The following is a 72,089-nucleotide window of genomic DNA, read 5'->3' on the forward strand; positions in this document are numbered from 1 at the left end:
ACCACACAGTCCTCTGCACTTACCATCTTTTCTTCATATGTAGAATCTGCAAGGAAATCTCTTTGCAACTGTGATATTCCTTTCCCTTTGTGTAAATTAGAAGTAGCTTAGACTGAATCATAGAAACATAGAATCATAGAGTTGGAAGAGACCTTGTGGGCCATCCAGTCCAAGAAGCAGGAAAATCGCATTCAAAGCATCCCCAGCAGATGGCCATCATCTGTTTAAAAGCCTCCAAAGAAGGTGTCTCCACTACACTCTAGGGCCGAGTGTTCCAAGGCTGAAAAGCTCTCACTGTTAGGAAGTTCTTCATAATGTTCAGGTGGAATCTCCTTTCCTGTAATTTGAATCTATTGTTCCGCATCCTAGTCTCCAGGGCAGCAGAAAACAAGTTTGGCCCCTCGTCCCTATGATTTCCCCTCCTATATTTATACATGGCCCTCACCATGTCTCCTCTCAGCCTTCTCTTCTGCAGGCTAAACATGCCTGGCTCTTTAAGCCACTCCTCATAGGGCTTGTTCTCCAGACCCTTGCTCATTTTAGTTGCCCTCCTCTGGACACATTCCAGCTTGCCAACATCTCTCTTAAATTGTGGTGCTCAGAATTGGACACAGTATTCCTGGTGTGGTCTGACCAAGGCTTACTCTGCTCAGGGGGAGGAAGGCTACACTGAAGACTGTGGGCTTCATGGTAGAAATGAAGTTGACTCCTTGATTTACTGGCATGGTCTTCTAATTTTTCCTGAAGTTACTTGTAACTCCATTGTATTGTCCTATTTGTAGCTGGGTGGGGTGGGGGTGCAACTAGTGCTGTCTGGTAAATAATTCTATTTTTGTCAGTCATAAACATCAGATCCCAGGGTTCCATGTGATGCTGTCATGCATGAAAGGAGTGGCATTTAGGATTCTCAGCCAGAAATTCTCCAGGGCACCAGCTACCTTAATCCAACCTTGAGGGCAGTAATATGAAAAACTGAAAGGGAGGCAAGCCTCCAACTGATGCTCCAAATAGATGCCTTATTTATGAGCAATCAGTACATGTTTTCAGTCTTCATGGGCATATTCTCCAATTCTCATTTTTGTAGAATACCGCTTTTTACCCCTTTGAGTCAGTGTTTGAAAAAATTCCCATTTCTGCTCTAGCCAATATGCTTTCTGTGTTCTTTTGGAAGATTTTCCATGGATTGAATTTGAACCACATGGGGCATTTTTATTGTATAAAAATCACAATTTTAGAGAGCAACTCATGGTTCTTTTCACAGCTGGTCAACTTCGGGGGTAATTTCTTTCCAGACATGCCTAGAACTGACTCCTGCTTCACTTTTCATATGGATTTTAGTTTATGGCTTCACTTGATTGAATTTATCACTCGCCATTCTCTTTTTGGATTGAGGAAAAACCTTAATTCCTTCACTGGCCTATCAAATAAAGCCACTCCAGCATTTATTTCAGATATACACCCTATGAAATCTAGCATAGTGGTTATGAGAAGACACAGTTGGCTAGTGACCCATAGAAAGAATTGTCAATTTGTGCAATTGTCTGGAAGGCAGTACAACTTCAGGGAGTCTTCTGAGTATGACTGAAATTGATGGAAAAGGAGACATTGGCTTCAGACTCTAAATCAAGCCTCACAGGGGGACAGCGACTGCTGGATGCCCTTTCCTCTGCCAGAGGACACTTCTGTTGCCATCCTATGTTTACAAGTAATTAATGGCTCCTCCACTAGGATTTTGTGTGTCCAGAATGCAGGCGGCCTCCTCCTCTTGTTTCAATGGATTCCTTAAGAAGCCCTCTCATAGAACATCTTCAAATGGTGTGGTGATAATGAGAGAGACTGTTGTAGGAGGAAATCCAATCAATGGTAATTAGGCCGAGACATGAATTAGTGCCTTTGAGACTTGGTCTCTCTCTGCTCTCTGATTGCATGGGGAGGAGCGGGAGCAGAATGGGCAGGTATTTAACTTTGGCTGGCCAGACGCATACATATTCCACTTATTTGGACATTTGCCCAGATTAAGAAAAATGTTTTGTTGTTCTCTGTTGCATCTCCTTCAGAGGCAGATGGCGTCTAACCTTGTCACTGAGCTGTATTTTCCCCCCATTCTGCAGCATGCTAATGTTTGGTGGTGTTCATGCAAGTCATTCCTCTGAACAGAATATTATCAGCTAACATACCTTGAAGAAGCAGTGAGAATTGGATTTTACACAGCAGGCAGAGAGAGGAAGATCTTGAGTCTGGGGTTTTGAAAATAAGAGCCAGGATGTCTACCTTGCTTTGTTGAATGACTGTGGGTCACTAGTTGCAAGAGCGCTGGGTGCCTCCATTAATCAGCTTAGATTGTACCCCTCCCCAAATTTGTCTGAAAGCCAGTAGGTTGAGAGTACATTTTCCATTCACCTGGTCTCAGAACAACTATATATAGTGTGTGTGTACAAGAGAGAGATTATTTGGAAGCCTGGGATGAAATAGCTATTGCAGAAGTAACAGTGAGGGTGAAGGGGTTTTGCAGTAACTGGATAAATGTCATGGTGAAGAATCATAGGTTGAGCATTTTGGCATGAAGGAAGCCAGAAGTAAATTCATTTCCAAATGGGCAGGAAAGTGCTTTTCTCCACCATCGCATATGTACAAAGCAAGCCCTTGATACTTCTAAGATCACAATAAACATTGTCTATCTTTGTGAGCCTCCCTGCTCCTCCCCAACTACTGAGATGTGTAATACATGTAAATGAATACCACAGGAGTTATATTACTGTATGTTTATGGTTTGCATCTCCATGGGCCACATGCCATGTCAACAATTCCAAAGCAGTTATTCATTTTATGCTCTTTGGACTGGAACTCTTTCTCAGTCCTATTAATGTTCCACTTCTGTTATATTTTGCGCTCCATTAATATCTTACGAAAGAATTCCCACTTCCCATAGATGGTTGCTCCTTAGCTTAGTGTGTGTAAACATTTCCAGCCCCAGCCATAATCCTACCTTTCTTCCTTCTCTTCTTCCTAGAGCTTGCTTCTCAAAATAAATTGTTCTTATTTGGTTTATAAACTGCCTAAATCTTTTCTTCAAACTCCTGGATTAACAGCATCAATTGGAAGTGCATTCAGAGAGAGAGAAAGGACATAAACTATGGCCAGATTTCAGTAAGGGATGTATCTCTTTGGGAAATAGAATTTCACAGAATCCATATTCAGCATGGAGCTACCAAATGATTGCTATAGAGAAGAGCTAGTAAGGTGACCAGTACTCATCAGGACCAATGTACAATGGAACCAATGTGTTTTGGGGCATTGGCTAAGGAGTACTGAAGCTCATTGGTAAAGTCTGATGTGTATCACAATACCCTTTCCAGTGGTCTGATAAAACACAATTCGCTCTAACAGGTTTCCATAGTGCCACTGATATACAGATAAGTATGTGTAAAGTTATGCAATGTAGACCATGAAAGAAAATTCTGGCCAGTCTCCATGGAGACACATAGATACACATTTAAGTGCTGTTATAGTTAAATGGAAATACTGGTGCAGTGAGAAGTCCCAGTTGCAACTTTTCTCCTAATAGACTCCCATGCCAGGACTAAGCTGGGATATAAATTAAACTAAATTAAATATAAACTTAGTTACTGACATTAGGGCTCAGTTACAAGACACCCCTCCAGGCATTGTTGGACTATACTGTTCTTGTGTGTCACTATTAAATATTCTGGCTATGATTTATAGTACTTGCAGTCTGAAAACATGCAGAGAGCTTCAGATTCCCACCCATGAAAATAGATGTAACCAACTGCAGTTGTGTTTGTCTGACAAATAAAAAGCAATTCATACCTTGTGTGTTTGTGTGCACTCAGAGTGGGATCTTATCTCTCTGGTATTAGATGATTTTCCCAACTATTAATAGCTTCCCTACGTCCAATTGCAAGGCCTGACTAGAGTAGAATCATAAAATTTTAAGACCTGGGATCACAAGCATTATCTCATTCAATCCCCTGCCATGTAGAAATACACAACTAAAACATGTTTGAAAGGTGTCCACCCACCATTTGTTTAAACATATCCAAAAGAGAGAGAGTGGTCATTTTTAAAAATGGAAATGTTGATTCACCATTCCACAATTGATTGTTTGGGTTTACTCTGCTCCAGTGGTGCCCAACCTTTTTTTTGACAAGGACTCACTTTGACCAGGGCCTACTTGACCAGGTCCCATTTTAACCAGGGCCCACTCTCCAGAATTAGTACTAAAAGAGGCAGGGCTGGTTAGCTCTGCAGAAAGGAGAGGAAATAAAATAAATAAAATAAAATAAATAAAAAGGAAGGAGGTTTGCGAACTGGATTTTCATTCTCATGGCCCATGGCTGGGCTGTGGCCCACAGGTTGGCAACCACTGTTCTACTCATTACAAACCAACAGGATGCCAGGAAAAATATCTTCCTTGTTTGAGTTAATGTCTCCTCTCCAAATACATCAAGGGAGTGGATCTTGTCTTCATCCAGATAGCAAATGCAACATTAGGTAAAGGTAAAGGTAGTCCCCTGACATTAAGTCCAGCCATGTCTGACTCTGGGGTGTGGTGCTCATCTCCATTTCTAAGCTGAAGAGCCGGCGTTGTCCATAGACACCTCCAAGGTCATGTGGCCAGCATGACCGCATGGAGCGCCGTTACCTTCCCGCCGGAGCGGTACCCATTGATCTACTCACATTTGCATGTTTTCGAACTGCTAGGTTGGCAGAAGCTAGGGCTGACAGCGGAAGCTCACGCCGCTCCCCGGGATCGAACCTGCGACCTTTCAATCAACAAGCTCAGCAGCTCAGTGCTTTAACTCACTGCGACACCGGGGGCTCCCTCAATGCAACATTAGCTTTTTCAAATTTCTGTGCACCAGAATATTTGGGACCAGGAAACACAGTGGGTTGTCTCATGTCCAGGGTTATATTGGACAAAATACGGGATCCTCAGATCTCTCTTGGGGGACTTCTGTGCTATCTTGTGGTGCCCGCACTGTTCGCTTTGCCAGCTGAAGAGAGACATCAACAAAAGACTAGGAAGTGCTATCCAGGAAAACAGCATCCCAAAGTCTCTTATTACTTCCGCTTTAATATCACCTGCTGTAACTAATCTTCTGAGAGACATCATGTTAGTTTGTTCAATATCAAAAGGAAGCAGACAAGGAACAACTTTTGTGGCCTCTTCGGAATTAACCTAGATATTTTTGTATTGTTTAAATGAAAAATGTGTAAAATTGGTTAACGTGTTTAATAATAACACATGTTATTATAACCCAATTCCTCTATAGCCATTCTTAGTAGGAGCACACCAATGGTGCACTCATCATACTTGCATTTCATTTTTGTTTCTGAATCTCAGAACAGATCTTTGCATCCTTCTGTGTGCTCATGGGATTTCCTCGTTCAAGAGCTGCAGATTGGCTCACGGATTTTCACGGATGTTTACAATTACACCTACAAACTACTATCAGTGTTAGGAGTAGTTTATAACTCTAAGCATACATATATACCATAAAAACAGGAAGCAAGGGGGGGATCCCCTCTTTGAGTAATAAAGTTAGAGTTTAATTCCTAACATTTTTCTTGATGTCACAAAGTTTGGAGATTACAGTGGAAAAGGCTCTCAAAACATAAGAGTCCGACTCACAATAAGACAATAAAAGGATGTTGAGTGGGGAGTTGGCCTCAAGAACTTTGATATTTACAGGTAAAGAGGGCTGGACTTTCTACTGCTTTTTCATACATTGGTCACTAGCACCCAGTGAGTCTTGGAAGGCTTTGTAAAAAATCAGGCTCTTCTGAAGCAAGTGAGATAAATACAATGGAAGAAGTTAAGGGAGTTTCATTATTACTTTGGGGAAGACTTGAAATCAGCAGGACAGCTCATCAAGAAAAAACAGCAGTGGGTGAATAAACTGGGAGCTTGTAGTCTTTTTGGTCTTGTGAGACTTGTAGCATGAGACCATGGTGTTTTTATAAAGGGTTGTCCGGAGGAGGACATGGCCTTGCCATGCATAGGCAAGATGTGAAACTAGCACCTTCTAATCTAGAAATGGCTGTAGGGTTGTAGTGACCCTGTGAATAACAGACCTCCAAGACCCCTCCACACTCAGGGCTGTGGCTTCCTCTATTTAGTCTACCCAATAAGAGCAGACAATGATGAATATGTAATAGAGCATTATGTGTTTTTTTTTTTCCGGGACTTGTGACTGGGATTTGCTGGCTAGAATTCTCATAGAGGTTGTATTAGTCAGATACTTTTTCAAGGTATGCAAGTCCCATTCATCCACAGTGGAAAGACTTACATCTCCATCCCATCACTCTATGACCACCATAACACCCTGGACTACTGGAGCAGCCATGTGAAGGTACTAGTCATACTGTGTCTGCCTCCATGACTGCTGTTGCCTCCATCTCCTTACGGGTGCTGGTGAAGCTTTTGCGCAACAGCATTAAACAGGATGTTATCTTCAGGGTTAGAATGGCAAGGATTTGGATAAAAAAGAGCCACATCTGTCTCTTCTGTATGTTGCATTCTTCTGCCTACCACAAAGGAGTTGTGCCAGTTCTCATTCTGGTTGCCAGTAAATCCAGTGGCAACCAAGGTTGAGCAGGTTTATTGTGAATGGCACATTCCAGACTAGCATTAACACCAGCTCACAGCCTAAATTGGTGCCTTCTTTTCCACTTGCAGGTTAGTATTACAGCACTCAAACCACTGTGAGAGAAACTGCTCCACAGATGCAGTTTTAGTTCCTAAATAATATAACATTGAGGGATAACCTTTCCAGGCAAAGGCGCAATAATCAAAATTTATCTCTTTCAGAGCCCCTGCTTCATGTTACACCCTGGGGGAAAAGCAAACATTTTCCAGTAAATTCCCATATAGTACCAGTTGATGGATTTGACCTAAGGGACAAATCAGATGGGAGCTTATATTTTCTAAAGTCAGACATACTTGCTCAATCCCAAGAATACCTTCTAAAGTCAGAATGCATTAATAGAAAAATGCAAGTAATCCTATTGAATCAATGCTTCCCAAATTTCCAAGCTTGGCCTGATTACTGGTGAATGATTCTCAGCAGTTGATTAGGTGGGTGCAATGAGTAAATTTCTAGAAATAAAACACTGTAAACACTGTAAACACAAATGGAAAGTAGAAGATCATGAAATACACATTTTTGGTCCAGGGTAATCACCCTGCCATTGCACAGGGAACTTTTATCAGAGAGTGGCATGAACAGAGTATCTTCCAAAGTCTTCGTGGAAACTCTTTTCCTCCATAGGCAAAACAGACCATGGTCCAGAGTGGCCATGGCATCATGTTCCTTTATCATCTTCTCACCTCCTTTGGATGGGTTTTGATGAGTGAAAGGAAGAGGCACAAAGAACATTTTCTTCACAGCAACTGGAGAACATCCCAGACTCTTAGAAACGACCTCAGTCTATCATGACCATATGTCTCAAGGAGGCATACATTCTCCTCAAATTTAGGAGGCTTGCTGTAATCTTGGGTACCAAGGCAAATGCTCTGTTGCCACAGGGGGAAATGGTTACAGAAAGCTGTACTTCAGCTCAAAACTCCACAAATTAAGCCAGAAATAGGTGCAATTTCTTCTTGGGGGGAATGGGAAGAGAGAAAACAAAACCTCCCGCAGACAATCCTAATATGCTGTTCTGGTAGCCTCGGTGTCCCATGTACAGACCCAAGAGCAAAAACAGACAGGGCATATCCTGATTCACAGGGTTGAGCCCATAGTGTAGTCGTCAACAGTCCCTTTCCCTCCATGATGAGATGACGGTCTTCAAACCCTGGCACCAGTGCACAGGAAGTGAGAGGAGCTGGTCTTGCAGAGAAGCACACAATTGTTGTCAAGAGACCTAGAGGGGGAAAAACAAAACAGGAATACCTTACATCTACTGCCTTACATTTGTTCTGGCATAGTAATTCCCACAGTGAGTGCAAATAGTTTCTGACAGGTGTCTTTCCCAGCTCTTTCTGGAGATGCTTCCTGTCTTCTTTCTCCTCACTCCTGATCATTCAAAGTAAAAATTTTACCAAACTTTAGGTCTCTTATATTGTTCTATAATCCATTTGTGCTCTTTTTGCACAGGGGCAATGATGTTTCCCAGCACACAAGGAAAAACAAAAATGTTTTTTTGCTATATGCAGCTACAAATTCAAAAAGTGTATTTAAATGATGATCCAGTCAAAGATCCACAGAATACTATACATGGCAGTGGCATCAAGTTCAATTTCCAAGGTTGATTCAATGTTGATACAGCAATTGGCTATTTAAAACACAGCTAAGTTGCAATAAAGTTTTGATTATAGCTGAATAGGAAGCTTTTATTATATTTGGCTAACTCCCTCCTTAAAGCAATGGTATTCCCTGTAGTCACTTACGGATGTGAGCGCTGGACCTTAGGGAAGGCTGAGCGAAGGAAGATAGATGCCTTTGAACTGTGGTGTTGGAGGAAAGTTCTGAGAGTGCCTTGGACCACCAGAAGATCCAACCAGTCCATACTTCAGGAAATAAAGCCCAACTACTCATTGGAGGGAAGGATAGTAGAGGCAAAGATGAAGTACTTTGGCCACATCATGAGAAGACAGGAAAGCTTAGAGAAGGCAGTGATGCTGGGGAAAATGGAAAGAAAAAGGAAGAGGGGCCGACCCAGGGCATGATGGATGGATGGCATCCTTGAAGTGACTGGATTGACCTTGAGGGAACTGGGGATGGTGATGGCCGACAGGGAGCTCTGGCGTGGGCTGGTCCATGGGTTCACAAAGAGTCGGAAACAACTGAATGAATGAACAATAACTACAACTCCCTCCTTGCTGCCCAGAGCTTGGAAAATGTACATTTTGAATTACAAATTCAGAATTCATCAGCTGGGGATTCTGTGAGTTATAGATGAAGTAGTAACTTTTCCCCTCCTTACAATGAATATATTAGTACAAGCAGTACAAGCAGTTTTCAATATACAGAAATGAGTGTACAAATGGGCAACCCCAAGCACACTAAGATGTAAAAGTTGCAGACTGTACATATGCTGCACCAAGAAGACTTTAAGTTTGGCAGCCTCAAAAACTAACAAATGGGATGAGAATTTCATATTCAATGTCGTTGTGAATTCAGGAAAATCAGGTGCATTTGGTGTAAGGACTGGGGTTTGGCTCCTTTGTACACTGGAAGGAGGGAAAGTAGGGAAGAAGTGTGAATGTGTGCACTCACCGACTTGTCCCTAATCAGCTTGCTCTGATCCTGTTAAGTCCCACCAACATGCTTGACTCCGGCAGGTGACAGATTGTAACAGGTTTAAGTGCATTCGTTCCGAATTTTCTTCCCTAATCCCTTGCTCAGCCTTTTCCTATGGCAGGAGAATGATATGGAAGTCTGGGAGCTTTATAAGGGAAGGGGTGGGACAGGCTCTCTGCTCAAAGGTCTAGATTAGTGTGGATTTATTCCCAGCAAAAAAAAAAAAAGGGGGGGGGGAATTACTTTTAAAAATCTTGCAGAGTTCAGTACAAGCCTGATTACTTTTAAATGTAGGAGTCATTCATTCTATATATACCACCATAACCGGAACCTCCATTCCCCTTTAGTGGGATGGCTCACACATACTTGAGAAATGTCTTTGTCCCCTTCTCAAAAATATGAATGTTTGTTATTAGGCTCTATGGAATGAAACTAATGAAAATTATGGATTGCATGTTCTGTGCAGTTCTGGGAGGGTGGGGTGGTTATTAAGGAGACATTCTGCCCTTGCCTGAAAACTATGGCAAGAGGCCATAGCTGAGTAGATGAGAGTTAGTGGTGAAAAGCTTTCTTGGTGGGGTTCTGTGTCTCCTTTGATTGTACATAAATGATTCAGCAGCCAAAAATGTGCAAACTCCATGTTGTCAACCAGCATGTATGAATATTTAATAATGCAAAATAGAGCTGGGACGATTGGACAGGATTTGCCAAATCTGCGATTGTATTTGATAAATATGGATGAGTCGTGCCCGTCCGCCATCCTCTGCCCCCCTCTCCCCAAAGCCCAAGGTGGATTTATCTTCCCTTAACAGCCAGAAAATTACATGCAGAGGAGTCTCAATGCACAGATGAGACAGTGGCATCAGGAGGCAAGGTTTAGATTTGTCAGGCACCGGAGAACTTGCTGGGACAAGCTGAAAGAGACAGGCTCCACCTGAATGGCAATGGAACCAGATTGCTGGGATTTTCACATTTAAAAGTTTGCAAAGCAGCTTTCAAGTTGATTTCTGAAGGAAGGCTGATAGACATGAGGGGCATCTGGTTCAGAATGTGAGCTTTTCCTTAAGGACAGGGCCAGGCTACTGTGGCCCAACAGAGGTTTTTGGAAGGCAGGTCTATGTTGACTATTGGCCGATGGGAGTTGTAGAAAAATCTAGAGAGCCAAAGTTTTTCACTTTTGCACCACTAATTAAACAAATAGCAAAACTAATACAAGCAACATCTAACTTGTTGAAGCTCTGATGGGTTGCAAAACATTTTTTGAAAATAGTACAGTAGCTTACAGAACACCTTTTACAATATCTTGTACAACAACTTTTGGAAGAACTGGTGGAAATACCCATGAAAGTAGAATCTGTGGGATTTGACATTTGTGTAAGAATGAAAACAAAACTTCCTTAAGCAACAGATTTGCACAAAATGACACCTCTGGATATGGTCTCTCTAGATCAGGAATGGGTGACATGTATCTCTCCCAAACATTGTTGAACTTTATCTCCCATCATTCCTCAACATTATGGTTGCTGATGTTTGATGTCCAGCAACATCTGGAGAGCTCCATGGTTCCCATGTCTGCTATTAAGTCCAGGTTGGACTACTTGTGGTCCTACTAACGCTGTTGAAATGAAACTTCCATCAGTCCTAGCTAGGACAACTTATGATGAGTAGAGATAGTGGGAGTTAGTCTAAAAGCATGTCAGGGGCCACAAGTTGCATTAGGTCTAAGAAGAACTTTGATACAATTGATATACTGCCATTTCACTGACTGATGCTTCAGAAGATGGGTGGAGAAAAAAATAAAGGAGGCCACCATAGGAGGAAAAAATGTGTAATACGTGATGACTTCAACTATTTTTATATTGAATAGGCAAATGTATATGCAAATTGGGACATTGCTAGCTATGATAAATGACTAAACCTTAGAACAGTTAGACACCAATGGGACACCAAGTGGAAGGTACCCTGGAGTTGTCAAACTGATTGAGAATGGTGATGAGAGTGTTATCAAATTCATCACATCTGCTTAAAGGTGAAGTTGCCCAGAAAATCTAATGTAGGCATATTTCATTTCAAATAAGGAAATTTCTTTTTTAAAAAACCTTAAGGGGATTAGTTAAACATAAGCTGAATTAGAGAGTCAAGAAGGTCAAATCCCTTCCGGATGTTATTTAAAACCGTGATAATAGAAACTCAAGACAGAATGTATACCACATAACAGGAAAGTGATTAACAAATTCCAGGAGATTGTCCGCATAGTTAATGAGTAATGTCAAGGAAGCTCTGAAAGACAAGATGGTGTCCTTTTAAAATTGTGTTTTGCCCACAGGGAAACAAATAGAGCTCTGTGAAAAATTGTGTTGACAGTAAGCCAAGTTTCAGTAACATATTGGGCTCTTTCTGGCAGATCACAAAAGAATGAATTTTTGCTGCTGTAGCCTTGGCACCCACTTGTCCCATTGTGTTGTGTGCTATTTGTAATGTCTTGAAAATACACAGGTCTTCAAAGGTTTGGTTTTTTGAAAAACTAGGCATGGTTTGCTGAGATGGGCTTATGATTTGAAAAGAAAATAATCTCTTGACCTGTTTTTAAAAGTGAATTACAGAGATGCTTTACAGAGGTACCAGAAATCCCCTGTTCACATCTTTTCCCACCCTGGGTGAAGGAGACTTTCCAGTAACTTAACAGAGATTCCTGTAACACCTACTCAATGTAAGTGATTTTGTTCTCATCAAACTTCAAGGGCAGTTATTTTCTTTCAACTATGACTCTCAGCATCCCCCTACTCATGTGGCCAGATTAGCCAAGGGCTAGTTTCAGCATCAAAGTGGGGGAGCCAGAATCCTTTTTGGACAGTGGCTGCCAGAATCCCCCAAGCAGCATTGCCATTAATTCAGGAGAACTTCTGAAAAGTTGGCTCTGCCACTGAGAAGGCAGTTGTGTGGATATGTAGTTACTTGCACATGCTCTGCTGTAAAATGCAAATTATTAAACATCTTTTCAAGTTTCTACCTTTCTGCAGAAGGGAAGGGATAGTGATCGTGATCATTTTACCATCCCCATTCAACTCTTGTTGTCAACAGTACTTTCTGGGGGAAAATAGGATCTGTCCCCTCTAACCTTTCTAATACAATAAGCAGCATACTCCAAAAAGCTATTGAACATTGGTAAGAACTACGAGAAAATGTACATCAGGGGAATTGGGGAAATATTCCCCCTCCCAAGATCACTCCTATGATTGTTTTCCCTTGGTGTGTCTCATGTGGATGGGAACAGAGCCATCCCACGTTGTCTCTCTGCTCTCAAGCAGGTCTCCATTCACTAACTCCATGCATTCCTTTTCCTTCCTTCTTTTTCCTTGTCTAGATCAACTTCCTCCCTCCCTCTCTTCTACCCTCCTTTGCTTCCCTTCTCCTCTTCTGCATCCCTTCTTTTCCTCTCCTCAAAGACCTCCAAGCCTAGTTTTAAGATATTTTCAAAAGCTTTTCTCCTCTGTTCATCTATGCAAGTCAGTATTCACCATTTTTCTCATCTACAAAGTTTCTCAAATATTATGGTGACCATGAACGATCATTTTCCTTACAGTCTTAGTTTACCTTTTTGTAAGCAGAAAAATGGAGGAGGGGGCTGAATCCAGTGTGCTCATTTTGTAATGAGGCAGTCCTTCTCTTTGGAACCAGAGATGGACAATTGTAAATCCCCACATTCCGCCATCACTGGCCATATTGACTGTTGGATGTTACCAGCCAATTTCCAGAGGACCATGAATTGAACAGCCTTGCTTCCAACATTATTAGGCAGGAAGGAGCACATTCATTCACTGCCCTTTCTCTTCTGTTAAAGCAGCAGGTGAGGAAGGAGGTTAGTGGAAGGGAGGAACCAGGGTGTGGGAGGTACCTTCATACATTTAAAGCATGGTTCATAGTCTGAAGAGTGAGCCACCACATCTCTCATAGTACAGGAATGATGTACCTGTCACCTCTGCCCTGGTTCAGCTTCAGATAGAATATATCACTGCAGCTCCCATCAGACTTTTCCAGCATAAACAATGGTGAGGAATGATGGGAACTTTAGTCTGGCAATTTCTAGAAGTCCAGAAGCTCCCGATTCCTGCCTCATCATCATCCTTGGAAATCAAGACATCTCTAGCATTTCCTCCAGATGCTGCTATTGCCACATACCCTGAAGAAGACTAGCAGTGTGTGTGTATTTGCTCTGGGTTTGAAGTGAATTTGTGACAAAACAGAATTGCTGCCTAAAAATATGATTTCAGAGATGGATAATGAAGTAAGTGCTTTGAAAAAGTTCAAAGCAGAAAAAATGCTTAAATATTTGGGTGTTACAATCATGAAGAACAGTTTATTATTTCAAAACACCCAAGAAAAAGCCTGGAAAGGAAAGAAACTTAGAAAAATGAGAAGAGTTAAATATATGTATCTTTGAAGTAGAATTGCAGTAATAAAAACAAATGTGTCGCCAAGGCTTTTCTTTCTCTTTCAAATGACCCTGATGATAAAAATGGAATACCTTTTGTGAAATGGCAGAAAGAGATTTCTAGATTTGTCTGGCAGGCAAAGAAACCCAGAATAAAATTTAAAACTCTGTATGAAGCTTTAAAAAGGGGGGCAGCTTGGGAGTGCCTAATGCCAAATTGTATTATGAGGACTGTTGTTTTGTATGCTTGAAAAAATGGATGTTGCTTAGAGATGTGAGACTCTTAGAACCTGAAGGACAAAATTTAAGATTTAGTTGGTGTATTTACATTTGGTACAATAAAGTGCAGTAGATGTTGCATTTAATATTTGTTGTGTTAAAAGGCTACAAATTTGGCATAGGTAAACATTTTTGTAAGATAATATTAACCAGTTCACTGCAGAAAGCTTTTTAAAAATGAAATAATGTTTAAAATTTGAGATAGTTGATTGATTATGATGTATTGGAAGTTTAAACCAAGAGAGATTTTTATGGAACACAAAGGTCTTAAATGTTTGCTTATATACAATTTAAAAACAAATCTAATCCAAATAAGAGAAATTTAGCCATAGCCGTTATTCAGGGTTATGCAAAGACGATGAACATGTAATTTTAAAAGTGTATAAATAGTTTGTGAAATACAGGAAACTGGGATAAGATTCTACCTGAACATTAGGAAGAACTTTCTAACTGTGAGAGCAGTTCAGCAGTGGGACTCTCTGCCCAGAGTCTGGTGGGGACTTCTTCTTTGGAGGGTTTTAAACAGAGGCTAGATGGCCATCTGTCGGGGGTGCTTTGAATGTGATTTTCCTGCTTCTTGGCAGGGGGTTGGATTGGATGGCCCATGAGTTCTCTTCCAATTCTATGATTCTAAGATGATGTATATTTAGATCTAACTCTAAATAAGCTGTCAAAAGTGTCCCAGAATGTTTCTAGCAAATGTTGATGTCAAGATAAGGAAGGCTCCTTTTTCATATTTAGTACACTTGTAAGAAGGCAAAATGTCATTGCTTTAGGATTTATATGCGAATTCAGAAATAAATTAAAGGTGGTTTTTGCAGTGTTACTAGAAATGCTTTTCTTTAGCATTATGGATAAAGAAATGGCGAGTAAATATGAACCACTACTTCAATATATGATAACAGCAGCAAGGATATAGTTTACTCCAACTTGGAAATGGGTTAAAGCACCAATGATGGAAGAATGAATTGCCAAGGTTGCAGAGTTAGAACAAATGAACACATAACTTGTAAGACTGGAAACCATTTATGGATATTTTTAGCAATAAGACATTTAGCAATTTAATAATCTGTGGTTATGGTTATTAGTACTTTTGCAGGATTATTTAGTTGGATCTTTAATGGTTGAACAGTATTTCTTTTTTCTTTACTTTCATAAAGCCAGGAGAGGGGGTTGGACCTTTTTTCCCTTTCACCTCTCTTTTTCTTTTTCTTCTTCTTCTCTCTTTATATTTTTAATGTATACTACAGATGCTCTTCTAAATTCAAAGGTTCTGTATCCATTGTTTCTACCATTGAAACTATCCCTCCCCCACCAAAAAAACAAACAAACCTTGATTTTACCATTTTATATAAGGAACACCATTTTACGATACCAGTGTATCTAATGGAACTTGAGCATTCTGGAACCAAACCAAGCCATTGTAGATAGCAAGGGCCCATTGTACTTTCATTGCAAGTTAAATTGTTATATTAACCATTTTTTTAAAAAAACCCAACAGTAATGCATATACAGGCAGAGCCCAAGTTACGAACAAGAGAAGTTCTATGTGTTGTTGAAGGCTTTCATGGCCAGAATCATTGGATTGCTGTGAGCTTTCTGAGCTGTATGGCCATGTCCCTGAAGCATTATCTCCTGACATTTCACCCAAATCTATGGCAGGCTTCCGCAGAGGTTGTGAGGTCTGTTGGAAACTAGGCAAGTGAAGTTTCTGTATCTGTGGAATGTCCAGGGTGGGAGAAAGAACTCTTGTCTGCTTGAGACAAATGTAGATGTTGCAATTGGCTACCTTAATCAGAATGTAATGGCCTTGTCGCTCCAAAGCCTGGCTGATTGCTGCCTGGGGGACTCCTTTCTTGGGAGGTGTTAGCTGGCCCTGGTTGATTCTTGTCTAGAATTTCCCTGCTTTTTGAAAGTTAACAGGAAAATTCCAGACAAGAAGCCTTCTACAACACATTTAAATGTATTATTTTGGTAACACGACCATACATCTCACAGCAACCCAAGATAGGTTCTGCAGATTTATTGTTAAATTGAATTTGTTTGTGAATCAGAACTATATATGTATGTATGTACGTACGTACGTATATGGCTGGAGTTTTGCATTTGTAATGTATAACTCCAGCCATACACACACACACACACAGATCCACAGATACATACAGTACATACACACACACATACATACATACATACAGAAATTTGGATAGCACAGAGAAGGGTTAACACCCCTGTGGTACTTGTTTTTCTGTTTGTGCACCTGTTCAGAAGATTTCAGCACACTTGCTGTCCTTGTGACAATTGGATTTTGAAAAAATTGGCTTGTTATGGAAGCAAAGATTGATGCTAAAGCTTCAGTAGACACACCTTTTCCCCATGATAACTCTTTCAGAAGTGAATTTCCTTTCCAATGAGTAGATTCTCTCACTTCTTGTTGTCTCACTCCCATTCTTAACTGTGAGTCATATCTAAGTTGGATGTTTGTAACTCGGGGACTGCCTGTATATCTTTGCCAAGGCAGTGGTCTGGGCCACTTACTATGCTGCTGCCGTCCTGTGTTGAGAAGAGAGCTTTGAGAACAGGCTTTGCCAGCTCATTCTGCAGGCCTTATTTTGTGCAGGAGAGCTTTGTCTAAGATGCATCTAGATCCGTCGCTACCTGTCTGGGCAGCAGACGCTTTAAGAGGGCCTTGGAGAGTACAATCCCCCAGTTGCCTGCAGCGAATGCCACAAAACAAATTGCCTGATGTGGGTCCTGTGAGCCAGTTATATAAATAGCCAGCAAAGTCCTCATGTGTAGCTCATGTGCAAACTCTATTAGCAAGGCTGATTTCCCCCCAGGCAGCCGGGCTAGGCGATGCTTCCCCTGCACTCACAGGATAAACTGGAAGAAATAAATGCACTGCAATTTCTGTCACGGCTCATCCTAGCAAGAGGCCAGCTTCAGTTCCCAGGATTTCCGGGAACCATCTCAATTCCAATGATGCGTGAAAGTTAATTCCCAAGCACTCTGGATGCTGGACACTGTCCATTATTTCCCAGAGACAAACCCATCTTGCAAGCATCCTGTGCCTAGGGACACAGTTTGCAGCACAAGTATGCATGCATATGTACACGGACACACAGACATACATATGCAGATACAGGCATATTAATTCACATGTGTATATACACTTGAAGTGAATTAAAACATCACACAGCAAAGATGTGTGATGAGATATAGGCCCCTTCTACACGGCCCTATATCTCAGGATCTGATCCCAGATTATCTGCTTTAACCTGGATTATATGAATCTGCATTACCATATAATCTGGGATAAATAGTTTATCTGGGATCAGATCCCGGGATACAGGAGCAGTGTGGAAAGGGCCTTAACTCAATCTGTAATGGCAGAATAATATATTTCTCTGACGGTATCCATACTGCCATGTATCACAGGATCTGATCCCTGATAATCTGGCAGTATAGACTCATATAATCCAGTTCAAAGTAGACAATCTGAGATCAGATCCTGGGATATAGGGTAGTATAGATCCAGACTCAGACCCCATCTACCCTGCCATATAAAATCTGGATTATCTGCTTTGAATTGGTTTATATGGCAGTGCAGACTCATATAATCCAATTCAAAGCAGACAATCTGAGATGAGATCCTGGGATATAGGGCAATGTAGCTCCAGGCTCAGACCCCTCTACACTGCCATATAAAATCTAAATTATCTGCTTTTAATTGGATTATATGGCAATGTAGACTCATATAATCCAATTGAAAGCAGATAATCTGTATTATCTGATTTGATAATCTGAATTATATGGCATTGTAGATCCAGCCTTAGTGGATGTTTAGTATATTAGTATTGATGTATTGGCTAGTTTGTATTTATGATTTTAGTGTTAGGATTGTGTTTGAGCTTTAGTTTACTTGTGATCTACCTTTTCTTCTCCTGTTTTTGGTTTTCCTTCCCCACTTCTTAATGTTTAATAGAGTTTATTTACACTGTTGTATTAATGAAGTTTGACACTACTTTAACTGCCATAGCTCAATACTATAATATCCTGGGAGTTGTACAGGGTTAGTCAAAATGCATAGGCCAATAAGCCATTCAATTGAATGGCTTATTGGCCTATGAATTTTGACTAACCCTGTAGTTTGGTGAGATAGAGAAGACAAAAGACTTTGTAAAACCACAGCTCCCATGCTTCCACATCACTGAGCCACAAGTGGTGTCAAACAAATTAATATAATTTACATTAGTAGAGATGTGCTCCAGTTGTATTTAATGACAGTGTTCTTCAGATCCGCTCTTCACACCTTAATTATAATGTCATACTGTGTGAGGTGAAAGGTTTGTGCCATTTGTCTGAGCTACCACATTTTCTCCTCCTGTTCTTTTTCCACACTAATCTGATGAACAGAAGTGGGGCTTGGATGGCCTTTTAGATATCTACTGAATTTCTTCCATTTGCAGGCAAAGCAAACCTGCTTTTTCAGAATAGCTTTTGGAGGAGGGGGCATGTCAAGGGCCACTTGAGAGTACTGTTCCTGTCAAGAGTAGGGCATGATGAAGTGGATGAGTCTAGACACATGGCAGGATCTTCCTGCCACCACTAAGTCATTTATAATACTGTTTTCCTGTGCAACTGCTCAAAGGGATGTGCGAATGCTCTCATGGTGATGGGCTATCCCAAGGTAATTTCCTGTGTTAAATTGGAAAATAGACAATGAGTGAGGGAAGAATTCTAATTTTTATACAGTTCAGGGAGAAGGGAAAGGGGAATTATGCTACTGGGTTGCTGTAATGCAGGATTATTTTCCTGAGATGTTGAAATTGCAGCACAAAATGACCTTGACAGATTAGAGAGCTGGGCCAAAACTAACAAAATGAATTTCAATAAAGATAAATGTAAGATACTACACTTAGGCAGAAAAAATTAAATGCAAAGGTATAGGATGAGTGATGCCTGGCTTGACAACAATCCATGTGAAAAATATCTTGGAGTTTTTGTGGACAACAAATTGAACATGAGCCAAGAGTGTGATGCAGCAGCTAAAAAAGCCAATGGGATTTTGGCCTGCATCAATAGGAGTATAGTGTCTAGATCAAGGGAGGTCATGGTGCCTCTCTATTCTGCTTTGGCTAGAACTCACCTGGAATAACGCTGTGTCCAATTCTGGGCATCAGAGTTTTAAAAGAGATATTGACAAGCTGAAATAAGTCCAGAGGAGGGCAACTGAAATGATCCAAGGTCTGGAGACCATGCCCTATCAGGAGCATCTTAAAGAGCTGGGTATGTTTAGCATGCAGAAGATAAAGTTGAGAAGAGGCATGATAGCCATGTATAAACATATGGAAAAGTGTCATAAGGAGGAGGGAGAAAGCTTGTTTTCTTCTGCCCTGGAAACTAGGACTCAGAGCAATGGGTTCGAATTACAGGAAGGAGATTCCACCTGAACATTAGGAGGAACTTCCTGACTGTAAGAGCTGTTCAACAATGGAGCTCTCTGCCTCAGAGTGTGGTGGAAGCTCCTTCCTTGGAAACATGGCTGGATGGCCATCTGTCAGGGATAATTTGATTGTGTTTTTCCTGTATGGCAGGGGGTTGGTCTAGATGCCCCATGTGGTCTCTTCCAACTCTATTATTCTATGATTCTGTGATTCTATGAATTCCAAATTCATCTTTAAATATAACCACCAATTGTTCATCATGATACAATAATAATCTTCAGACGTGTTGGGATGGATAGAATTGTTAACTGCAGCAAAAACAACAAGTGGTTTTGTGGTGTCTGAGACATGAACACACGAGGGATAGGGCCTTCTCAGTGGTGGCCCCCCGGCTGTGGAACACCCTCCCTGTTGACATCAGACAGGCACCCTCCCTTATGTCCTTCCGGAAGAGCCTGAAGACATGGCTATTCGAGAAGGCATTTAACTAAAGGCTACAGTAACTGGAAATGACAACTGGAACGGAATATAGACTACGAGATTGGTTATGATTCTATGATAAGACAAAGTGGATTATTTTAGTGTAATTTAAATGATAATGTATTAGTGATTTGTTGTTCTTTGCCATTGTAGTTGACTGTAAAATATGCTTTTTATATGTTGTACACCGCCGCGAGTCGCCCTAGGGCTGAGAGCGGCGGTTAACAAATGCACCAAATAAATAAATAAATAAATAAATTTCAATCCAACCTAAGAAGTATTGCCATCTATGGAATTATGGATGCTGATCAAATCTAGGTGGCTTTTAAGTGCCCTATGATGCCTTCTTTAAAACAAAAAAAATGGTTGGAGAATTCTTTAAAAAAATCACTTATGCTCCAATGTTCCACAAAGGTTACTAGTTATCTTTACATTAATATATTTTGAATGTATCTATTTTCTCACTGTGAATAACTAAAATAGTTCTATTAGTTACATCCCTCTCTTAAATATTTGAATTTCACTGCCCTATCCTACAAAACATACTGAAACAACTTGTTTTGTAAACCTGTAACTATTTTTGTTATTTTTATAGTGTTTATAAATAAAGTTAAAACTAAACACTAAGTTTAAAAGTTACAGTTATGCAACAAAAGGAGTGGAGATATTTTCTTTGTTGCATTACAATTAAACAGTAAGATGCCCATTACTAAAGGAATCCATATCTGCAGTTTCAATTGCTGTGCCCAGGGAAAAATGGTCTCTCTAGGAATTTGCTAGATCAGTGGTTCTCAACTTGTGGGTCCCCAGGTTTTGGCCTTCAACTCCCAGAAATTCCAACAGCTGGTAAACTGGCGGGGATTTCTGGGAGTTGTAGGCCAAAACACCTGGGGACCCTCAGGTTGAGAACCACTGTGCTAGATCCTCCAAGAAATACTATGGTATGCTTTCCCCAGAAGTTACCACAGTTTTGCACCAGAAGTCCTACCAAATTCCTAGACCTTTCTGTGAATCTCGAAGTCCTCCAACACAACTCCATGGCATACTGGGGCTAGAAGTTAGTTACTGTAATGTAATGGTGTTTGATCATATCTATAATTTCAGGAAATGGTGACCTGGTTGCAAATTGTATATTTCACACAGATATAGGAGTCTTACTGTACTGTATGTTAGTTATGCTTCACTTGTTGCCAACCCCCCACTCACCCAACATTTTGGCAATCATCACAAATAATTAATTATTTGTAACTAATTGTTTCCAAACTACAGGTTGTACTCCCATAGGCTTTACTAGTAGTGTAACCATGCTTGTGGAGGTGGAACATAGAAAAGAACAAGGCAGACGTGCAGCACCGGAAAGAGAAAGCTGCCCAATCTGCAATGTTTCCCAGATTCTTGGCTTTCAGAAACCAAGGCAGAAAGAACAAGCGGCTTAGAAAATCACCTGTCTCATGGCACAGCTGACTTTCCAAGCCAGCCTTCCCACACTGCCTATATTTCCCACACTGCCTATAATTCAAAGCCAGGAATCTAAGAAACAGATGGCATGGAGCAGGCAGCCCTCCCTCTTTACCTCTGCCTCTTTGCTGTGCAAGTGTGAAGAAAGTAGAATTGCTGGGGGAGTGGATGGCTATGATAACATACCAATACAAACAGAATCTTGGTTTGGGCTTGTAGAATACTGTGGAAAGTGGAATCAAGAGTTCTACGTGACCAATATGCATTTCCCTGGTCATTGCTGGCTACATCTAGCAACACTTTCCGAGTCCAGCAGCTGCATGACACATCTACTCTGCCTTTGGAAGTTTGAGGGCTATAATGCTCAGAACACCAAACTGCATGCTTGACGGAGATTGCACTCCCCTGCATACATTAATAATGAATGCAGTTCCCAATATGGCCAACCCAACATGTACACTTAGTCTAGAGCCAAACGTCAAGCTGCAGGCTTGACGGAGATTGCACTCTCCTACATGCATTTACAAGAAATGCATTCCCAGAATCCCCTACCCAGCATGTTGACTTATTCTAGAACCAAATTGTTATCATCGGGTCCCCTTCCTTCTCATCTTGACTGGTTAAAAGAGACTTACCGTGACTGTTTTTATTCGTCCCAGTTGTCTAGTGCAGCTCCAACCTGAACGATTTATTAGCAATGTGCATTGTTCCCCGTCGTCGCAGGGCTCCATCCCACACCACTGTCTGTTGACAATGATCTGAGCTGCCAGACAGATATTGTGAGAGAGGAAAAGGGAGAGAGAAGGGTGTGGAAAGAAAGGGAGGCAAACGATAGGAACAGAAATTAGTCATACGTACAACAACAGATTTAAAAACAAAAATATAATTTTTGCATGCTCAGGCTTTGGTGGACTATCGCTCCCCTTATCCAGAGTCAGCATACCTTTGGTGGCTAGGGGTGAAAGAAGATTCAGGCTTACCCATCTGTTAAAGATGCCTCTCTGCTGCTGTCCATTTGATGGGTTCACATAAAGATGCAGTTAAGATTATTATGGTAATCCCCAAATGAACCCTGTAAAACGTCCCCCATGGCCCTCAATTGAATAAGAACTGGGCATTATGATACAAGGCTAAATAACAGGATTAAGATTTCAACCCTATATTTAATTACAAGAGAGCAAACTGTACTACAAGAAAAAAAAACAGGGAAAGGGGGAGAGAATGGGATTTACTTCTGAGTGTCTGATCTTGGAAGTTAAGCAAGGTCAACACTGGTTAGGACTTGGATGAGACACCACTAATGAATATCAGGTGCTGTAGGCCATATTTCAGAAAAAAGAACTGGCAAAACCACATCTGAGTTTTAATTGCCTAAGAAAATGCTATGAAATTCATTGGGTTGCTTGAAGGCTTATGCACACTCACTCATTGAGGTACAAGATTGTACAATTACATTTTCCATCACTGTGAAAGCACCTTGCAAAAGAAAGGGTAAAAAAAATAATAGGATGAGTAGAAGAAAGAGCAGAATAAAGGGAAAATATTGGCGGAGAATGGAAAATGAATCAAATCTATTATTCTTTGTGCTGTAGTTATAACACCTCCGATTATGAGTTAATAGCCACCTGCAGGCTTAGAATAGCCTCATACTCAAAACATGTATCAAAAGCCCACCCACAGGCAAGGGACACATCCACCACACACATAGCAACACTATGTAGCATGTTGCTGTGGCACAAGTGCAGCACATAGCAACACAAGGCAATACATGCCCACACAGCAGTGCCTCACTAAAGCCTCCTCCCTGTAAGGCTGGAGTGGACAAAGAGAGTATTTGGGGTGTTTCCCATTCTGATTTTCTAGTTGTATGCAGCAACTCCACAAATGGGATCAGGCAGGACAGTTACCTAGATTATAAATTAACACTTTTGTGGAGACTAACCAGTTTTCCACAGCTCAAGACTGAGGTATCATGGGACTCAACCCGTAGCATCCCACAGCGGGTGCAAATTGCACCCGGTGACACCATCGTAAGGGAGGGGGATTTTTTTTTGTCGTGTCAGGAGCAACCGCTCCTGTTGTGAGAGAAATGGACGTCTGCAAGGACGTTGCCAAGGGGATGCCTGGATGATTTTTTTGATGTTTTATCATCCTTGTGGGAGGCTTCTATCATGTCCCCGCATGAGGAGCTGGAGCTAATAGAGGGAGCTCATCCGCCTCTCCCCGGATTCGAACCTGCGACCTGTCAGTCTTCAGTCCTGCTGGCACAGGACTTTAACCCACTGCGCCACTGGGAGGGGGATGAAATTGTTCCATTCTCTGCAAGCTCTTTTGCTTCCTGAGAATCCTTCTGTCATGTAGTCTACCTGATTTTTACTAGATTGTGGGCAGGAATCGAAGTTGGTAGATGACCTATTTCCCTTGCACTGATCTTAGGTCTGACTGAAAAAGTTTAATTTTGCAAATGGGAACATTTTCACTTTATCTCCCATGATGCTGAGATGTTTTGCAGCAGAAAAAGATATCACCAGTCTCCGAAGCCACTGGGAAATTCTCACAGACTGTGATGTGCACTAGCACAAAAACAGATAAAACCTCATCATGCTTCAACATCTTTAAAGATTTTCTCTTCCTTCCTGATGTGCAGCTCACTAAAGCAAGTTATTGAAGTAAGAAGACAAAGCTTTCACTTTCAAGCCTAAATTCAGGGTGATGTTAGTGGAGGAAAAGACTATGTGAAGAAAAGTAGGAGACGCCTGAGGCACTGCCTTGGCTGATTGATTGGGGAGGCTATCCAAGGCCCCTTCCACACAGCTGTATAAAATCCCACATTATCTGCTTTGAACTGGGCTATATGACAGTGTGGACTCAGATAATCCAGTTCAAAGCAGATATTGTAGATTACCTGCCTTGATATTCTGGGTTAGATGGCTGTGGGGAAGGGCCCCAAGAGAGTTCAGATCACAGAGGGACTTAGGGAAAGCCAGGAAATAGAAAAGGCAGGCAAGGTGGCCTGGTAAACAATGGACTTGGGTAGCTGACTGAAGCTCCCCTTGTGTCTTAGCAAATATATTATTGTTATTGACTTGTCTGTGTTTTTGTCTGATCCTTGGGTCTTGAACACACCCAACCTATCTGTGCATACTTATTGGTGCTACAGCCATTTTCCTTAATCTTAAAATAAAGACCTTTCTCCCTGCCCTAAGAAGCTCTGGGTGTGCTTGATAGGTCATGCTACTGCAAGCAGTTGATGCATCCCTTCTGATGGAGAATCCAGGCCCCTTCCACACATCCCTATATCCCAGAATATCAAGGCAGGAAATCCCATATTATCTGAGTGTAGACTCAGATAACTCAGTTCAAAGCAGATATTGTGGGATTTTCTGCCTTGATCTTCTGGGATATAGGGCTGTGTGGAAGGGCCCACAGTCTCCACAACAGTATGCTATTAGGGTTGTGTTGTTTTTCACAACTCTGGTAACTGTAAGATGTTGTTTATGTGCTTTCCAGGAGCCCCCACTTCTGCAACTGGCTTCCCATCAAATTATGCAAGCATTTGCAAAGACAGCTGTGCAACTGGTGTTTTTGTTGGTTATTCAATTGCTTTTCCAACCAGGTTTCTACAACTGGAAACTGCTTTGGATTCCCGCATTCCATATATGTGGAACTGACTATACACAATTGTGGTATCATTTGAACTACTGGAATAATATTACTGAATGCTGGCCTTACCATCCACACAGGCAGGTTTTGCTTTTGTTGTCCCAGCGACTTGGCCTCGCCTACAGGAACACCGTGCCGTCTGCCTGGCGATCATCCTCTTGGGATGGCTCAAATCTCTGTCCAATGCTGTGATTTCACACGTCCCTACTTCCAGTTCCTTTCCTGCAAGAAGACATCAGGAGACAAAGCAAACGTAATTCCTGCAAAAGAGGACAAGTGTGTAGCCTGTTCACCAGACAGAAAGAACTGAGAGCCCTCTTTGGGAAACAGTGTAACCTAAGGTAACAATCCAACTGGCACTCTATTAATTAAGAAACTGGGACGGATCCCAGCGGCAATACACTAATTGAGAAACCAGGATCTTATCCAGGACAAGATGACAAACAGTCTTCTCACCTGAGCAAGAAAAACCTATCCTCTAATCTGATAGATGAACGACTAACAGATATGGATGCAAATTCACTAAATGCTTCCTACCAATAGTCTCAGCTTCATCCATGCAACTCTCTTAAATTGAAGATCCATAAATGTTGGCAATGTACAGACCCAAACATAGTGCATGCAAGGACATTATAATATTCTGCTTAGGTCAACACTCCCCACCTTAGTGTTCTAGCATGCTCTTGTGCAAAATATAAAAATCATTCTACTGAGTTGTTCAATAATAATAATAATAATCATAACAACAACAACAACAACAACAACAACAGCTTTGCTACTCCAAATCTGGACCTAACTAAGAACAGAGAAATAGCTGGGCCTGTACAGTGGTGGCTGGCTGTCCAAATGCAGACAGAAGAACATCATTTACTGGAATAAGATCACTGACTAGGGTATTGCTCAAAACCAGTTGACTCAAATGTCATTCACGCAATTAAGCTACTAGAGCAGAATTCAAAAAACGTACTTCTTCTTTTCCAAACCTGGCACTAAATCCAGATGATGTTAAATCTCTTTCTTCTTTCTCACCAGCCCCATAGGGATTTAATGTCGAGGCACTCTCTAGTTTGATGTTATTGTATTATTGGTATCATACAGATAATTATAAACCTGAGTATCCAAACATGGTATCTGTAGGAATCAATGACTCCACAAACACTTTCTTTGATGCTTGCCACAATTCCTGCCTCTCCTGATTTTTAAGAACAGTTAAGAATAAGTTAATATATAGCATGAAAACTTTTGCAAGGGCATTCATGACATTGTTTCATGACATTGTTTCAGAATCCTATATATACTAAGTGGTCTAATAAAGTTGGGGACTTCTTGCAATAAGACAACTGTCTTTTCTGTGAAGCACAGATGAGCAGCTGATTCTACACACTCAATCCTTACAAGCTTTCCAGGAGAAGTAATTTGCATTTTAATAAATACTGCAAAGCACTTGGAAACTCAAGCTGTTCTGTTGCCATCTATCCAGATGTTTTACTTAAGAAAATTGTTATCTCCAGTCTGTAGCCCAGAAGATACCAAACAAGAACTGGTTAGCTGCTTTGAGTCTCCTTGTGGAGAGGATAAGTAGAATAATAATAATAATAATAATAATAATAATAATAATAATAATAATAACAATAACAACAACAACAGTAATAATTCATTGGAACTTGTGCCACAAATACCATCTGCCTGCGACAAAGAACTGGTGGGATCACAAGCCTGAAAAGGTTACAGAAAATGAACATATCAAACTACTCTGGGACATCCGAATTCAGACTGCCAAGAGTTTTGGAGCGCAATACTCCTGACCTCGTGATCGTGTTTGAAAACAAAGTATGGATCATCAATGTTGCAATCCCAGGGTGACAGCAAAATTGAAGAGAAACAACTGGAAAAGCTGACACGATACGAGGATTTAAAGATCGAATTGCAGATACTCTGGCACAAACCAGTCAAGGTGGTACCTGTGGTGATTGGCACACTGGGTGCAGTGCCTAAAGACCTTGGTCTGCACCAGAGGCAGCCCTAGGTAATTTTCAACGGTAAGCAAACAGTATCCCCTAACCAATCACTGATATATGTGGTAATGTGGTAATAAGACCATAATATAGCGCTTAGTGGCGCCTGTTCCGTAGCCAACTGTTTGCACTTTACCAACTGTGGCACTTTACCCCTCCCAACTCCTCCTGCCGCACTTTAGTAGTATAGAGGGCCAAATATTTTCTGTTGAGGCTGTTGCGCTTTAATATCTTGTTGCACTTTAAAAACCTTGCACCTTAAGAATTACTCGGTAGCCGCAGAATTTACCTTGCACTTTGCACTTTAAGACTCTAGTATTCAAGGATCATCCTATTTCGCGGCTAACGCTTGCCTCTGGTACCCTTCATCTACCGAAGTGTCCATTTCCATCCATGTGGTCCCCCACCCTCCTATGCTTACTGTCTCTGTCACTATTATCTGGTGGAAGGGGCAGGGGAGGTAGTGGGCTGGAACCTGTGGGAAACAATGAGGGGAGGAGGGGGGATGAAGAAGGCCAGCACAATTGGCAAGATAAAACGCCAACATCCCAAACAGCTGGTGAAAGTGTGATTAAGACCCTAGCCAGAAATAGCGGCATGGAGGAGGGGAGGTGTCCCACTAGCCGAGGGGCCCCCATAGAGGTCGTGGTGGGAAGGAGGAGATGCGGGAAAAGGAGACCTCAAATTCGGCCAAATTCGGACCACTTATCTATAATCAAAATTCCAAATCGGTCTCCTAAGGTAAATTGGTGTAACCAGGTGAGCGGACCCTCCGGTCTGAAGGTGGTGCTGTTGAACGCCAGATCTGTCAACGGAAAAACGACCTGGATCCAGTACTTAATCCTGGACGAACGGGCAGATCTGGCGTGCATCACGGAGACCTGGTTGGATGAAGCTGGAGGAGTAAATCTGACCCAGCTTTGTCCTCCGGGTTTCTCCGTGCAGCACCAACCTAGATCCGGAGGGCGGGGAGGTGGGGTCGCAGTGGTCTATAGGGACTCCATCCATCTGACCAGGTGCCCCATCCCGCAGACCGCAAATTTCGAAAGCGTCTACCTGAGGGTGGGTGACCGGGACAGTATAGGGATTCTAGTAGTGTACCGTCCACCTCGCTGCACTACAGTCTCCCTACCTGAGCTAGCGGGGGTGGTCTCGAGCCTGGCATTGAAGTCTCAACGGCTTCTTGTGCTGGGAGACTTCAACGTCCATGCCGAGACGACCCTCACAGGCGCGGCTCAGGACTTCATGTCTGCCATGGCAACCATGGGGCTGTCCCAACAAATATCTGGCCCCACCCACTGTGCTGGACACACATTGGATTTGGTTTTCTGTCAGGGATGGGAACAGGGTGGCGGTGTGGAGGAGTTGTCCATCTCTCCGTTGCCATGGACCGACCACTTCCTGATCAGATTTAGGCTCACTGCGCCCCCTAACCTCTGCAAAGGTGGAGGACCCATTAAGATGGTCCGCCCCAGGAGACTGATGGATCCGAATGGCTTCCTGACGGCTCTTGGGGATTTTCCCGCCACCTCGGTAGGTGACCATGTCGAAGCCTTGGTGGCTCTCTGGAATGGGGAGATGACCAGGGCTATTGACATGATTGCTCCGGAACGTCCCCTCTCAAGTAGCCGAGCTAAACCAGCCCCTTGGTTTACTGAGGAGCTGGCAGCTATGAAGCGAAGGAAGAGGGAACTAGAGAGCGTGTGGCGTTCGGAACCGAGCGAGTCAAACCGAGCACGGTTTGTGTCCTTTCTTAGGGCATATGCTGCGGCAATAAAGACCGCAAAGAAAACTTTCTTTGCGGCCACTATTGCGTCTGCAAAGAACCGTCCGGCGGAGCTGTTTCGGATTGTCAGAGGTCTTTTAACTCCCGCCTCTGCAGGTGGGAGCCCTGACAATTCGGTCGCGCGCTGTGAAGCATTTGCTCGGTTCTTCGCAGACAAAGTCGCCTTGATCCGTTCTGGGCTGGACGCCGCGTTAGATGCAGACTCTGTGGATGTAACGAGAGCACCTGCTTGTCCTATTTTGTTGGATTCTTTTCAGTTTGTGAAACCCGAGGATGTGGACAAGATGCTTGGAGGAATGAGGCCCACCACGTCCATCCTAGACCCCTGCCCATCCTGGCTTCTGAGAGAGGCCAGAGGGGGATTGGCCGAGTGGGTAACAGTGGTGGTGAATGCCTCCCTTCGGGAAGGCAAGATTCCAGCGAGCCTAAAACAGGCTATTATAAAGCCGCTGTTGAAGAAGCCATCACTGGACCCCACTAAATTGGACAACTTTCGGCCTGTTTCCAATCTCCCCTTTTTGGGCAAAGTCATGGAAAGCGTGGTGGCCTCACAACTCCAGGTATTCTTGAGAGACACGGATTATCTGGATCCGGCACAGTCTGGTTTCAGACCGGGGCATGGTACCGAGACGGTCTTGGTCGCCTTAGTGGATGATCTGCGCCGGGAGCTAGACAGGGGGAGTGTGTCCCTGTTGGTGCTCCTGGACCTCTCAGCGGCCTTCGATACCGTCGACCACGGTATCCTTCTGGGGCGCCTTGCGGAAATGGGTCTTGGAGGCATTGCTTTGCGGTGGCTCCGGTCATTTCTGGAGGGTCGCACCCAGAAGGTGTCATTGGGGGACTCCTGTTCCGCACCACAACCTTTGACTTGTGGGGTGCCACAGGGTTCCATACTGTCCCCCATGCTGTTTAACATCTACATGAAGCCGCTGGGTGAGATCATCCGGAGTTTCGGGGTGCGGTGTCATCTGTACGCAGATGATGTCCAACTCTGTCACTCCTTCCCACCTGCTACTAAGGAGGCTGTCGAGGTCCTGAACCGGTGCCTGGCCGCTGTAACGGTCTGGATGAGGGCGAACAAACTGAAACTAAATCCAGACAAGACAGAGGTACTCCTGGTCAGTCGCAAGGCCGAACGGGATATAGGGTTACAGCCTGTGCTGGACGGGGTCGCACTCCCCTTGAAGGCGCAGGTTCGCAGCTTGGGTGTGACCCTGGACTCATCGTTGAGCCTGGATCCCCAGGTTTCAGCGGTGACCAGGGGAGCATTTGCACAGCTTAGGCTTGTGCGCCAGCTGCGCCCGTATCTCGGGAAGTCTGACTTGGCCACGGTGGTACACGCTCTTGTCACATCCCGCCTGGATTACTGCAACGCTCTCTACGTGGGGCTGCCCTTGAAGACGGCCCGGAAGCTTCAGCTGGTCCAGCGTGCGGCAGCCATGTTACTAACTGGAGCGGGTAGCAGGGAGCACACAACGCCCTTGTTGTCCCAGCTTCACTGGCTGCCGATTTGCTACCGGACCCAATTCAAGGTGCTGGTCTTGGCCTACAAAGCCCTAAACGGTTCCGGCCCAAAATACCTTTCTGACCGCATCTTGGCCTACGAGCCCACGAGGACCTTGAGATCGTCTGGGGAGGCCCTTCTCTCGATCCCGCCTGCATCACAGGCATGGCTGGCGGGGACGAGGGAGAGGGCCTTCTCGGTGGTGGCCCCCCGGCTGTGGAACACTCTCCCGGCACACATCAGACAGGCGCCCTCCCTCATGTCCTTTCGAAAAAGCCTTAAGACCTGGCTGTTCGAGAGGGCATTTAATTAAGTGCTAAGCAACAACATTACGGTAATGAGAACTGGAATGGTATAAGGAAAATGAGACTGGCTATGATTCTACTAAGAGACGAAGCGGATTTTTATGTAGTTTGTATTTGTTGTATAGTCATATGTTGTTGATACTGGCCTCTGTAACTGTCTTTTTATGTGTACTGTACACCGCCATGAGTCGCCCGTAAGGGCTGAGAATGGCGGTCAATAAGTGCATCTAATAAATAAATAAATAAATAAATAAATATATTTTCTGTTCATCGTGGGAGTTATGTGTGCCGTATTTGGTTCAATTCCAGTGGAGTTCAGAATGCTCTTTGATTGTAGGTGAACTATACATCCCAGTAACTACAACTCGCATATGTCAAGGTCTATTTTCCCCCAAGAGTGCCTCAAGAGCGCCCCTGGGCAAAATCAACTATACTGCAAATGCTTACTTTGCGTAATGGGTTAAGCCGCCCCTGGTCTGCACTTAAACACAATCGGAGCTGATAAAATTACCATCTGCCAGCTGCAAAAGGCCACCTTACTGAGATCTGCACACATTATTCGCCGATACATCACACAGTCCTAGACACTTGGGAAGTGTCCGATGTGTGATCTAATACAACAGCCAGCGGAGTGATCTTGTTTGCTGTGGACTCATCTTGTTGTGTTTCTAATAATAATAATAATAATAATAATAATAATGATGATGACAACAACAACAGCAGCAGCAGCAGCAGCAGCAAAACACCCCCATGTTTGTTTTCTCACAAAGAATGGCTACTTGGACAACAATGTCCCGGGGCATTGCTTTTGTGAATCCTACTTTATCTTTGATATTTCTACATACCCTCAAAGCACCAGAGATTGTCTGGTCTTGGAAGATAAGCAAGGTTAGTCTGAGTTTGTGTTTAGATGAGAGACCACTAATGAATACCAGGTGATGAAGGCTATATTTCAGAAGAAGGGACTGGCAAATATTCCTTGTCTTTAAAAAAAAACCCTATGAAATTCATTGGCTTGCCATAAGTGAGCTGGCAACTTGAATACATCTAAACAAAACATTTGCCTCTTGACAATAGGAATTACTATCTAAACAGATAACTATCTTTATAGACTAATCCAGATGCTACATATTTTCTTCCTAGCTACACTTCTACCAATTGTTAACCAGAGAAAAACACTGGAAAGTCCAATGAAGGTCTGGAATGATCACTGATGTATCAAGGCCACCCAACTCAGGGCCTTCTAGACAGGCCCTATATCCCAGGATCTGTTCCCAGGTTTTCTGTTTATCTGGCAATGGGGACGCATATAATTTGGTGAAAGCAGAAAACCTGGGATCAGGTCCTGGGATATAGCGCCTACCTGGAAGGGCCCCTTGTTACTAATCCATCCCTCATTACTATTAATTCACCAATTTTATCCCTCATTATTATTAATTCACCAAATTTATGTTAATTCCGTGCAGTACTGGATGTTTTAATGTCATGCATATTGTATCTGGAAGACATACATTTCTCTTTAGGCTTCTTTCCCACAATCTCTCTCTCTCTCTTTTCCCTTTAAACAAATTCCAGCAATGCTCTGCTTCTCTGCTTCCCTATTATAAGGGTGACAACGGTTTCTCATTTCCTCACATCTTCTTCAATGGCAGTTGTGTGATGAAAACATATGAGATCACCAGGATTTATACAGGCACATGCAGCAGCCTTTTCATATTTATTTGGACTGTAATATATACATTCAATCTCCAGCTCCCCTTCTCTCTTCAAAAGAGTTATTTGTTATCTGAATAAGTAAACGTGAGAGAGTAAGACATTTCTATTAGAACTACATTGCTTGAGCAAGATTCACCTTGCTGCCTTCCCTTTTTGAAATCTTTCTGCTTAGGATGACTTTGGGCCTGATCCTGTATTCAAAGCTATTTACATGAAGACAAACACATATCAAAATATTGTTGTTGCATGCCTTCACATTATTTCTGACTTATGGTAACCTTAAGGCAAAACTTATCATGAGGCTTTCTTGGCATGATTTCTTCAGAAGGGGTTTGTCATTGCCTTCCTCTGAGGCTGAGAAAGAGAGACTTGCCAAAGAGTACCCAGTGGGGCCCTTCCACACAGCCATATAAACAAGAATATCAAAGCAGAAAATCCCACAATGTCTGCTTTGAACTGGGTTATCTGAGTCCACATTGCCATATATTCCAGTTCAAAGCAGATAATGTGGGATTTTATTCAGGTGTGGAAGGGGCCTTTGTTTCTATGGCCGAGTGGGAATTTGAACCCTTGTATCTGGGCCCAGTCCAACATCCAAATCAAATCAACACATTCAAGTGCCCCCAGGGTACATATGAAGAACTGTATCACTTATATAATGCTGCTGAAAAGCAGAGTGGTCCAACATATTTTGCTGCCTGAGACAAAGAACATGATGCTTTCTGGCCCATTCCATATATGGAACCCAATCAGAATTGACAGTTGATATTTACCACATCTGCAGCATATCTTAAGGAGTTTAAGATACTGAGAAGTTGGCATGCGACACAGGAGGACAACAAAATGGCAACAGGTCTCAAAATCATGTCCTAAGAGGTTAAGTTTTGAGACTTGGGTATGATTTGCCTGAAGAAGAGAAAGTTAAGAGGGGATAGGATAGCTGTGTTTAAATATTTAAAAGGATATCATAGTGAATATGGAGGCAGGTTGTTTTCTGCTGCTCTAATCAATAGATTTAAACTACAAGAAAATATATCCCACCTTAACATTAGTAATACCATATTTACTTGAAGCTCCTGGTGGCACAATGGGTTAAACACTTGTGCTGGCAGGACTGAAGACCAACAGGTTGGAAGTTTGAATCCAGAGAGAGTGCGGATGAGCTCCCTCTGTCAGTTCCAGCTCCCCATGCGGGGACATAAGCCTCCCACAAGGATTGAGGTTTTTAAACAGAGGCTGGATGACCATCTGCAGGGAGTGCTTTAATTGTATATTCCTGCATGGAAGGGGATTGTACTGGATGGTGTCAGGTGACACTCTCTTGGACTCTCTGCCATCTGTCCTCAGTCGCAATGTCTCACTCTTATTAATGAGAGGAATAGTATTGCTGAGGGGCCCATTCCACATGTGAGTTGCCTTTGTTGTGGTTAGATTGCCTGTAACCAAGTAGTAGGACACTTAAGTGGGACCTCACATTGCCTAAGTAGACAAGGTGAGGCAACTATATTGGCTGGTAGGTGCTTGTGGGCAACAGTGGTGGCTTACCCTTTAGTTTTTCCTAAGCATTTTGGCCATTCCCCTTTCGTGGAATTTGTGCCACACAATCTGCCTTGAATCTCTAAAATATTGTTTTTGTTCAAATTTGGTGAAACACTATAAAGTTGTGACTTGTGGAAGTTTTGTGCAATAGTTCAGGAAGTGTCATTTTGCCTTTTGCTTCAAGTAGCATGTTATTTAAGAATAGAGTTAAGCACCACGGAGAGCTCCTTCAAATCTTGAATTAAAACCTGGATTGGATTAATTATTGCACTGATATCATTCCCAAACTGGATCAATACCCAATTGAGGACAATTTGAAGTAGATGACCTTTAGGGAGGGCACTCTCTGTATCTATACATATGGTCAGCCAAATGTCTAATAATGACTAGGGTGGTAATTATGCAGCCTTCCAGATGTTGTAAAAGCAGTTGCTTTTGCAACATCTGCATTCCTTGCCCTGCATTCCTCGCAATTTGCTATGTCGGCTAGGACTGCTGGAAACTGAAGTCCAACATCAGCTGGAGAGCCATGCAATTTCTAACACTGGGTGATAAGTGGTCTATTAGGAAAGGTTCATGTCGTATGAGTAGCAAGATGCTATTCGCATCACAGAAAATAACAGAAGCCAAAAACAGGATGGACAAAAACAAGGGATTTTGTGTTGATCCATAGATACAATGCTCACAGTCAGAAGAAGACATTTAGAAGAAGACCTACAAGCCACTCCAAGCACCTTTGCAGAAACACTTTTGGCCTCTCACAGAATACTGAGAAAACCAAAGTGCTCTTCCAGCAGTCACCAGTAAGTCCCTCTGCAATGCCAGAAATACAGCTTAATTGTGTAATGTTAGAAAATGTTGAACATTTCCACTACCTTGGTAACCACCACTCTGCAAAAGCCAACATTGACACTGAAATACAACACTGCCTGAGCTCTGCGAGTGCAGCATTTTTCCGAATGAAGCACAGAGTGTTTGAGGGTTGGGACATCCGTAGGGATACCAAGGTGCTTGTTTATAAAGCTATTGTCCTCCCAACCCTATTATATGCCTGCAAAACATAGACTGTCTACAGACATCACACTCAACTCCTGGAACAATTCCATCAGCGTTGCCTCCAAAAAATCCTGCAAATCCTGCTGGAAGAAGCAAAAACCACCAGCATTGAAGTGATACTCCTACGCCATCAACCTCACTGGACTGGTCACATTGTCTGAATGCCCAATCACCGTATTCCAAAGCAGTTACTATACTCCAAACTCAAGAATAGAAAAAGGAATGTTGGAAGACAGGAAAAGAGATTTAAAGAAGGGCTTAAAGCTAACTTTAAAAACCGTGGCATAGACACTGGGAACTGGGAAGCCCTGGCCCTTGAATTTTCTAGCTGGATATCAGCTGTGACCAGCAGTGCTGTGGAATTTGAAGAGGCATGAATGGTGGGTGAAACATTCCAAGAGGAAGGCACATCAAGCCAACCCTGACCAGGACCACCTTCCACCTGGAAACCAATGCCTTCACTGTGAAAGAACATGTGGATCAAGAAGAGGGCTCCACAGTCACCCACGTACCCACCGCCAGTACACCAAATTTGGAAGGTCATCATTCCCAGACAATGATGGATTGCCTAAGTAAGATACTATGGTGTCTGTCTGCCTTTAGAGGTGGTGGTTTTCTAAGGAAATGTTGTCAAAGTTGTAGTTTATGGATGAGATCTGTGACTTCTTGAAATATGATTCAACAAATCGCACATATGCTCTTAATCTGACCCTGCCCAAATTCTCAAAAACTCCAAGTATTTCTGTTCATGTGGGGGTTTTTTTTTTAGGTTATGTCCTGGAAGCTGCTGCACCTCATCCCATATGGTATCACTAATCAAAGGAACCTCCAAGTGGTTGTTTCCTCCAAAGAGAATAGTTCTAAACAGGAAGTTCAAAGAAAAAATGATGCTTAGAAGAGGCACAGATTAATTTTACTGCCTCATCTAGTAGTATCATCACTTGTCATCCAGCCAAATTATTTCTAGCACTGGGCTTCGTGATTCTGAATTTCATTGTAAGTTCTACAATGAGATTACAAAATCCAGAAGTGAACTCTAGAACTCTAGAATGCTTTTACAATAATGGGTTATGAATGTCCACTCACAGCATGTGTGCACATGTTGTGAGGGATGCAACTCTACTCAAATGCCCTGCCTGATGCCATGTGTAGGACTGCTTGCCTGGAATTCATTCACTCATGATTAGCTAACCCAGCTTCCTACTGGCAAGCAGGCATTGCAGCTTGCCATTCCAAGCACCACATAATTGTCCATCATGTATCACACAGAAGCAATACAATGGCTCTGAAACAGAAAAAGGTGATGAAAGAAAAGGAACTTGTGAAAATGGACAAAAATGAGTAAAGTATTGACTGGAAGAAAAGAGAAAAATACTTCGGCCACTTTAAGTGTCAGAGCAAAGAGGTGATTAAAGCACATTAAGGGATAGCTGCCATGTTCTGTGATCTCGGAAATATGCCCTAAAGTGTCAAAATGCAATTATAATCTGTGTCAGTGATTGCAAGAGTAGAAACAGATGGTACAATTCATTCAAAGCTAATTCTTTCTGGGATGAAAATGGCACCCTCCAACATGTAGCCTCCTAGTTTTCTGGGCACACTCAGTGATGCTGGAAAATGTTTCCTCCCAGTTCACACACAGTGATTTCCCCAACCCCGAGTCTCCACTGTAACACAAGAGACTAGTACTAAAAGACTCCACTTGCTTTATTTCCCTTATTGCATTTCATTCTTCATTCTTAGTTGGTTTTTTATTAAGTGATTTGTGATCAGAAGGTTGGAAGGTATCTGAAAGTTATCTAATACAATTCTCTGTCTTGAGGCAGCAAACTTAATTAATCTAAGTTCCAACCAAATGAGACGCAGATCAGTAATGTTAGTATAATACTGGATGACTTACACTAGGCTGGCAAGAGTTTCTGTCTTCCAGGTGTTTAAGGGATAAAACAGAATGCACTGCCATTCCTAAACTTGATTTTTAGAATCCATGTTATATAGTATCTCAAATAAAGACTTGTACAGATTGTCCCATGGAAACGGTTAAAGATATAGACATTTTTCTTGCCCCCTGGATCAGCGTTTTCCACCTGGCTCTCAAGGTTATTTCATACATGGACGTCACAGAGTTGAAGTTTAAAAGAAAAACAAATCGCATCAACCTGAAATTTGTCTGCACCTGATCTGAATGATAATACAAGCAGCACAGAAGCAAATAAGATGCTTCATGTGACTATAACTTACATGGTTCCATATTCAGTTATTGATTTGGTAGTGAGGGTAAAACTCAGAAAATCAATCGTTTATAAGCTTCCTATTGGCTACAAGTGCATTAATAATATATCCATGCATGTCTACATGTCAAAAGCAAGGTTTACTGAGCATTTCGGGGTTCTCCTGGTTACCTGGTATAGGGTGGTGGTTTAAACCAGTGGTTCTCAACCTGTGGGTCCCCAGATGTTTTGGCCTTCAACTCCCAGAAATCCTAACAACTGGTAAACAGGCTGGGATTTCTGGGAGTTGTAGGCCAAAGCACCTGGGGACCAACAGGTTGAGAACCACTGGTTTAAATGGTCCCTGAGCAAACCACATTCTCAGCCTCAGATCCAACTGGTAATATGGGGGCAATATTCTTTTGATGGCACTCCATGCAGTCATACTGGCCACATGACCTTGGAAATGTCTACGGACAATGCTGGCTCTTCGGCTTAAAAATGGAGGTGAGAGTCGGACACGACTGGACTTAATGTCAGTGGAAAACCTTTACCTTTACCTAACCTGTTTTCCTGCTCTGCACTAGCTTTTCCTGTTTATTTTTAAGTGCCATGTGTTTCTCTCTCTTTCCCTTTTCTAGATTTCCCCTAGCTTTCTGCATCATAACAGTACTTCCACGTCATTTTATGTTCACAGAGCTTGATATTAATATGGACAAACTAATCTTCATACACCTCATCTAATGCATGCCTGACATATTTATATCTCTCTTGGGAAAATAGCCAAAGCCCTAAACAGCTAATTTTAGCTTTGGATCTACATCTATCTCATAGATTTGATTGAAATCATCCCACCCGCTATATGTAAGGCCTATAAGGATGATCAAACAAAAATCCCAATGATGCATGACAGCACTGCTTCTGGCTTTGTTCAGAGAACAAAGCATTAGTTCACACATCACCAATACGAATTAACACACAACACCTGTATCGCCTGTCATGTATAACAATCCTGGACCGAAATTTTTTCTGTGTATACAGCATTTACAAAGACCACATTCCACTAGATAGCAAATCATGCTAAAGCCAGGATGCATTTTACTACAACTGACTGCAGCTTAATATCACAGGATATCAAACATTTGAAAGCTTTTTTAAAATAAAGGAGGAACACCAGATTTTTAAGCATCTTTGAAAATCCAAAGGATTCAAGACATGAAAATGAACAGTCACTGCCAGTGAAGCCTGGTTCATTATAGCAAACAGGACTTGGCAAACTCATTGCCTCAATCTCCACAATGCCCATCCCTCTTCTCACCCCACTTCCGGATAGCTGATGTATGGAAAAGCACTGCCTATCAGTTTGCTCCTTAGCCAGTTTCTCAATCCTGTCTTCAGAGAACTCAAGAAGCATATCACCTCTGTAGAAAAACTCCCAGGTACATAGTATCCATCCATTAAAGTCTTCCTGGGTCTCTAGGTGTATAAAAGCTTAAAGCTTTGGGAGGAATGTTGGCAGGGTGTTATTTTAAGGCACTGTGTTTACCTTACCATGAAGGCACAGCAATGAAATGCAAGCAATCCTCTGGGAGGTGCCTTATACACTTCCCAGCAAAGGAAGCTGTGCAGCAAACTGGCCTTGGGATCTACAACCCACCTGAGGCACCCGCAAGAAAGCGGAGAATTTGGCGGCATCTCACATCCCTTGCATTTTTGAGAGCAGCCTTCCACTCAGAGCTCTTGCCTGGCTGGATAAGGCTGCATTGTTTGAATTACTTGCACACATGTCTTGTTACAGTCTGCTAATTGTGACATTATTTATGGATCCCCAACAAGTCTGCAAAGTGTTCCTCACATCCTTGTTTGCTCGTGGCCCTGTCTCAGGAGCTCTCAGTGGAACGTTTACGCTGACAGTGTTCTTTACGTTTCTGGGTGAGTGAACATCAGCACAGAATTTCTTCTGCAGTTTTCTAGTTTGCAGGGCTGTTTGACAGTGTAGACTGGGAAAAATAAAATGGGATTGGAGGGATTTGACCCTGGAGTGACAAATCAGTGACTTAACAGAGCTTATTCTTGCTACCTTAAAAGACAGATTTATTGTGAAAAGGGAGTACAGATGGAGAAGGAATACAGATGTCAGTTTCCTTGAGTGGCAGAGCTGCTTGGCATCCCCAAAAACCTAGAAATTCCTCCTGGAAGCCAGATTTTTAGAAGCAGGACCTCAATTATTTAGTTATTAGCTTTATTTAAATCTTCCCCTTTTCCCAAGACTGAGAGTCAAGGCAGTGTACACTTTGAAAAAATTACAAATAACAGCATACAAAAAGCAACATAATGACTGAAGCATATTAAAAACCTACACTGTGAAAATGTTAAAACAATAAGCAATGCAATTAAATCAATAGAATTCACAGTGTTAAAGGCTTCTAGTTTTTAAAGCATGTCTGAATAAAGAAGTTTTGTCCTCTGGTGGAAGAATAGAAAGGAATGAACAATCCTAATCTCCCAAAGGAGGGGCGTCTGGAGTATGGGGCAGCCACTGAAGCCCCTTCCACACAACTGAATAAAATCCCACATTATCTGCTTTGAACTGGAATATATGGCAGTGTAGACTCAGATAACCAAGTTCAAAGCAGATATTGTGGGATTTTCTGCCTTGGTATCTTGGGTTATATGACTGTGTCTTCCACACAGTCATATAACCCTGAGAGGCCCTCTCTAATGTTCCCATCAATTTTATCTGGGAAGGTGGTGTAAGGATCTTTCCTGTGGATTTCGGGATCTAGGCAAGCTCAAACAGAAAGTAAGAGTGCATCTACATTGTAGAATTATTGCAGTCTGACACCACATTAAAATTGCCATGTGCAATGCTATAGAATCATGGGAGCTGTCGTTTGGTGAAGCAAGAAGAAAGACCTTGTTCCAGATGTATAGATCAAAAAGAGCCATGGCCCTGACCTGCTAGGCATGAAGAGAATTGCTCATGATGTGGTGATTTGGAGGTTTCTCACTCATGGGGTCATCATAAGTTGGAGTCAATTCAATAGCAATTTACAACAACAAATCCTCAGGAGAGCAGTATCAAACTTCAATAAGGTTTTAAATACACCTAGGTTACGACATTGTTTCTGTCCTTTCATTCGCCAATTCCTCTTGCGTCTTATTTTCATGAGCTTTGTTAAAACAATTTAAAGCAATGCTTAGACAACCCTGGCGATTATCACCACTTGCCAACAGGATACCCAGTTGTAGAACCACTGTAAGATGCTTTATGTGACGATAACTTACATGGTTCCATATTCATTTATTGATTTGGTAGTGAGGGTAAAACTCAGAAAATCAATTGTTTATAAGCTTCTATTGGCTATAAGTGCATTAATAACATATCCATGCATGTCTAAGTGTCAAAAGTAAGGTTTACTGAGCATTTAGGGGTCCTCCTGGTTACCTGGGTGATGGTTTAAACCAGTAGTTCTCAACCTGTGGATCCCCAGATGTTTTGGCCTTCAACTCCCAGAAATCCTAACAGCTGGTAAACTGGCTGGGATTTCTGGGAGTTGTAGGCCAAAACACCTGGGGACCCACAGGTTGAGAACCCCTGCAAGGGGTAAGAATTCTTTGGCCCTTCAGATGATGCAGAACTATGATTCCAAGTAGTCCTCAACATTTGCTAGACTTGTTAGAACTCCTGGGAGCACCAATTCATCAACATGCAGGGAGACTCACAGTTCCTAGTCTGGATTAGAATTTAAAAACATATTTTCAGGACTGAAAATAAAAACATATGGAAGAAAAATGTTAAATAAAATGGGCTATTTAAATTGCAAATCAGATACATCAAGATTCAGAGGTGTAATGTCTAGTTTTGAGGACTTTTTTGGGTAGAAGGTAGAGATGTATGGCCAACCAAATTTTGGGGGGAACCAAAAGTGAATCTTGAAACCCTTGGAAATTGGCCACTGTTATTCAGCGTATATTGGGGCAATGAAATTGAGGTACAAATCTTTACTCAACTATTAAGTTCAGTAGCCAGTCACAAAGGCAGGATCTATTGCCCTATATCCCAGGATCTGATCCCAGGTTATCTACTTTGAACTGGATTATATGAGGCCCTTCTACACTGCCATATAAGATCCAGATTATCTGCTTTGAACTGGCAGTGTAGACTCATATAATCCAGTTCAAAGCAGACATTGTGGATTATCTGTCTTTATAATCTGGATTATATGGAAGTGTAGAAATGTTCTGGGTCTACACTGCCGGATAATCTGGGATAAACAGATAATTTGGGATCAAATCCTCAGATATAGGGTGGTTTAGCTCAAGCCACAGGCAGACACTCAGGCTCCATCTACACTGACCATTTAATGTAGTTCAAAGCTAGCTTCAAACTGTGGTGGGCAGACAGCAAACTTCAAGAGAAGTGTGCAAAAGAAAGCCCTTAATATGCATCTGTGCTCTGTGGGTTGTGTCATTACCATCCAGGCCTCCTATGCAATCATCTGCCAAATAGCATTTTGAAACTCAATTAAATTCTTTGTGTAGTTGGGGGCCATCGATTAATATAACTCACAGGGTGTATTACAAATATGATAGATAGGGAAAAGCACATACAGCATCTTGAGCAATTTTAGGAAAAGGACAGGTTTGATTTGTACTGTATTTAATATGGTGGAAGCCACTTTGTGTCCCTTCATGGAAGAAACGTGGAAGAGAAATGAAGAGTTATTATTATTATTATTATTATTATTATTATTATGTAATAAACACATAGATAAAAGAAAAGCATTCTGTCAGGATCACAAACCCAAGAATACAGCTGGATTAGAAGCTCATCTATTTCAGGAAGTTGCCTCTTACTAAGGGTCTTTCCACACAGCCATATAACCCAGAATATTAAGGCATAAAATCCTACAATATCTGCTTAGAACTGGGTTATCGGAGTCCACACTGCCATATATCTCAGTTCAATGCAGATAATGTGAGACTTTATTCAGTTGTGTGGAAGGGGCCAGAGTAAAGCATGAGTTCCTCCAGCCCGCTGTCAACTGCTCTTTGGCTGGCAGTGGTTCTCCTGGATTTTAGGCTGAGATCTTTTTTATCATGGACCACTTGGTTCAGTCCCACATGTTTTGGTTCCACAGCCAGATATCAATGGTGATATTTCTTCATCACTTAACAAGATAGAATGGTCTGTATTCTTCCTGTATTCTGAGAGGCACCTTCCAAAGCATCAAAAGCATTACAAATCAGAACCTGCTTAGCATAGTTAAGGACTGCTACTGCTCAAAGTGATGGTATGCAGACCCATGAACCATCAGTTGCCGGTCCACAGAGAGCTCCCAGGAAACTACAGAAACATGATCAAAATTGCTGCTCTGCCACATCAGACAGCTTGAGAGGCACTGTGGGAAAGCAATTCACTTTATGGACAGAGGAGGCCAGGAAGAGGGGGCCCCAGAAAGAGAAACAAGACCTTGAAAAACTGACAACCCCCTACGTTGAAACTATGGCTGGGAAAGACTGGCCATTAGAGATGTTGTTCACCCATGACTGTCAGAACTATCATTTTAGCATTGCAAGAAGGCCTGGCTGAATTTTTAAGACTTTTTTTCCCAACTGAGCAGCATACATAAGACTCAAACCATCCTCCAAGCTCCCATGTGTCAAATGGGATCATGCTGCCATCCTCCCACATGCTACTGCTGTTCCAAGACTGCAACAAGCCACTGGCAAGTCTCCAGAGAAAATCGTTTTTTCTTTCTTGGGTGTCTGGATGGAAGGAACCTTCTGAGAAAGTTTAGCCTATAAGCCTCAGGGGGAGTCTGCAATGCAAAAATCACCGGGGACCCCGAATGAGCCAACTGTGGAGAAATCCCAGTGGTATACCTCTGTAGAACAGAAATATGATTGTCCTGAGCAATGCAGTATCTGTGACCTGCTCACCATAAACAAGGTAGCAAAGACAATGTGTGTGATGCAAGTAAGCAAGCAAACTCCCCAGGCAACTGTAAGTGTCTTCAGAAGTAAATCCCACTGAATTAAACATTTATTCATAGGCTAGTATGTGCAGAAGTCTTTTCTAACCAGAGGCCCATTCACACTACACAATCACTGTACCATTTTCCATTTTGACTGCCATGGCAACATCCCATGAAGTCCTGGGATTTCCAGTATAGGGAATTGTAAACCAGATTGTGCCTCAGCAAACTAAGGTAAAGGTAAAGATTTCCCCTGACATTAAGGCTAATTGTGTCCGATTCTGGGAAGTGGTGCTCATCTCCATTTCCAAGCTGAAGAGCCAGTGTTGTCTATAACACCTCCAAGGTCATGTGACTGGCATGACTGCATGGAGCACCATTACCTTCCTGCAAAAGCAGTACCTATTGATTTACTCACATTTGCATGCTTCGAACTGCTGCATTGACAGAAGCTGGGGCTTAACTACATGCTCCAAAATTCCCCAGGATGTTGTCATGGCAGTTAAAGTGGAATATAACCCCATAACTCTGTTGCATGATTAGGTCTTGGTGATAGTTCTTGTCCAGATAGGTTGGGCAACAACACCTGGATTAAGTTCTTGTGGGGTTTTTTGGGCTATATGGCCATGTTCTAGAGGCATTTCTCCTGACGTTTCGCCTGCATCTATGGCAAGCATCTTCAGAGGTGAGGGTGCTTGCCATAGATGCTTGCCATAGATGCAGGCGAAATGTCAGGAGAAATGCCTCTAGAACATGGCCATATAGCCCGAAAAAAAACCCACAAGAACTTAGTGATTCCAGCCATGAAACCTTTGACAATACATTGAACACCTGGATTGCAACTTCCATATGTGAGCCATACCATTTGGTGATTCTCAAAGCTTTCTCCTTCTTTTGAATGTCATGCTTTTTAATTGTTTAACATGGATGATTGAGTTTACAAGGGGTCCCTCTCTGCCCTAATTAAGAGTCCATCACATTCCGAACCTTGATACAGATAAACTTGTTATCCAAGGGCTCTTCCACACAGACCTATATCCCAGAACATCAAGACAGAAAATCCCACAATATATGCTTTGAACTGAGTTATCTGAGTCCACACTCTGATAATGTGGGATTTTCTGCCTTGATATCCCGGGATATAGGCTGTGTGGAAGGGCCTCAAATGTACCTTTGCTTGTAAGCCCCATTACTCTCAAAGGGTCTCATTCACACAGATCTCTGTAGAAGATAACAGTTTTCAAACGACCCTATATGAAGAAAGAAAGAAAAACCTGTAGGCAATGAAATAATGAAACAAAATTTAACTCCTGAAAATGACCCAGAGGTAGAAGGTCTGGGATTGGTTGAAAGTGATGTCACCAGTCCTTTGCTCTTGCCTTTGCTTGTTCTCTCTCTCTCATCCCGTGTCTTAAATAAAATCAGGAAATCCGTTCATTACTTATTTACTTTGTAATAGCGCAAAACTTTGGATCAGAATGTCAATGAGCAAATGTGGAGATATGTCATCTTTACGCAGCCTAAGGACCTCATCACACTAGAGAATGAATCCACTTTAAACGGGGTCTCTGCCTCCTGCAGAATTCTGAGGTTTGTAGTTTAGGGAGAAGCCTTTAACAGTCTCACTAAACTACAAAACCCAGAATTCTGCAGAAGGCAGAAACCCGGTTTAGAGTGGATTCATTCTCTAGTGTGATGATGTGTCTAGTCTTGCCTCCAGTTTACATGGTTAATCCAACCTGAGTGCCTGTGGGCCCTAAGTGTTTCTCAAATATGCTCTCTCATGTGTTTGGACTACAACTCATATCATTCCCAAAGATTATGGAGGGTGCAATCAAACACATTTAGAAGGAATTGGGTTAGGGAAGGCTGGAGTAAACCAAGTATCACAGGGCCCTTCCACACAGCCCTATATCCCAGAATATCAAGGCAGAAAATCCCACATTATCTGAGTGTGGTAGAGACAACCCAGTTCAAAGCAGATATTGTGGGATTTTCTGCCTTGATATTCTGGGATATAGGGCTGTGTGGAAGGGCCCTGAGTAGCCCAGATGTTGATGTGTCAATGGGCAATATTTTAGTCTGACCACATTCCTTTGCCCCCCTCCTTAACATTTGTCATCTTTTGTTTTTAAAAAATGTCATTTGTTTCAAGTACTGCCAGTGGGAACTCAAGCACAGTCCATTTCTCTTTGGCTTAGAGAAGTATTAGGCTTATCCAGTGCTTCTATGGTATTTACCCAAGTGGAAGAGTATTGGACCCCATAGCATGCAAGCCATTCCCAAATCCGCACTCCTGCACAGCCTTCCCGTTCCACCCTCCCTTTTCTGGCCTAAATATAGGAGGGGTAATTATGGCAAAATGCCCAGGTGTGATTCAGATGTGCTCCACTTATTCCTGCCCTTTTCCCCAAGCAACACATTCCCCCTCCAGGCCTGAATAGACACTGCAGGGAGGGAATCCACCCAAAAGCATCCCAACTTCCTGGTGAGATCAGTTCCAGTGTGTGATCACTCATATTGCCTTAGAGGTAAAATTGGCATGGCTGGAGAAGGAGTGGTGGTGGTGAGGCTCCTTTTCTGTGAGACCATAAGCCACAGAGTGTGGTTGCAATTCACATCCCTGAGTAGTGTGCATTTACATGCACAAGTCTACTTCCACAACCTTGAACTGAATGCAGATGTTAGATAAAAAAAAATGCCTAACTCCACCTATGTTGGATTCAGGAGTGCTTTGCGTGTTCCTGTCTGGCAGGGTGGTGGACTAGATCAGGTATGGACAAACTTGGGCCCTCCAGGTATTTTGGACTCCAGCTCCCACCATTCCTAACAGCCTCAGTCCCCTTCCTTTCCCCTCTCAGCCCAAGTTTGCCCATACCTGGACTAGATGGCCCTTGAGGTCTACAAGATGTTACAATTCGTGGCCAAAAGCACAAGCAACTTACCTTCCTTGGTTGGATGCGAATAGAGGAGCCAGAAGAAGAGGAGGCAGCAAAGTATGGCACTTATCCCTGTAGACAGCTCTCTCCATCCGGCCAGCATCCTTCTAGAGCTTCTTCCCAGACGGGCCACCGGCACAGGGCGGGGCGACTCCTGGCCACGGCCTGGGACCTCCTCTCTTTCCGCCACAGACCAGGAGGGGCTCAGCCAGGTACACAAGGCCTCCAGCCAGCAAAGGCGCCCATCCACATCCCTTGGAGGGCAGGGCAAAGCTCTGGCAGCTACATGAGACCGTGGGGTGCCTCAAATGTCACAAGAGAAGCAGGAGATGGACAGTTCCAAGTGCAACTTTGGGTTCCTTGAAATAATCAGAGGCTCTGAGGAGCCCCGGTGGTGCAATGGGTTAAACCCTTGTGCCAGCAGGACTGCTGGTTGACAGGTCAGTGGTTCGAATTGCAGGAGAGTGGGTTGAGCTCTTTTTGTCAGCTCCAGCTCTCCATGTGGGGACATGAGAGAAGCCTCTCACCAGGATGGTAAACATCAAACATCCATCCTTGCAGACTGCCAACTCTCTCACACCAGAAGCGACTTGCAGTTTCTCAAAAAATCGGAGGCTTCACACTCACAGAAAATGAAAACAGAGCTGGTCCAAAAAGTCTTCCCAAGCAGGATCCTTGATCATCTAAGGCTTCACTTCTCCAACACAACAAATAAAGGAAAGGGATGCTCCCAAAGTCTTCTTGTTGGGTGGGTGCCCAGTTCTCTGGTCCAGCAAGGAGGGGCTGGAAAGGCTTGCCTGGGAACTCTCCTTGGAGAAGGGAGACTCCGAGTGGTCCCTCTGCCTTGGGTCCTCCGGGCCTTGCTTCCCACTCCTCAGGCCTCAGCAGCGAGCGAGCCCAAGGCCGAGGGGGCCCTTCTTGCTCTTGCCGGCCGGCGGGCTTGAAAGGCGGGCTTCACCCTCTCCTCCTTCCCGCCGCCGCCGCCCTCGCCCTCCTCCTCGGAGACTCCTCGCTTGCGCCTCTCCCGCCGCCCGCTCACCCGGCCTCCTCGGGGCGCCAAGCGGAGGCGGAGGACGCATCCTGGGGGAGCGGAGGGGCGCCCGGCGGCCTCGGGGCTCCTCCCGTCCGGCCTGAGAGGGGATCTGCGCTGCTCCTGCTGCTGCTGCTGCTGCTGCTACCTGTGGATCCCGCCAAAGGGACGCAAGGAAAGGGCTTCGAGCTGGGGGGGAGAGGAAAGAGCGGGACGTTTCGATCTATCTCTCCCAGTCTAGAAGGGAGTCCATCCCAAGCCTGGGTTGGGAAGGAAAGAAGGGTGCGGGCATTTCGGCACGGACTCCTCTCCTCTCCCAGAGGCTTCCAGGTTCTTCTCTGCAACGAGAGAGGGTCGCACCTCCCGGGGACGGCAGCTGAGGAACCCCTCTCCCTCGCAGGAGGAGGGCTGAGGAGGAAGAGAGGGAGGAAGGAAGGAGAAGGGAACGCCAGTCGCCCCTCGCTTGCAGGATGTACTCTCGGGGCTGAGGAGGAAGAGAGGGAGCGAGGGAATAGAAGAGAGAAGAGAGAATGAGGGAGAAGGGAAAGCCGGTCCCCTCTCACTTGCAAGATGTGCTCTCAGGGCTGAAGAGGAAGAGAGGGAGCGAGGGAGTGAAGGAGAAGGGAAAGCTGGTGCAGGACTGAGGAGGAAGAGAGGAAGCAAGGGAAGGGAAGAGGAAGGAAGGAAGAAGGGAGCGCCAGTCTCCTCGCTTGCAGGATGAGCTCTCAAAGCTGAGGAGGAAGAAGGGGCAAGGGAAGGAAGGGGAAGGGAGAAGGGAGAGCCGGTCTGCTCAGCCCCGGCGCCCTTGGAGGGCTGCTGAGGGGCGCCTCTCTCTCCCTCTCTCTCCCTCTCTCTCTCTCTCTCTCCCTGCGGGGAGCCCACTCCGTCCGCTGCAGTGGCCCCGCCCCCAAGCAACAGAGCCTCCCCTTCTTCCCCTTCTTCCTCCTTTCTCCCAGAAAAGATCCGAGGAAAGTTTCCTTCTCCCGCGCGCAGGCACCGGCTCTCTCCTTCTTCTCCTGCTCCTCCTCCTCCTCTTCCTCCTCCTCCCTCGGCCCAGACGGAGGCAACCTGCGAGGGAAGCCTCACTCACTCGGCGGCGCCTCTCCCGCCGCTTAACCCTTTCCGGGCTTCCTGCCGCAGTCCCTCGCGCCCCTGGCTCCCCCCTCTCTCTCCCTCTCTCTCTTTCTGAGTGTGTGTGTGTCTCTGCTGCCTTTGCCGAGGGAGAGGAGAAGGGAAGAGTCCTGAGAGCCCCCCCCCCCTCTCCCGCCTTCTGGGCCGAGCGAGCAATGCAGTCTTTGCTCGCCCTCTTCCAGCAGCGGAGCCAAGGGGAGGCCCGGCTCAGGCTCCGGGGATTGGGGCCCTCGGCCTGCAAAAGGCAGGGTTAGGTCGCCGGGGTCCCAAGCAAGGAGGAAAGAAGGCGCGCGGGGGGGAGGGGATGGCTGCCGGGCTCCGTCTTCTCTCTGCTGTGGAAAAAGGGGAAGGGGGGGGGGGGAAAGATCTGCGGGGAATGCCGCTTAGGCTGACCTCCGAAATTTGGGGGGGGGGGGGCTCCTGTTGCGATTCTCTGCTGGCGGAAACGAGCCCTCCCCCTCCCACCGTATGGACAGGCCCCCCCGTGGCGCAATGGGCTAAACTCTTGTGCCGGCAAAACTGCTGATCACAGGTCGGCGGTTGGAATCCGGAAAGCGGGGTGAGCTCTCGTCTGTCATCTCTAGCTCCCCATGCGGGGACATGAGAGAAGACTCCCACAGGATGGTAAAACGTCAAAATCCGGGCGTCCCCTGAGTAACCTCCTTGCAGACGGGCAATTCTCTCACACCAGATGCGACTTGCAGTTTCTCAAGGCGCTCCTGACATGAAAACAAACAAACCTCACAACCTCTGGGGATGCCTGCCATAGATGCAGGGGTTTTTTTTGTCATGTCAGGAACGACTTGAGAAACGGCAAGTCGCTTCTGGTGTGAGAGAATTGGCCGTCTGCAAGGACGTTGCCCAGGGGACGCCTGGATGATTTTGATGTTTTATCATCCTTGTGGGAGGCTTCTCTCATGTCCCCGCATGAGGAGCTGGAGCTGATAGAGGGAGCTCATCCCCTCTCCCCGGATTCGAACCTGCGACCTGTCAGTCTTCAGTCCTGCCAGCACACTCACTGCACCACCGGGGGCTCCATATAGATGCAGGCGAAACGTCAGGAGAGAATGCTTCTAGAACAGTGATTCTCAGCCTGTGGGTCCCCAGATGTTTTGGCCCTCAACTCCCAGAAATCCTAACAGCTGGTAAACTCCTAGGATTTCTGGGAGTTGTAGGCCAAAACACCTGGGGACCCACAGGCTGAGAACCACTGTTCTAGAACATGGCCTCATAGCCCAAAAAACCTACAACAACCCAGGTTCTCCCTCTCCAAAAAAAGGGGAGTTGCGGCTGGGCAAGTTCCTTCTGGGAATGGAGGCTTAGAGGGAATTGCCAAGCCTTTCCTGACCCAGAGGGAAGACAGTGAGGCACTATAAAACTCATCGTCTCGATCTAGCAAGGAGTGATGGAGGTTGTACTCCTTTTGACCAGTCTTGCTGGTCATAGCAAAACAGGGGGGTAACCCTTCCCTATACATTGCAAAACTTATATACTATGTATGTATGTATGTATGTTTATGTGTGTGAGTGTTTGGCTGGAGTTAAACTTTAAAAAAATCTACCTGTTCCGACTTACATACGAATTCAATTTAAGAACAAACCTGCAGAAGCTACCTTGTTTGTGACTTGGGGACTGCCTATACATCAGGCCTGGACAAACATTGGCCCTCCAGGTGCTTTGGATTTCAACTCCCACAATACCTAACAGCCTCATGGCCCTTAAGCGGCTGAGGGGGGGAAGGAAGGGGCCTGAAGCTGTTAGGAATGATGGAAGTTGAAGTCCAAAACACCTGGAGGGCCCAAGTTTGCTTCTGCGTGCAAGGCAAGACCTTTGGCTGGTTCAGGGTTGCTTCTCGGGCACGTGTTGACCACCAGGGGTCAAAAATAAATGAGTTATTAAATGTTGAGACCTCTTTGTGACTTCTGGCCCACCCTGGATACACTCACTGATTATTTATTATATATATTATCTTAATTGTTGCATTACACTGGCCAATACACATTTTGGTTCCTGAAATGTTAGACCTGTATTATCTCCGTCTTGGTGTCACCTTTCTTATATTTGTTTGTTGCAGGGTTTAATTTTTAAATGTCTGTATAGGTCTCTTTGAAATGTAACTGTAGACAATATCTAGCTTTGAAATAATTTCCAGCTGACTTCCAGGAATGTAACTTCAGTCCTGTAACTTGACCCGAGACTTCAATATATTAGTTGAAACAAAGATATGTTTATTTATAAACTCTTGTGCACATAAAGCGTATTTGTTACACAGTACTTTTCTTCAGTTGCTGGTGGATATTGCTGTCTTTTACTCTTGTGAATACATAAAACTGATACTATATAACTTTCAGAACAGTTTAACTTATGCCAACTTGGTTAAGTAACTTCTCTTTCAAATGTAATTCCTCTTCTGCCTTTTGCCTGGATAACTTATATCTTATAGTTTCTTCTTTCAATCAGTGGTCTGACTGCAGACTTATTTCTCAAAGAACTCTCTGTCTCTCAGTTCCATCTGACTGAGGACTTAGACACAAATTAGTTTCCTATTATTTCAGCACCACAATTGAAAGCATAATCCTATACAAGGAACTTCTTCCCTCTAGCGCACAGACTAGAGATTAATTCAAAATGGTCCCTTTATTCCTTTAGTATCACAGCTGAAGACTCAAACTTAAACTAGGAACCTCTTCACTGGAGCTCCCCTGGCTAGAGACTGGCTCATTTTTAAAATGTCCCCTCTTTTCTTCCTAGTTAGCTCTGCCCCTTTTTCCTGCTAGCCACTCTAAAATGGATACATTTCTACTGTAGTGGCTTCACAACCATAGTGATGCATTGCCCAATCATATGCAGCTAACTCTTACCTGCCCTTGTAATAACATCAATATTAATAAACATAGGCAAAACCTCCATTATAATTAGTTATTCCATTACAGTACCACTTCGATGGGAAGATAACGGCACTCCATGCAGTCATGCTGGCCACATGATCTTGGAGGTGTCTACAGACAATGCCGGCTCTTTGATTTAGAAATGGAGATGAGCACCACCCCCAGAGTCAGACATGACTAGACTTAATGGGAAACCTTTACCTTTACCTATGCATATACAGATGGATCTCCTGGATCAGAGAGCTAGGTTTTTAGCTTGGAATTTTTGCTATGGCCTGTGTTTGTTCTTTTTATGATTGGTCTGTGATTATAATAAATGTTTATACTGACAAGGAACAATTACATGCAATTAATCAAGGCCATAGTCTTGCTCCCTTTGAAAAATAATATAAATACTTATTTGGTTTATTTCTAATCAAATGGGATCCAAAGCAGCTTATCATGTTGCTCCCCTCTGTGAACTGCTTTTTTAACACTTTTGTTCATTGGGGGTTGTAGATGCTTTTGGAAGGTATCCTGCGGTGTTTTCTACTCTTTTAGTTGGCTTGGGGTTTTTATTAAAGGAATGGAATAAATTAAGAACCATCTAGCAAGGACCATCTAGCAAGAAAGGTCAGCAAATCTGAAAGAGACCATGTGTGAGGGAGTCTTTCGCCACAGCATTCTACCTTAGTTTGAATGGCCCTCGTGGTCTGTCCCAACTCTATAATTCTATGCAAGGAATGTGGCTGAAATTGTTTTGTAACATGAACAAGAAACAGGCTGCCCCTTAGAGCCCTGTAACAAGTTCCCTATGGAATTCGTAACTGTCCATGTTTTCTGCCTTTGAGGAACGCAGCTAGAGCAGTGGTGGCTCAGCTGTTTACAGATCAGATGGTCACTGGTGGGAATAGTTCAGGATACTCACACCAACTTTGTAGGACAATCCCACAAAACCAGTTGGTTCAAGTAGGACTCCAGAGACTCAGGGGTAGCCTTTGGAAACAGTATGCCAAAATATATTGCCTTCCTGGCCTGAAGCAGCAAGGCAAGCATTTAATTATTTATGTGTTTTCATGATGCTGTAGGCAGTGATTGTGTATGTCCATGCCCTGGTGGAAAAGGCTGATAATTTATTAATGGGGAATCCATATTTACTGTAGATAGAGTTCCACATTCATGAACCACATGAAAAAGCAGATTTGCGTGTTGGGAGTGCACCAAGGTCTAGCAATGTTACTATAGGCTCAGATGTCCTCAAGTGGCATGGGGTTTACCATATTTAGCTATTTATTCCCAGACAGGGTTCCTGTGGATGATTCAGGATCTAGATGAACTTCCACTTCGAATACAACAGGATTTTTGGCATAGATCTGCTCTGGAAAACAATGCAGCAGCTTCAGTTTAAGTGCAGAATATTGTGATGGATGAAGGCTGAGACAGAAATTCTCTCATTAAGCAAAACAAACTATCACTATGTTATATACTAATCCTGCCCCAACTCCCCTATAAATTATGCAAATTGCTGCACAACTAGAATATTTTTAGTTCTATACTCAAAGCTGTATTTGTTACATGTCTATATCACTTTTCATCCCAGGAACCTAAGGTACTATAACAAGGTTCCTTTCCCTCATGTTCTCCTCATAACAATCCAGAGAAGTAGGTAAAGATGAGAGTTGGGAACTGCCCCAAAGTCGCCATACCGGTTTATTTTATTTAAAGTTTATATACCCCTCTCTGCAGGCCCGTAGCCAGTATTTTGATTCGGGAGAGGCTGAGTTTGATTCGTGGTGAGGGGGGGGGGGGCTGAGTCTGAGTGAAAGAGGGTCTACCCTAGCAAACCTTTTGTATCGTTACCCCAATACTCCCATGCATATGGGATATATTGAGCATGGTGATCAGATCATGATATGAATAAACATAACAGTTTAAATAATGTACCAGTAAGGCCTTCTCGTGGACCACCCTGAGAATTTGGGGGGGGGGGGGGCTGAAGCCCCTCAAGCCCCCCCCCCCCCCCCAGCTACATGCCTGCTTCTCTGTCAATATGGATTTCTAGATAGAGAAATTTGTTCTAGGATCAAGAAATGAAGCAGGGCAGCAACTGCTTGAATGTTACAAGGCCAACAGGTTTTTTTAATAGAAGGGGACACCAAAAAAGAAGGAACAAGAGTGTTCTTTCACAAGACCTAAGAAATCAAAGGCAAATTAAAAGCAAGAATGGGGAAAACATTACATTACCGAGTACAAATAAAAAGACAATGGAAACAATACATCAAAAAGCTATATAAAAGAGATAAATGATGACTGATCAATTCAAGGAAAATTGTTTGATGTTGACCCTACAACTTTAGAAAGTGAAGTGGATACTGCACTCAGATCACTTGGGAGAAATAAATCAGCAGGAATAAATGGTATACCAATAGAGGTGCTTCATTCTACAGAGATAGAATATACTCTCCAAAAAATATGGAAAAATGGCTCATGGGTTGGAAATGCTCCATATATATATTCTAATCCCCAAGAAGGCACTGTGGATTGCCATAACCACAGGACTATTGTGTTAATAACTCATGCAAGCAAAGTAATGTTTGAAATTCTACAACAAAGGGTATTACCATATATAGAGTCAGAATGCCAAATGTCAAGTTGGGTTCAGGAAAGGAAGAAGCCCAAGAGATCATACTGCAAACATAATAACCAAAGAATTTCAGAACAAAATCAAACTACTTTTAGATTACAGTAAAGCATTTATTGTATAGATTAATGACAAACTAAAAGCTGTTCTTAAACAAATAGAAGCACTAGAACATTTTATTGTCCTGATGTGAAACTTGCACTCAAGACATGAGACTACCGTCTGGACAGGATATGGAGAAATGGAATGGTTTGCAGTTGGCAAGGGGGACAAACAAAACCGCATATCTTATGAGCTTGTATGCTGAATGAAGCAGGCGAGTTCTGTGGATGCTTTTGGAATGCTAGAAAGACAACCAAACGGCCCTAGAACAAAACAAGACTAAACTTTCCCTTAAAACCAAGATAACTAAATGGAGACCTTCATAATTTGGACATATCAGAGAAGACACTAGAAAGGACAGTTGACAACAGAAGCAAAATAGAAGACCCAATGAAAATGTATAAAACTGTTAAGAACATATTTAAAGCATAGTAAAGATTGCAGGGGGAGAGGATATAACTTAACTTGGAGTTTTGTGCTTGAGTGGGTATTTGAACCTGGGTGAACTAAAAGTACTTTGACCACTGCACCACACATTGTGGGTTCCATATGTATCCCATGGGACTATAACATGAAAGCAGGTTCTAGTCAGGATGTCCTAATAAGCCAATCACAGGTCCAACAAGTCCAAACATTTTAGCATGATCAAAGGGAAGTCTGTTGGCTTTGAATTCCCAACTACCAATAATGCAAGTATTTAGGCCCTTTCTTTTTTGGTATCATGTGCCTACATGTCAACTCCAACTACTGCATACTTATCAAAAGGACTTCTTGGCAAAAATTATTGATTTGCCTTCCTCTTAAAATAGTTTCCAGCTTCCAATATTCTTGCTTCCAAGAACTAACTAGGCCTGAATTTGCTTAGCTTCCCAAATGAGACAGGATCTAGTGCTTTTGAGACATTTGGAGACCTTGCAACAGTTGGTCAGAGCAAAACTGCCAGAAGTTCTCAGAACCAAAGAAGCAGAACATCAAAGTCAAGGTGCTGAATTGCTTCCAATACCTGTGCCATTTTGTGCAACTTTGTAGCACAACCATGGAATTCACACATTATATTTCCTTTTATGGCCTGCTTTTAAGTAGTGATAGATGACCCCTACCCCCACTTTCCTTACAGACCAGCTTGCCTCTGAAAGTTAGGTGGCCTTCACTTGGTTTCATGGCTGGTCTTTCCAATTTCAGATCACCCTTGAGTTGAAAGACTCATGCAAAAGATTTACTTTCGTTCATTCAAATGCAGCAAAAAAAAAAAAAAAAAAAAAGCCTCCGCCTCTCCACTGGCGGCTTCTACTGTAATGAAAAGCCCATGCATTTTTTTCTCTCTCTCCCCTTTGATTTGGGGGAAATCAATACATGTGTTCCACTACAGCAGTGCCTGTGACTGGTTTGTTAACTATGAGGAACACTGAATGAATAGCACTCGGGCGGGTAATTTACCATCAGATCTGTGGGGATAAAGGGAAACCAATATAAATAGTCAGTAATAAAACTGTTTACTGACACTGGGCGTTCTTTAAATGAGATTTGTATGCAGGGGAGTACACCTCAGATAAGCTCTCCAGCTTACAATTATTGACTCTCTTGTCCAGTGGAGCCAAGGCTATTATTAGCACCAGAAAGCCGGGAGACTCTGTCTTCATAATGCACCTGATCATATTAATAAGGAAGGCAACCATATCATAGTTGAAAAGGTGCCGGAGCACAAGTCAGCATTATTAGTCCTGATTAAAGAGTAATTGTTGACTGCTGTCAGGGCAGGCGTTCTTTGCAAGGGGCAATGCACCAAGATTCATTAGACGGCTATTGATTTTTCATCAGGAGTTAAGCATGCCAGAACTTCATGGGACTGAGCCCAAAATGCAGACATGTGTACATCTGTATACACTCTCACCCGCACATGCACATGCACACACATACACAAGAAAAGTGTGCCTACTCCTTCATGATCTATTTTTAAATATGCAATGCCACACATGCACAGTATCTGCATAAACTGACTTTGTCTTTTGTCTCGCTGTTTTAAAACTCTTAACTCCCAGAATTCCCGGCGGTAGCTATGCTGTTAAGGAATTTTGGAAGGTGTAATACAAGGAGTAATGTTTCCAAGCTCCAGTTAACTCTAATTTTGAATATGTTGTTCAATTGTTTAAAAAACTGAAGAAACATGCTTGTTATTATGCAAGGTGGGTTGAAGTAAGCACAGAGAAAGGGCTGTTTCCCACATCCATAGTCTAGTATTTTTGCTTTGTTGTTGCTTATTCATTCAGTTGCATGGACCATCTTACACCAGAGCTCCGTGTTGGCCATCACCACCCCCAGTTCCTTCAAGGTTAAGCCAGTCACTTCAAGGATAATATCCATCCATCTTGCCTTTGGTCGGCCCCTCTTCTTTTCCCCTCCATTTCCCCCAGCATCATTGTCTTCTCCAAGCTTTCCTGTCTTCTCATTATGTGGCCAAAGTACTTCATCTTTGCCTCTAATATCCTTCCCTCCAACGAGCAGTCGGGCTTTATTTCCTGGAGTATGGAATGGTTTGTTCTTCTTGCGATCCAAGGCACTCTCAAAATTTTCCTCCAACACCACAGTTCAAAAACATCTATCTTCCTTCTCTCAGCCTTTCTTATGGTCCAGTTCTCACATCCACAGGTTACTACGGGGAATACAATTGCTTTAACTATGCGTACCTTCATTGATAGTCTAATATACTGTCCAAAATATTATCATATACTTAAATGATTGGATGGAGAGGATCCTTATGCAGTTTGCAGATGACACAAAACCAGGGGATGATACACTGGAAAATACGAACAGAATTCAGAAGGACCTTGATGAACTAGAAAATCTTTATTTAGACCACAAAAAAAAACGAAATGCACAGATATAGGTTGGAGGCTTCATGGATCAACAAAGCAGCATGTGAAAATGACCTTGACATTGTTGATGATGACATCATGTTGTAGTTTGTAAATGTAAGTAAACAGAAGCTTTACCACAGTTTCTGAACCAAGATATACCCTGCAGTATAATAATGTGTCACTCAGATTTGTGTAACAAGTAACAGTAAGTTTACTTCAGTTGAAAAAGTCAAACAGACCAACATTATATGCAGCAGTTTCTTTGAATTCTTACAAAAATAGAATAAACAGTCCTTTTAAAATAGTATTTAAAAATATGCCTCATGCCTTAGAAATGATCAGGCTTCAGAGAGTTGGCAGCCATTTCCTTCCTGGCTGTCTCCATTTAGTGCTCTCTTCCCTCTTCAAAGTGAAAGTGGCAGTTAAAACCATTTGTCTCAGCAGCAAGCCAGAGACAGTAGTCAATCAGAACTCTGGTTCCTGGCATGCTCAGCCAATCAGCTGCCGACACATGTCTTTCCAGTGAACCCATTTACATCATGGTGTCTATTACACCATCCTCACACATCAGCCAGCAGTGTAATGCTGCTGCAAGGAGGTGAATGCTGCTTTTAGCCTGCAATAATATAATATAGTTTCCAAGTCGAAAGAAGTAATAATTTCACTATATTCTGCAATGATCAGGACTCATCTGGGATAATGCATTCAATTCTGGGAACTTCATTTTAAAAAGGTTATAGATTATAGAACAATTTGGAGCAGCTTGGGAAATGAACTGAAACTTGTAAGACTACAGCTTGCATGATGAAGTCCAAAATAACTTTCTTGAGCTCTGGTATTCCTGTTTGATGTCATATAGATGAAGGCAAGACACAGCAGCATTAGTATAGGTCTTAAAATTGTGTGTCAACTTCTGGCAACTCCATGAATTTCCCCCAGCACATTTTCCCCTTCAGAAAACATTCATTCCCATCCCTGAGAGGAAGCTCTGGATTTTGTACTCAGACCTGAGAGTGGGAAGAAACTCTGCTCTGCAGTTGACCCCCATTTCCCTCTTTCCCTCACAGCAGGGGCCGAGGTGTCTCATGCAGTCCTTAGCAGGCTAGTGAAAGTTACTAATGAGATCCTAATTAAAGCCAATGGGGAGAAATTAAAAGTGAGAGAAATTAGGCCAGCAGAATCACAATGGGAAATAAACTCTTTTTCAAGGAACTAATGGAAAAGAGATGAAAGAAAGGAAAGGGAAATGCAATCCTTCTTGGCATTTAGAGCTGCTTTTCTCAAAGGCACCAGCCTAAAATAAAACAGATATTCTGAAGCAAAGTTTTTCTGGCACAGAAGGGTTTGACTTTATCATAGGCCAGGTATTAGAGGCAACTCTGGCTACAGTCTGATTCATGGCAAAACATGGCTACCGAGCTCCATACCCATCCTCCCCACCTTGACACTGAAAGCCTTTGTGTTTCACAGCTGGCTAGGAAGACATAAAGAAAGCCGATAATAAGGTGCTAGCTTTTAGGCCAGTGCTTGTGGATGAATCAGAATGTGTTTGAACTTCACAGAGCTCATTCTTCAAGTAGAAATATAAAGAAATATCATCCGTCCTCTCTGCCAAACAGAAAAGGAACCAGCTCCTTAGTGTGATGTGTTATGATGTGCGGGAATAAGGGCACATCCACAGTGGTAGATCACTGAAAAACTGTCGGGGCCTCAAGACAGGTAATCAGGTCTGTTTAAAGTTAGCTATTTCACATTCAATAAGAATAAAAGAGACATAAAGTTTTCAAAACTTGACAATATGCTTCATGTTTGATTGAAAGACAGTCTTATGAATTCATTAGACAGAACACAAGAAGACCAAAAATAGAGACACAATTTGATGAGACAGTTCTTTATAAGACACATAAGTAAGAGGGCTTGAAACCTACTGCTTTGTTTTAATAAAAGCTGAATATTTAGGAAAGGGGGATCTGGAATAAAGGCATTATACCGAGAATTCAAGAACCATGAGAGGAAACATGATAGCCATGTTTAAATATCAGAAAGGCAGTCATAAGGAATAAGGAGTGGGCTTGTCTGATGCTCTGGAGCAGTGGTTCTCAAAGTGTACTTCGTGGAAACCTTGGGGCTCTGTGAAGCATACTGAGGGGCTCCACGGTTCTCTCCTCCCTCTCTTCTCCTTCCCCTCCAAGCTTTCCCTCCTCTCTCCTGCCTTTCCCCCTTGCCCCCAAAAACCCTTTTTCCTCAATCCCCTCACCCCAAAACCTTTTTTCCCTCACCTCCCTTGCCACCAAAAACCATTTTTCCTTGTCTCCCTCACTGTCCAGATCATTTCTTCCTTGCTTCCAAAACCCTATTTCCTTCCCACCACTCAGGGCATACTTTGATTTCCTGAATAGCAGAAAGAGTTTGGACTGAATGGCCCTTGGGGTCTTCCACTAAAATACTGTTAAGTTTATGTTAATCAAAATATTTGCCCATGTCTGATATATATTCATTATATATAACATATAAACATTTCTTGGGGCTCCACAAGAAACTTTTGCTTTTAAAAGGACTCTGTGGCTGAAAAAGTTTGAGAACTCCTGCCCTGGAGATCAAGGACCTCATCACATTAATGAGGTTGCACTGGGTGATTCACCAACCTCCATGGTGAATCAGTAGACCAGTGCGGCAATCCTGGTGCTCTGTGCCTTTCCCTCAGTGATGCTTTCCCATCACACATGGGGAAGCATTGCCACACGGCTTCCTCCCAGTCTCACCCCATTGTTTTCAGCGGAACATGGGAAGCCTCCCGTGTTCTAGGTGCAATTGAGCCCACCGGAAGTGATCCTGCATCATGTGATGAGCAATGTGGGGTCCCATGGCTCAATTCGAACCAAAGCATCCTACAATGCTACCAAAGACTTGGCTGATGAAGTCATAGGACTCAAAGAAATGGGTTCAAATTACAGGGAAGGCAATTCAATCTGAACATTAGGAAGAACTTTTTGAGCATGAAAGCTGTGGAAGTCACTGCCTCAGAGTGTAGTCAAAGCTCCTTCTTTGGAGGCTTTGAAACTAATGCTGGATAGCCATCTCTCAGGGGTGCTTTGATTGTGCTTTTCCTGCATGGCAGGGGGTTGGACCAACTGGTCCATGTGGTCTCTTCCACCTCTATGATTTTACACCCAAAGGCTTCTTGTGACATGTGGATGTACCGGAGACACTAACTGGTAACTATTCTCCAGGCTTCAGAAGCATCCATTCCCAGTTCTACTTGGAAATGTTGGAACTGATTCTGAAACCTTTTGGATACAAAACATGGACTTTACCTCAAGTTCTGACTTTTCTCTGAGGGGAAGTTTTGTGTTAGGAAAGCCTTGAGAAAGTTGATGGGAAAATATGTAGGAAATAATGACATTAAAAAAGGGAATATTAATCACATAGTTTGAAAGGACAATTGGCATTTCAAATTCTGCATAACAAGAGGTTGAGATTTATTTATTTGCTATTGTCTCTGTACTGTATTCCCATCTATCAATCTCCTCTCCTATTGTTTTCTTAAACAAAGTGTAGCAAATCATTTGGCTAATTACTCATACCAATTTATGCCATTCCAATTTGTATTGTTATTTTGTGTTGTTCTGGAGCGGAATCAGTCCATTCCACCCCATTCCTTTGTGCTGTCATTTCTGTGGAGATTTCCTTACAGTTTTGTTACATAATTCATTTTGCAATTAAGATTACCTTTTGATTCCAGGCTGTGGCTTCTTAAGATGTCTGTTTCAAAGCTGATGTGAACTCATAAGGAATGTTGTTGTGCAATATTGATCAATATTCAGGCTGTTGTGATTTGTAGACTTACCCAGATTAAACTCTATGACGCTCAGCCAGAGTTACTTCATGGTGGTGAGGATAGCTTACTAAATATGCTCAGAGCTGCAGTATACATTGCAAGAAACACAAGTCCAAAATGGCAAAACCATTAAAGTCTCTCTTGACTGTATTGTCGATGGCTTTCATGGCTGGAATCACTGGGTTGTTGTAGGTTTTTTGGGCTATATGGCCAAGTTCTAGAGGCGTTCTCTCCTGATGTTTCGCCTGCATCTATGGCAAGCATCCTCAGAGGTAGTGAGGTATGCTTCAGCCAACTGGAGTATATCCCATGAAGAGTTTGAAACCAGGACTAAAAAATGCAGAGCATTTGTCAGGACATCGCCAGCATCACCTCACTACCTGTGAGGATGCTTGCCATAGATGCAGGCGAAACGTCAGGAGAGAATGCTTCTAGAACATGGCCATATAGCCTGAAAAAACCTACAACAACCCTCTCTCTTGACTATTTATAATTTATCTCATTCCCTGTCATTCCATTGCAAATTTCCCTACTACGAGTACATTATATTGCCAGCTGCTAGCAGAAGTGTAGGAAGTCAGTACAGAAAGAACAGCTGTATACCTATACTGTGAAATGTGTAACTCTATTAATGGGACCAAAATCAATGTTAATCCCAATGAGTACACCAATTGAATCAATGGAACTTACATAAGCATTGACTTACTGGGTTCCTATTGATTCAGTTGGTCTATTCTACTTAAAACTAACGACTAGATATATGTTGTGTCTAACATTTTGGCTATAGCTGCTGTGTTATGTCAGCTTGTATAAAAAAGCATTCAAGATCAATAAAATCTGGTGCCTTTGGGGTATTTGATCTACTCTACTATAAACGAAGAGTATGTCTACATAAATCATATAATACAGCTTGAAGCCGAGGTGTTCACAAAGTGCACCCCCAATGTACATTGTAGTGCAAATTAAGCCCAAAATGGCATGCTAAAAACAACTTGCCAGGAAGTCCAAAATAAGCCAGACAATATGCTGCAGCCAACCAGAGTATATCCCATGAAGAGTTTGAAACCAGAACTAGAAAATGCAGAGTGCTTGTCAGGACATAGCCAGCACTAACCTACTTAAAAAGAAATTAAAAACACACCAAAACACAGCTGGTCAGATGGTAAATATGTACTTCTGGAGGGAGGGAAACCACAGCATTCCCATGGGGACTCTCTCTTTCTGGCACTTTGTTCTCATTTGCTGTGCCTTGCCAGGATTCATCCATCAATGCATTTCAGTGGACTGGTCACGGGAAAAAACCCATTCCTGATTCAGTTCCGATCCTCAATCAGCAGATACTTTTGCCACTGTCCCAGCTTCGAACCAGTTCCTGGAGTGTTTGTGGAGGCACTGCATAGTGAAATCAGTTTGTTTTAATCCACCTGCAACTGCATTACAGAGTCAGTGTAGAAGCACACAACACAGAAAGCCTGTAGATTTTAAAACAGCAATGCTGTTAAAGGAGAGAATAGCATCATGGAGAAGTGTGAATAGTAGAAACAGAAGTCTGGGCCATTCATTTTCCTCCCTGTAATGGAGCAGCAAGTAACCCCCTCCCCATTTAAATCCGTTACAGACAGTCCACAAGTCACAAACAAAATAGATTCTGTAGGGTTATTCTTAAGTTGGATTTCTATGGAAGTCAGAACAGGTACATTTTTAAGTGTAACTCCAGCCATATAGAGAGTGGAGGTGGGGAGAGCTTTGGATAGCATAGGGAAGGGTTAATACCCCTGTAGTGTTTCTTTTCTTGTCTGTGCCTTTACTCAGGCACAGACCTTTCTCAATCTTGGAACCCCTTGCCAGGGGTTGCAAAGGAGTAGCAGAGGGGTCACCAAAGACCATCCGAAAACACAGTATTTTCTGTTGGTCATGGGGATTCTGTGTGGGAAGTTTGGCCCAATTCTATCATTGGTGGGATTCAGAATGCTCTTTGATTGTAGGTGAACTACAACTCCCAGAAACTACAACTCCCAAATCTCAAGGTCTATTTTCTCCAAACTCCACAAGTGTACACATTTGGGCATACTGGGTATTCGTGCCAAATTTGGTCCTGATCTATTATTGTTTGAGTCCACAGTGCTCTCTGGAAGGAGGTGAACTACAATTCTAAAACTCAAGGTCAATGCCCACCAAACCCTTCTAGTATTTTCTGTTCATCATGGGAGTTCTGTGTGCCAAGTTTGGTTCAATTCTATCATTGGTGGAGTTCAGAATGCTCTTTGATTGCAGGTTAACTATAAATCTCAGCAACTACAACTCTCAAATGATAAAATCAATCCCCCCCAACCCCACCAGTATTCAAATTTGGGCATATTGGGTATTTGTGCCAAATTTGGTCCAGTGAATGAAAATACATCCTGCATATGTTATGAAGCGATATTTACATTACGCTTCATAACAGTAGCAAAATTACAGTTATGAAGTAGCAATGAAAATAATATTATGGTTGAGGGTTACCAAAACATAGGAACTGCATTAAGGGTTTGCAACATTAGGAAGGTTGAGAACCCCCTCCTTTTCTGTTCCTGTGATAATTAGATTTTGAAAAAATTGGCTTGTTGTGGAAAGGATTGGTGATTGAGCTTCAGTTGAGACCCCCTTTTCCCATGATAACGCTTAGAAGAGAAAATTCATTTCCAAGGAGTTGTCTCACCCCCGTTCTTAACTATGAGTTGTTTGTATGTCGGATGTTTGCAACTTGGGGACTGCCTGTATATAAAGCAACAACCAAGCCAAGGTGCATAATGCCTGAAGCTTTCCAAGTCACCTACCCTTTGGACCCTTCCACACTGCCCTATATCTCAGGATCTGATCCCAGATTATCTGCTTTAAATTGGAATATATTCATTGCCTGATATGCTGGGATAAGCAGATAATCTGGTGTCAGATCCTGGGATATAGAGGCAGTGTGGAAGAGCCCTTAGAGGGCTGACTCATTTTGCCTAATAATTGGGCCAGACCTACACTAAAGTGTAAGAAAGTTCAGATACTTCAGGGTGATGAAATAAACTGAAATAAACTGAATTACCTAGGCAATATTTTGATGTTTAACATTATTTTAATACATTTATTAGCATTTATTACTTTACTGTGCATCTTATATGCGGATGTTCAAATTGGTGACCTTTACAATCAATTGCTGGTCTCCAGTCTCTCTTAAAGGGGAAACTTCACTCCACTGGGATGTTAAATAACTTGATATCGCCATCTAAGCAAGTAAAAATGTTGAAAAGAGATAAATTATATCAAGTGCCAAGATCCATCAGGGGATGGTTTTATGTTACTTTCTCAAGTAATGAGTGTTTTAATGGAGCTACTTCTAACCTTCTCATAAAGAACACCTCATACAATAAGGTGTACTTACTTGAAGAGGATGAACATTTCAGAAGAAAGTGTCTGGTGTAGCGGAGATGCCAACTTCCAAGGCCCAATTTCCAGTAGTTGCTGGGAAGGCAATTCTATACAATGCATTTACTATTCACTGGTTGGGAATGTTCAGGTTTGTTTGTCAGCTACAGAGCGCTGCCCCTCAAGACAGTTCTAAAAGTTTATCCATGCAATTCTGCAGCCACAGGCGCTCCCACCCTTCATCCTTTTTGTAGTCAAACCATGACCTAGTCTCTTGATATACTGAGCTCAGATTTACAGGATAAAGTGGGTAAAAAATACCTTGCTATGCATTGTTTTTAGTGTAACATTCCTCCTAGGAAATATTTGAAAGCTGTGTTGTCAAAGGCTTTCGTGGCCTGAAATCATAGAATCATAAAGTTGGAAGAGACTTCGTGGGCCATCCAGTCCAGCCCCCTGCCAAGAAGCAGGAAAATTACATTCAAAGCACCCCCGACAGATCGCCATTCAGCCTCTGTTTAAAAGCCTCCAGAGAAGGAGCCTCCACCACACTCTGGGGCAGAGAGTTCCACTGCTGAACAGCTCTCACAGTCAGGAAGTTCTTCCTAATGTTCAGATGGAATCTCCTTTCTTGTAGTTTGAAGCCATTGCTCCTTGTTCTAGTCTCTAGGGCAGCAGAAAACAAGCTTGGAGAGAATGCTTCTGGAACATGGCCATATAGCCCGGAAAACTCACAGCAACCCTATTTGAAAGCTAGCTAGCTGTCTGTCTGTCTGTCTGTCTGTCTGTCTGTCTGTCTGTCTATCTATCTATCTATCTATCTATCTATCTATCTATCTATCTGCTGGACAAAAAGGAAAACACCTTTTAACAGATATAGGCCACTAGTGTTGATGTTATCCAGTGTGGTAATTCATGGTGTCATCACTATATGCTTCTCCCCACATCACTGTATATGAGAGCATTGTAGATAAACTACTTGAAAGTATGACAAAAATAAATGATTATTTTTAAACCTAGCAGTAACGAAAACAATAGCACATGCTTGTAGTGCATGCAGATGAAACTGCTATGTGATTCAAAGCATCATTATCATGGATAATAATGACATCTTTGACCACATTGTTAGAAGGTCCAAAAAGTAAATTGGCACAGTGTTTTAAGCCTTGTACCTGCTGCACTTGCTAACTGAAAGGCCGCCACTTCAAATCCAGGGAGAAGCATGAGTTCCCACTGTTATCCCCAGCTCCTTCCAGCAAATGTGAGATCAATAAATACCGCTTCGGCAGGAAGGTAACGGTGCTCCATGCAGTCATGCCAGATTGGAGGTGTCTATGGACAACGCCGGCTCTTCAGCTTAGAAATGGAGATAAGCACCAAGCCCCAGAACTGGACACACCTAGACTTAATGTCAGAGGAAAACCTTTACCTTTACCTAGATATATATTGATACATTATGTGTTAGCTGGGCTGATGAAGAATGGTTCTGTGGTTACATCTAACAAGAGATTTATTGTTTTGAAACATTGATAATCAATTTCTGATGAAAACTGCTTTGAGGATATCACCTGGTGTATTTGTACATCTCACACCCTTGTTGGTAACCGCCTGTAGATACACAATAATTCCTGGCCTAATCTCCTCAGTCTTCGTTTATGCAGCAGCCATTGCAATTGATGGAGTTCTGTTATCCTTTCACTTGGAAGCAGATGGTTGATGTTCCCACTTCTCAATGACTTATCTCCATTGCAATAGGTAGAAGTGTAGATTACATAGTTATAACTGCCCTAAGTGGATTCCAGCGGTAATTTTTAACACAGGCAAAACACAAAGATGTTTCAGTGGGGTTTGCTTTAGGTAGGTTACGTGATCCATTTTATTCACAGCAGAAAACATGTATTCCTTTTTTACACAGCAGAAATTGCTCTAAAGTGGAGAAGTTGGAAAAAGGCCCACAAGAGAATTAGATTGGCACATCCTCCTTCCCAAGATTGATTGGCCACCAGAGCAACCAAGGCTGTATCCAATCCCAAATGGGGCTAGAAACCAGACTGAAATCAATCAAGATAATCAGTTGAGTTCAGAAATACTTGGAATTGAGTTGTTCTTGCACACTCATGTATCAGGCCCCCTGATGCCCAGCAATTATCTAACAACAAGACTTCAGATGACTTCTTCTTGCTTTGATTCTCCTCATGTGAGATAATTACTGGGCATCCCATTTCTGTGTTGTGAAAGCTGGACAATGAAGAACACTAATGGGAACAGAATTAACTTCTTTGAAATGTGGTGCTAGAGGGATGTCCTGTGGATACCCTGAGCTAGCAAAACGACCAATAAATGTGTCCTACAGCAAATCAGGCCAGAACTCTCCCTAGAAACCAAAAGGACCAAATTTTACAAAGGGATCATCAAGGGAGCTCTCATACCCAAAGGACCAAGGTGTATGAGGCCTTTTGTCAATCTGAACAGCTCTTCTGTTTGAGTAAGTGCAGAATGATTTTTTATTATTATTTAGTATTGATCCTAAAATTGTAGCTGTGTGGCCATTCTGTGGAATAGAATATATGCCTTCTGGAGAACATAACACTTACAATACCTGGAAAATATTACTTCTTTGGCCATTCTGGTTGGGGAATTCTGTGAGCTGCATCAAAAAGTCACTTTTCACAGAGCAATAAAGCTGGGAATAAACTCAGCAGCCCTCAAGTTTACCAAGCACATTTCTTTTTCCTCTTTTGCTTCCCCCATTTCCATCTCCTCAATCCTTGCGTTAAAACTATGTGTTCTTATTTGAGCTATTGTGCTATCTTACTTATTTAAGCATCTTACTTACTTAGGCAGTTGCTCATAGACCAAGGATGATGGTCTGCCAAGTGTAGTATCTTGGTGGAGGGTCTGTAGGTGGCCGTAGAGCCCTATTCTTGATCCACATGTTCTTCCCCAGTGAGGACATCCGTTTCCAGGTGGAAAGTGGTCCCGGCCAGGATTAGCTTCATGCGCCTTCCTGTTGGCACATTTTTCCCTTCCACCCTCCATTTGTGCCTCTTCAAATTCTGCAGTGGTTCCTAGTTCTCAGTGTCTATGCCACAGTTTTTAAGGTTGGTTTAAGCCCATCTTTAAATCTCCTTTCCTGTCCACCAACATTACATTTCCAGTTCTTGAGTTGAGAGTATAGTAATTGCTTTGGGAGATGGTGATCAGGCATTCGGACAACGTGGCCAGTCCAGCGGAGTTGATGGTGTAGGACAGTGATGGGCAACCTTTGTGAGCTTGGTGTGTCAAAACTCACCAAAAAACTGAGCATAGCTCAGGTGAGTTGTCACTTTGAGAAAAAAACCAATATAACAAAAATATATTATTGTAATATATAACTGTATTTAATAAACCAAAAAAGTAATTATTTAACGTACCTGCTTTTTTCTATAATATCATATATCTCGGCATTATAGAAAAATGCTGGTGCAGGAGCTGAGGATGAAATGTCCTTCTCGGGATGCGGCCCCATTCTTCTGTGTATGTGGCTGCATGTGGCCACGTGTCATCGAAAATGGCTACGTATGTCAGTGCTGACACACGTGTCATAGGTTCACCATCATGGGTGTAGGAGCATCAATACAGTGCAATTAATGACACTGCTTAAATGGCCATGGCTCAATGCAGTGGAATCCTGGGAGTTTGATAAAACTCAAGCACTTCTTGACAGAAAAGGTGAAAAGGTTTTATAAAGTGAAACCTCCCATGATTTCAGAATGTTGAGCCATGGCAAATAAAATGGTATCAAACTGCATTAATTCCATAGGGTAGATGCACCCTAAGGTGCACATGCACAAAGTCACTGCTTCTAATAACAATAATAAAATGATCATATCATGTTGGGCATCAAATTGTGCCTTTTGTAAGCCGCCCTGAGTCCCCCCTCGGGGGTTGAGAAGGGCGGGGTAAAAGTACCCCAAGTAAATAAATAAATAAATAAAATATCAAGAATTAGTGGTAATTCTGTATTCAATTTACCTCTTCATAACTAACAGGAGCTCATCTATTCCCAGGCTTAATCTTCTGGAAAAATTGTCATTTAGATAACATTTTGGCACCCAAGAATGTCATGCCTCAGAAAAATTTAAACCCAGATCACCTTCTGAGTGAAATCTACAAGACAAAGTATTACTGATAAAGGTGAAGAAGGATAATGGTGGGAGAAGGTAGGTGGTTGCTGCATTTTAAAAAATAGTAAAAACTCCAAACAAAAGTAGAAATAAAGTGCTGGTGAGGCTGTTCACACTACTGCCATCTGCTGCAGAAAACTACAACTACTTCGTTGATTGTCATCAGGCAGGAGGACTCTGCCCCTCAGGTGTTACAAGACAGGGAAAAAGCACAAGAACCTTCCCTTGCCCCTTAGAAAAAAGCTTCATCCCTTCGCATTGAATAACAAGCTAGTGGTGAATGTCATGTGTCCCCTGGGTCTACATAGGGCCCAGGCATAGGGCAGGGAAGAGAAATTTCCAGGGCTGCATGGCCATAACCACCATGAAAGGCAGAGCTTGATAAGAGCTAATTATTAATTAAATAATTATAAAGCAATTAATTGATAATGTATAATTACTTGTAATTAATTGGAAGTAACTCGTTACAAATTTGTGTGTGCCTTCAACTTGCTTGTCAACTTAGAATCATAGAATAATAGAATTGGAAGAGACCACGTGGGCCATCTAGTCCAACCCCGCCTTGCAGGAAAAGTACAAAGTATCCCTGACAGAAGGCCATCCAGCCTCTGTTTAAAAGTTTCCAAGGAAGGAACTTCCAGCACACTCCAAAGCAGAGAGTTCCACTGTTGAACAGCTCATATGGTCAGGAAGTTCTTCCTAATGTTCAGGTGGAATCTCCTTTCCTGTAATTTGACCCCATTGCTCCAAGTCCTAGTTTCAAGCGTAGCAGAAAACAAGCCTGCTCTCTCTTCCTTATGATACCCTTTCAGTTATTTATACATAGCTATCATGTCTCCTCTCAACCTTCTCTTCTGCTAAACATATCCAATTCTTTAAGATGCTCCTCATAGGGATTCATGGTCTCCAGACCTTCCATCATTTTGATTGCTCTCCTCTGGACACCTTCCAGCTTGTCAATATCTCTTTTAAAGTGTGTTGCCCAGAACTGTAGAAACTATTCCAGGTGAGGTCTAACCAAAGCAGAATACTAAGGCACAATGACTTCCCTCGATCTAGACACTATACTCCTTTTGATGCAGCCCAAAGTCCCATTGGCTTTTTAGTTGCTGCATTGCACTGTTGGTTCATGTTCAACTTGTTGTCCACAAAGACTCCAAGATCTTTTCCACATGGTCTGTTGTCAAACCAGACATCACCCATCCTGTATCTTTGCATTTCATTTTTTCGGCCCAGAGAACTCCATTCATTTCATAATGGTTTCTTAGTCAAGGAATACTAAGCTTTTCCCAGTTCTTTCCTCTGATAGTCTCCCATCCAAGTACTGCTTAACTTCCAAGATCAGACAGGATTTGATATCCTTAGGGCATTTGTTGTTGTTGAATTGCTTTCAAGTCATTTTCAATTTAGAGAGACCCTAAGGCGACCTTATCACAAAGCTTTTCTGATGCTAAGTGTATGTGACTTACCCCAGGTTACCCAGTAGACTTTCATGGCTGAACTGGGATTCAAACCCTGTTCTTCAGAGTAACAGTTCAATGCTCAAACTACTATGCCACGCTGGATCCTTTAGCACATATTTAACTATTGATTAATTTTCTCAAAGTAGGTGTAACACTAATTACATTGTATTATGAGCAGCAATTATTGCACTTTTTGTATTGGAAATATAACTTTTTTTTCATTTTGATGTTTGCAGGGATGTGGTTTCCCTAAATGGTAATGGAGGAATAACACATACAGTAGTTCAAGTGCAGACTTGTCTGTGTTGTGCAGGTTGCCTAGATGTTTTGGTGATGGCAAGATGCAAAGGTACAAAGAGGAAGGAAGGAAGGAAGGAAGGAAGGAAGGAAGGAAGGAAGGAAGGAAGGAAGGAAGGAAGGAAGGAAGGCAAAAAGACTTTTGGCTCTGAACCGCCTCAAATGCATAAAGCACAACACAGCATCTTGCAAAGATAGATTTGCCTTAAAGTTGCTATAAATTGGAAATGACTTGTAAGCACACAACAACAGCTGATAAACACTTAAGTCTTCTGTATAGCCAAGCAAAGTCACAATGTCTCTGGCCCCTTCTACTCTACCATATAATCTAGATTATAAAACCAGATAAGCCACATTATCTGCTTTGAACTGGATTATATGAGTCTATACTGCCATATAATCCAGTTCAAAGCAGATAATCAGGATTTTATATGGCAGTGTAGAAGGGGCCTCTGTCCCTCTGAGCTGTCTCAACTGAAGAATCCTCACCTCATTTCTATCAGACAGGGAGGGAAACGCACTGTGAAATGAATTGTTGTGCACAGGGGACATAAGAGTCCTGGATTGTGTGCTGAAAGCAGCTTTTGATAGTTTGCTGTCTATCATTATTGCCACATTTGGGTCACAGACTTTTTAAATCTTAGAAGCGCGGCAGCGTCTCTTTGCCAAGGAATTTAAAAGCAACGTGTTAAGAAGGCCAAATTGCATTTGCACATCTCCAGAAGCTCCATATTCATATTCTACAGGCAGAGATGTATTGATAAGGATGGAGAGACCCAAAGACACTTTCCTCCTTTCAAAGCAGGCTAATACATTAATTGCTTTCTTAAGGCTGGCACTCTCCCAGTACAATTAAGATTCTAATAGATCAACAATTACAGTCATGCACTGTGGGGAAGGATTAAATTGATCCCTGTTAACCCCAAGGCTCCGAACGGCATCAAACTCTAACATCTTTGCTGCTTTGCTGTGAACAGCCTGAAAGAACCTCGGATTGAAAGTGCCTTTGTAGTGGGCTCCAACGGAGGACCAAGCTCCATACTCTTTCAATTGTCATCGTTCTCATCCATCTTTCAGAGGGCTGGATGCCCTTAACACTCAGACGTGTGAGTGTTTAGCATCTTTGGAGTTTCATCAGCACTTTCTAGGCTCTCCCTTTGCACATACATTATCAGAAGGGCTGGCTTTATTCAAACATCCCTTAGACAAGGACTTGGATGAAGGGCTGCTTGTTGTGTGCCTTCAAGTCGCTTCCAATTTATGGCAAACCAAAGGCAAATCTATCACAGGGTTTTCTTGGCAAGATTTCTTCTGAAGAGGTTTGTCCTTGCCTTCTTCTGAGTTTGATAAAGGTGACTTACCCAAGGTCATCACATGAGCTTCAATGTCTGAACAAGGTTTCAAACCCTGGCTTTCAGAGTTTCAGTCCAATGCTCAAATTACTATCCATGCTCCCTTTGTTATCTTAAGACCTCTGCAGAGCAGTGCTTCTTGAGCTATATGATGTGACGAACAGGCAGCCCACCCACTACTGCAGCTTATAGGTTATAGCTGTTTCTTTTTAAAGGGAACTTTCTGGAAGCCAACATCTTCTGAATCATTACTGATTCATGGACAACCACTTTGAGTATCACTGCTATATAGTCAAACTCCAACTTTTAGACACTGGTAAGCAAACAGCAGGGCCAGGCTTTAACACAGCTGGTTAATAACCAGCAACAATAGATCTTTCCCAGCTGAAAGATTGGCAGTTTGCGCCTGGGTTGGGGTGAGCACCCGACCTTCAGCCTAGCTTACTGTCCACTTAAGCAGTTCGAAAACAACTGTGAACTGTGAATAGAGAAATTGGGCACCGCATAAGCAGGGAGGTATTTTACGGCACCATAAAAAGTTGCTAATCAAAGAACAGGAAAGAAAGTCTGTGATCAAAAAGCGTCACTGTCATAGAGGATGGAGTGACAGCACCCCCCTGTGGCCAGAATCAAGCATAACCCCCAGGATGCCGAAGTTGGAAAAATGCCAACACATATCTCTATCTGTCTGTCTGTCCTATATGTCTAACAGCATTGACTGTTTGCTGTGTATTTATTCTGTGATCCACCCTGAGTCTCCTTAAGGATGAAAAGGGCAGAATATAAATGCTGAAAATAAATAAATAAATGAAATGCCAGTGTTCAGGCTATGCATCAGGGAATAGGTATTATTGGGCACCTAATGAAGCACATGCCAC

The 72,089-nt window shown here is 42.8% G+C and overlaps 1 protein-coding gene across 1 annotated transcript; it reads right to left on the reverse strand.

Moving 5' to 3' along the window:
* Positions 1 to 5,549: 5,549 nt before the first annotated feature.
* Positions 5,550 to 48,355, reverse strand: LOC132773735 (chemokine-like protein TAFA-5). The gene is made up of 4 exons (XM_060773175.2): positions 46,083 to 48,355; positions 25,095 to 25,247; positions 21,998 to 22,125; positions 5,550 to 7,887 (listed from the first exon to the last, which is right to left on the reverse strand). The coding sequence occupies exons 1-4, from the start codon at positions 46,177 to 46,179 to the stop codon at positions 7,879 to 7,881; spliced, it is 387 nt and encodes a 128-aa protein (XP_060629158.1). The 5' UTR covers positions 46,180 to 48,355; the 3' UTR covers positions 5,550 to 7,878.
* Positions 48,356 to 72,089: the final 23,734 nt, after the last annotated feature.

This window comes from Anolis sagrei, chromosome 4 (assembly GCF_037176765.1).
Source record: "Anolis sagrei isolate rAnoSag1 chromosome 4, rAnoSag1.mat, whole genome shotgun sequence".
NCBI lineage: Eukaryota > Metazoa > Chordata > Lepidosauria > Squamata > Dactyloidae > Anolis > Anolis sagrei.

Excerpts from the sequence above, each read along its gene's own strand:
- LOC132773735 (XM_060773175.2), bottom strand. The coding sequence starts at position 46,179 with ATGCTGGCCGGATGGAGAGAGCTGTCTACAGGGATAAGTGCCATACTT. Across the intron at positions 25,248-46,082 it reads TTCGCATCCAACCAAGGAAG|GAAAGGAACTGGAAGTAGGG; the intron begins GTAAGTTGCTTG and ends GTCTTCTTGCAG. Across the intron at positions 22,126-25,094 it reads AAAACCTGCCTGTGTGGATG|CTCAGATCATTGTCAACAGA; the intron begins GTAAGGCCAGCA and ends TCTGTCTGGCAG.